This window comes from Chrysemys picta, chromosome 2, assembly GCF_011386835.1.
Source record: "Chrysemys picta bellii isolate R12L10 chromosome 2, ASM1138683v2, whole genome shotgun sequence".
NCBI lineage: Eukaryota > Metazoa > Chordata > Testudines > Emydidae > Chrysemys > Chrysemys picta.
In genome coordinates this window covers 148,009,058-148,079,429 of record NC_088792.1, presented here as the reverse complement: position 1 = coordinate 148,079,429, position 70,372 = coordinate 148,009,058, and the positions used below count along the sequence as shown (strand labels likewise).

General features: G+C 55.5%; 1 protein-coding gene across 14 annotated transcripts; it reads left to right on the top strand.

The window, feature by feature from the left end:
- The first annotated feature begins 24,239 nt into the window (after nt 1-24,239).
- PAX8 (paired box 8) lies at nt 24,240-69,894 on the top strand. Of its 14 annotated transcripts, none has more exons than XM_042859342.2 (12): nt 24,240-24,387; nt 24,688-24,868; nt 51,831-51,996; nt 53,213-53,413; nt 53,952-54,040; nt 55,387-55,509; nt 56,508-56,686; nt 57,343-57,463; nt 58,359-58,535; nt 61,980-62,081; nt 68,208-68,297; nt 68,756-69,894. In XM_042859342.2, exons 2-12 carry the CDS (start codon nt 24,844-24,846, stop codon nt 68,824-68,826), a joined length of 1,344 nt encoding a protein of 447 aa, XP_042715276.2. In that variant the 5' UTR covers nt 24,240-24,387; nt 24,688-24,843; the 3' UTR covers nt 68,827-69,894. The 14 variants fall into 14 exon arrangements, with proteins under 14 accessions (XP_042715276.2, XP_042715273.2, XP_042715271.2 ...); XM_042859339.2 differs by having other exon boundaries at nt 51,789-51,996; nt 53,216-53,413; nt 56,511-56,686; nt 68,211-68,297; XM_042859337.2 differs by having other exon boundaries at nt 51,789-51,996; nt 53,216-53,413; nt 56,511-56,686.
- Nucleotides 69,895-70,372: the final 478 nt, after the last annotated feature.

Here is a 70,372-nt window from a genome sequence, read left to right as displayed (position 1 = left end):
TATGAACTGGGATTTGAACACCTGAGGGGCTCAGACACTTGGGAGAAGCACCCCATTGTGTGTGTGGGGGGGGGGGGGCTGTAACACGCTTGTAAGGTGTGTGTCTGGGCCACCTCAAGAGAACAACCTACTACTCATAGAATCATAGACTATCAGGGTTGGAAGGGACCTCAGGAGGTATCTAGTCCAACCCCCTGCTCAAAGCAAGACCAACCCCAACTAAATCATCCCAGCCAGGGCTTTGTGAAGCCCGGCCTTAAAAACCTCTAAGGAAGGAGATTCCACCTCCTCCCTAGGTAACCCATTCCAGTGCTTCACCACTCTCCTAGTGAAATAGTGTTTCCTGATATCCAACCTAAACCTCCCCCACTGCAACTTGAGACCATTATTCCTTGTTCTGTCATCTGCCACCACTGAGAACAGTCTAGATCCATCCTCTTTGGAACCCCCTTTCAGGTAGTTGAAAGCAGCTATCAAATCCCCCCTCATTCTTCTCTTCTGCAGACTAAATAATCCCAGTTCCCTCAGCCTCTCCTCGTAAGTCATGTGCTCCAGCCCCCTAATCATTTTTGTTGCCCTCCGCTGGACTCTTTCCAATTTTTCCACATCCTACTTGTAGTGTGGGGCCCAAAACTGGACACAGTACTCCAGATGAGGCCTCACCAATGCCGAATAGAGGGGGATGATCACATCCCTCGATCTGCTGGCAACGCTCTGCTAGCTCCAGCAGCGCTGGGAGGCCTGAGAGCCACCTCCACTGAGGCATCTGCAGCGGTGTGAACAACACTCCACAGTGCCCCACAGCCCACAAACTTCAATGTCACCCCCAATGCCCACCCCCCTCTTATCTCTCCCCACCCCAATGACCTCTGCTCCCCACAGAACCATACCCTCCGCTCCTCGTAGCATGTCCCCTCCACAGAGCTTGGCCATGAGCTCTTCCTGGCAAGGCTCTGGGCCTGAGCTCCCTCACCCGCTCTGTGTGTGTGTGTGTGTGTGGGGGGCAGATGGCACCCCAGGGTGGGGCTGGGAGGTAGCCCCGGTGGAGGGTGGCTTGAGTGCCACTGTGCCCACTGAGTCGATTGGGGTGCCCGGACTCCTGAGTTCGTTCACACTCTTCTCCCTTCCGCCCTGCTCCTTCTGCCAGGGTTTCGGTAACAGATACTGAGGAGAGCCTTCTGGAAACCACCTCCTGGGGTGGGGAATCCTGCAAGGGATAAAGGATCCCCCCCCTACAGGTGCTTGCTATCTCTAGGGGAGCAGCTGTTGATCTAGGTATTTTTTTCGAGGAGGAGCTATCTACCAGGGAATCTAGCTATCTACCAGGGAATCTAGGTAGATAATTGATTGTGGATCTCTATAAGCTCTCTCTATAGATGAATCCATCTACAGAGGATCCCTCTGTGAGTCTCCCTTTAGGGGATCCTCTATCTATAAGAGTCTCTCTGTAGGGGACCTCTCCTGGTGCCATTTCCATGCCCAGCCTCCTCGTGCCGCGCAGGGCCCAGCTCTGTGCCAGGGAATGCCCCAACCTGCCTGGGACTCGCTAGCCCCAGGAGGGATGGGAGCAGCCCCCTCCCCTCTTCGCCACGGCAACGCTGGCTGCCAGACAGCAGCGCAGCGGTGCCATGGCTGAAGCGCTGGCCATTGTTGGCCGCACAAAGGCTCCAGGCGGCTTTGTGAGCGCCCCGCAGCCCGGCCATTAACCAGCCCCCAGGCCTTTGAGGGACATCCTGGGGGTGGGGAAAGGTCGCAGGGGGCAGCTGGGCAGAGGAAGTGGGAGGGGACGGGAAAACAAAGGGGAGGCTGGACCCCCCCCAGCTCAGCTCCCTCCCCAAAGAGCAAGGGGCACACACGCTGGCAGCCCAGCAGAGAGGGGCTGGGCAGAGCCTGGGGATTCCCAGCATGCAGGACAGCTAGCCCCAGCCAGGGCGGAGCAAAGCGGCCTGCCTGGAAAGGAAGGCAGCATGGCTGACTGAGGAGCCAGGACGCCTGGGTTCTCTCCTCAGCTCTGGGAGAGGAATGGGGCCTAGTGGGTTAGAGCAGGGGGGCTGGGAGCCCAGGCTCCTGGGTTCTAGTCCAGTTTCAAGAGAGGCTTATGTGCCATTTTATAGTGATGTCCCCAGATCCCCAAGGGTTTTACTAACATCACCCCTTCGTCCCAGCCTCACAGCCCCATCCTCCCAACTTCATAGATTGGGAAAAGGGAGGCACAGAGCCATGATGGCAGGCACAGAACCCAGCCCCCTGCTCTAACCACTACAGAGCTGAAGAGAGAACCCAGGAGTCCTGGCTCCTAGCTCTTTCCTTCCACAAGTCTGGTTGGGCCATGTTTTCAAAGCCAAACCCTGGCTGACCCAACCCACAGCCCCCTACTGTCCCAGCCCCAGGCTCCCCCCCCACTTCTGCCAGTGCGCCTCACTCCCAACCCACAGCCCTGGGCTCCCCACACTTTCATGGGCAGAAGAATCAATGCTCTCGGAACAAGGCAAGTGTTGAATCCTTGGGAGGGGACAAGCCCTGCTCTGGAGCCACAGCCCAGATGTCAGGCCCCCCAGCTGAGATGCCCCAGGCCAGGGAGCAAGCAGTCCCCACTAAGGCCAAGGTGCTGCAGACACATGGACAGAGACAGTCCCTGCTCCCCACCCCCAAAGCTCACCCTCTACAAAGCCAAGACAGACACAGAGCAGGAGGGGAAACTGAGGCACACAGCAGGAGGGATTTGCATATGGTCACCCAGGAATAAAATCCTGGTTCTCCTGAGTCCCAGCCTGGTGCTCTGCCCACCAGCCCAGACTGCCCCTCCCCCAGGAATCCAGACCGACTCCTTATCTGAGAGCCCCCCCAGTGCATCAAGAAGTCATCCCTCCCCACACCCTTTCTCCAATGCATCCATAGACTCATCAAACCCCACCCTGCTCAGCGGGTGCAAGCCACCCCCGCCCCAGCACAGGCTCTGCCAGGCTAACCGGGTACCTGGGGCTCTGCCGGAAGGGAGAAGTTGCCGGCAGCTTCACAACAGATTAAAATCCCCAACAAACCCCCACCCCCAAATAAAATAGCAAATGGGGAAAAAAAAATTAAGCTGCACTTTGCATTCTCATTAGCAGGGCCCTGTGAGATGAAGCACGTTATGTTATTAGCCGCATTCTCTCGACTCAGTAAACACAAGCCGAATAAATTTATAAACATCAGCATTAAGTGAGATTTAACAGGGGGCTGTTTATCTTCTGCCTGTCAGGCGCTGACAGGAGGCGCTGGCTGCCATGTATCACTCAGCAGCCGTGCAATGCAGCCGGGCCCGGTGCTCGCCAGGAGCCGGAGCTGCCAGATCGCCCACCCGCCGCGGCGGGGGAGTACGCCGAGCGTTCTGGGCTGGACAGGCCCGTTGTGATCCAGCCCGCGTAGTACCAGGCCTGGGAGATCTCCACCCACGTCCTGGGGAAGCCGATGCGGCAGTTGAGCCGCCTCCCAATTTCCAGTCTGAATTTGTCCAGCCTCGACTTCCAGCCGCTGGTTCTTGTTTCGCTGAACGGGGCCCTTTCCTGGGATTATTTCTGCTCGAGGAGGACCTAAGAGACTGGGCCCTGGTGTGCCAGGCGCTGCCCCAAGGAGCTCACTGGCTGAATAGACAAAGGGTGGGAGGGGAAACTGAGGCACTGAGCGGGGCCAGGACTGCCCCATGGTCAGCAGCAGGGCTGGGCATAGCACCCAGGTCTGGCGTGCCCCACCAGGCTATGCTGCCTCTGAGGGCAGGAGAGGAGGCTGGCTGATGGGGTGTGGGAGAGACAAAGGCTTTCACGGTGCCCTGCACGACTTAGCTGGTGCCGCCATGGCCAGGGGGTGCTGCTCCCCCGTCATTCCAGGCTGCTATGTCCATCTCAGTCCTCGGCTGGGCCCCCCTGGAGCTGCCGTTCCCCCCGCTTTGGGGGCAAGCACTGGAGGGAGAATTTCCTTCCTCCCTGCCCCGCTTGCTCCCAGTTTTACCCAGGATGCCTTGCAGGATGGAGGCAGAGCCACATCTCGTTCAGCTCGTGGGGCAGTTCTGTCCTTCTCAGAGGGCATCTGGCCACCCACGTGCCTTCCCCCACCCTGCCCTGGCCTCAGGCCACAGGGCTGGGCTGTCTCCAGCTCCCTGGCCACAGCCTGGCTTCTGGTCCATTGAAAGCACGATGGCGGCCATCTTTAGTAGGGGCAGCCTCACTTTCATGTGCCCAGAATGTAGGGAAGTGGTGGCGGCCATCTTGATTGAGGGTCATTTGACTTCAGCCCCATGGACGAAAAGGGGAGCTGGTGTCCATTTTAAATGGGGGGGAAATTCGTGAGTTTGAGGTCGAGAACCAAGAGCTCATGGGGAAGGCAGAACCTCCCTGTCGCGAGAGTCGGCTGCTGATTTTCCTTCCCTTGCCCACCTGCCTCCCTTCGCCTGAGCACCCAGCCAGACCTGGCGGGAGGGCCGGCTGGGCCCAGACAGGCTGCCACATACCCCAGGGCTGTCCCTCTGCTGGCCTCCCCGCACATCGGCCCGCCCTGGCACAGACATCACCCCCCCGCTGCTCACACACTGACATGCACACCTGAGCACTCGTTTCCACACATAAACACCCACTCCTGCAGGCTCATGCACACAGTAGACACACAAACATACCCAGAGTACACACACACACACACACACACACACACACACAGAGTAGACACCCAGCACACACACGCAGTACTGAAGGCTCATGCACACAGTATGCACACACACAGCACACAGACACACACAGAGTACACAAACACAGAATACACCCAGAGTACACACACAGCACACACATACACAGAGTACACACACATACAGTACACGTGCACACACACACAAAGAACTGCAGGCTCATGCACACACACTCTCTCTCCCCTGCAGCCGTATACACCACAGACACATACACGAGGGGACCGTGTCTCTCTGCCCTTCACCCCATGTTCTCCCACTTTCCCTGCTGCTGCCCACTCCCCCACCCCACGACCTGCCTGCTCCCAGGACATGCCGCAGTGAGTGCTGATGCTGTTAACCTGTCCTCCGGTAGCTTCCCCCACCTTGCCCCTATTTCCCCTTCTTTCGGAGGGACTCTTGTCATCCCAAGGGCATTCGCTGCCCTGTGCCCTATGCCCTGATCCTGAGTCTGGAGACGCTGTGGAGTTGAGCGTGCCAGAGGGTCATTGGGCTGGGCAGCGCTGGGCCATCCAACCTGGGGCTTCCACACACCTGCGGCTTTGGCCAGCTCCCCCTGAGCTGCGGGCATCGCTTCCAGCAGGCAGTGTTGCTAACTGGATCCGACTCGAGGCCCAGTCAGTCCAGTGGCCCATGGACCCTGCCCCCTTACATGAGGTCTCCCCCTGAGCCCTAACAGGGCTCGTGCGCTGAAGCAGGATGTCATCATTCATACCGATCACTCCAGAGAGTCAAGCTGTCCAGTTCCTGCTCAGCTCTTGTGAAGCTCCTGGCCTCTGTGGCTCCCTGTGGCAGAGAGTTCCACAGGCCAAGCTCCCAGTGTGTTTCCTCGCATTGGCTGTGAATTTCCCACCATTCAGTCTCATTGCGCTGGTGTCAGGAGGTCGGGAGAACAGAAGGTCCCAATCTCCCCTTTCTACCTCCCTGGCCTGCTCTCCTATTCCCTGTTTCTGGGGACCAGTACTCAGATCTTCTCTGCGTGTGGGCACGTGAAAAGCAAAACCAGGCACCCTGCCCCGCTTCCACCCCCCATCTCGGACCAGCACTCCTCGCTCCCTAAGAGCTGCTCCCAGCTGCTGCCCCATTGCCCCGGCTCACTCGGTCTCAGCTACCAAAGCCCCTGCAGGGTAGGACGTGGGCAGGGGAAATGCCCCATGCAGCGGGAAATGACAGCAGTTCAGTGCGGCGGGCCCAGGCGAGTGAGACTCACGGGGTCTCTGCCCACATGGAATGCGGACAGGCGGCATTTCACGCCCACGCGGCCTGGCCTAGGATAGAGAGCAGCTCAAGTCTCTGTGTGGGGGCTGCTGCTGACAGCCATGGAGCACCCCAGAACTGCCCAGCAGCATTGTAACGTGGCTGCTAACAGGAGAGCAGGGGCCAGGGTGTCAGGACTCCTGGGTTTTAGTCCCACCTCTGTGAGGAGAGTGTGACCTAGAGGTAAAAGCAGGGGGGACGGGAGAAGTGGGGTCTACTGGCCTGGTTCTATTCCTGGCTCTGGGAGGGTGGCAGGATCTACTGATTAGAGAAGGACTCCTGCGTTCTGCTCCCGTCTCTGCTTACTAGTGATCTGGGACAAGTCACTTCACCTTCCTGCCTCACTCCTCTCAACCCCAGGTGCTGAGAATTTGCACCCATCACATCTGTGAAATACTCAGAGTCCTTCAATAAGGAAAGGCAAAGAATTATTATTAGTTGTGCCTTAGTGTCCATTGGATCAATTCCAACCCAGCATCTCATCGGCTTACAAGAAGGGGCCACATGATGACATGACTGGCAGGTGCATTGCCAGGGAATAGCAGGAGACCAACTTGTGGAACTCACTCCTGCAGCAGACCATGTCCAATAATAGCACTGGTAGTTGCTCAGCCTGAGGAGGATAATCAGATCTCATGCTCCAGGGCATCAGCTCATCACCGCTGAGTGGGGTCAGGCAGGAACGTCACCAACCATTGCTCGAGTGGGGAACTTCCCACTTTCTTCTGAAGCATAAACTATTGGCGGGAGACTGGACTGGATGGACCAATGAACTGCAAGGCTGCTATGCTCCCTTAACGCCCTTGAAATGACTAGAACACGAATATTCCAGTGAAGAGATTTAACCCTGGTCGGCATCAACTCCCCCGGGTGCAAACCCGCAGCCTCTGATACAGATGCATCGCAGCAGGATTTGGCCTTGCGAGATCTTTCTTTTTTCTGTCACCTCCCCCCACCCCCCGACCTTCTCCTGTGCCGATACAGCTCCAGCACATTAATGACCTACCTGCCTTCTGCTGGGAATTTCTCAGCGCTTCCTTAAACTCAGCAGCCTCTGACTCACCTACACTGACTCCCCCTCGCCCTCTCCCCCTCCCCCCCCCGCCATAATGAGTTGTGTACAGGACAAGCCAGCCCTGAATAAGTCAGCTATTGTCCCCGCTGGGGGTTTGGGCCTCTCTGTCCTGTCCTCTGATTATTCCTGCCGTGCCAACGGCTCTGTGGCCAAACAGCCTTTTCTGAGCCAATCTCCTTCCGAGAATGTCAGTGCAGGGCAAAGGAGCTGCTAAAATATAACCAGAGAGAGACGTCCAGTACCCACAATGCACCAGGTGTGGCCGCGTGGGCCACGAGGCCAGCGCTGCGGGCCCAGGTCCCTGTTTCATGAGAGTCATTATATTCCTGCCACCACGGTAGAGCCTCAAGAGCACCTGCTGGGCAGGGGGTGGGTGTGTGCATGTCCCTGCCCCAGGTCCCCATCCTGGGCTGCAGCAAGGGGGTCTCATTGAGCCAGCGGTGATGGCTGCTGTTACAGATTCATCCCCCAGAGGGTGCCAGTGAGAGGTCAGCGCTTCAAACAGAAGTGCAGATGGGGAAAGGGCACCTCTTCTCCCCCCTGCTGGCTAGTATCTCTGAGAGATTCCCTGGTCTCTATGTAGCGCTCTGGCCTGGGGCACCAAGAACCTGAGTTCTAGTCCCAGCTCTACCACTTGCCTTCTCTCCCCCCACCCCTTGTTTATTCACACTGTGAGCCCTTAGGGACAAGGAGCTAGTGATTGATAATGTGTCAGGACTCCTGGGTTCAGGAGGGGGGTCTTGTGAGGGAAGATAGGAATCAGGACTCCTGGCTTCTGCCTGGAGCTTGGGAGGGAAATGTGCTTTGCTGGTTAGGACAGGACTCCTGGGTTCTATTCCTGGCTCTGTCACTGACTTGTCTGTACAGCAGCCAGCCCAATGAAGCAAAGCGAGAGCTGTGGGCTGCAGAGTTAAGGACAGGAATAAGGATTTCTTAAAAGTATATTACTAGATAGCAATGGTAGAGCTATCAATAATAATGCAGAAAAAGCAGAAGAGTTCAATAAATATTTCTGTTCTGTATTTGGGGAAAAATGTGATGTAGTCACATCCTATGATAACACTCTTTCCATTGCACTAGTATTTCATGAGGATGTTAACAGCAGTAACTAAAGTTGCACCTTTTAAAATGAATAGCTCCAGAGAACTTGCATCCAAGAGTTTTAAAAGAGCTGACTGAGGAGCAAGTGGAAATGCTAATATTGATTTTCGATAAGTCTTGGAGCCCTGGGGAAGTTCCAGAAGACTGGAAGAAAGCTGATGTCATGCCAATACTATGAAAGAGTAAACGGGATGACCCAAGCGACTATAGGCCTGTGATTCTGACATCGATCCTGGCAAGATAATGGAGCAGCTGATATGGGACTTGATTGGAATTAAAGGAAGGCCATATAATTAATGCCAATCAGCAGGGGTTTATGGACAATAGATCCCATCAAACAAACTTGATATATTTTCTTTTGAGGAGATTACAAGTTTGATTGATTAAGGTAATATGGTGATATAATATACTTAGACTTGTGCAAGGCATGTCACTTGGTACCGCATGACATTTTGATTAAAAAACTAGACAGATATAAAATGAACACGGCGCACATTCAATGGCTTAAAAACTGGCTAACTGAAAAGTCTCAAAAGTAATTGTAAATGGGGAATCATCTTAGAGTGGGCATGTTTCCAGCATGGTCCCATGGGGATCTGTTCTTGGCCTCCCGCTATTGAACATTTTGATAATAATGACCTAGAAAAAAACCTAAAATCCTCCCTGATAAAGTTTGCAGATGACACAAGAACGGGGGGGAGTGGGAAATAACAAAGAGGACCAGTCACGGATATAGAACGAGCTGCATCACTTGGTAAGCTGGGCACAAGCAAACAGTATGCACTTTAATATGACTAAATGTAAATATGCACCTCTGGGAACAAAACATGCAGGCAGTACTGACAGGCTGGGGGACTGGACCCTGGAAACCGATTTGGGGGGCGTGGTGGAGAATCAGCTGAACACGAGCTCCCATTGCAGCGCTTTGGCCAAATGGGCTAATGAGAGCCTGGGACGCACAAGCAGAGGAATCTCGAGTAGCAGAGAGGTGATTTTCCCTCTCTCTTTGCCACTGGTGCAAGTGCTGCTGCCTGGGATCCTGTGTCCAGTTCTGGTGCCCACAATTCAAGGAGGATGTTGATAAATTGGAGAGGGGGCAGGGAAGAGCCACGAGAATGATTAAAGGATTGGAAAACATGACTCGGGGAGCTCAGTCTATTTAGCTTACAAAGAGAAGGTCAATTGACTTGAGCCCAGCCTAGCCGTACCTACAGGGGAACAAAGATTTCATACTGGGCTCTTCAGCCTCGCAGAAGAAGGTCTCACACGATCCACTGGCTGGAAGTTGAAGCTCAACACATTCAGACTGGAAATACGGTGTAAATTTTTACCAATGTCAGTAATTAGCCACAGGAACAATTTATCCAGAGTCGTTGTGGAATCTCCATCACTGACAATTTTTAAATCATGGTGGGACGTTTTTCTAACAGCTCAGTGCTAGGAATGACTGGGGCAGGTCTCTGGCTGGTGCTATACAGGGGGTCAGACGAGACAATCCCCATGATCCCCTTTGGAATCTCTGAGAGCACTGCTCTAGGTGCTCGGTGATCAGAGGAAGCGCTGCCCTGCCCTCCCCACCCCCTCCTGTTTCCTAGATGATCCCCTCCCATCTCCATTGCGGGTGGCTAGACGCCCGGAGCCCACCTCCTTGCCAGTTATCCCCGTCGTGGGCTTGACAAGGAGCTCTGGAAAGGGGAGTTAGTGTCTCTACACAGAACGCTTCGCTAACCTACTGCAGCTTGTAATTATACAGCACCAAGGAAATGAGCCCCATGCAAATGAGGGTTGTTAATTAATTATAATTAAAAAAGGCACCTGGAAGCCAGCCCCGGTGTTGAGGAATCCGCACAATGCACCGGCAGTCGGGGACGGCGGCGAAGGAATCGCTTGTGCCAGGGACTGATGGGGGATGCTCTGGAGTGGGCACACATTTGGGCACTGCTGAAAGTGGCCGGCAAACAGGCTCAAGAAGGACAGTGCCCTATGGGCGGGCTAGTCCAAGGGACATTTCTTGCACCTACTTCTGAAGCAGCCCCGTAGTGGCACGCTGGTGCCAAGGTCCCGAGGGGCAGGATCATTAGGACAAAAAGGGGGTGGGGGGATGAAGGACCCACTCTCATGGGTCAGCCAAAGAAAGGGCTGGCAGGAGATCTGGGCCAGGAGGTGCAAAGGCACCTGAAGAGGTGCCTAGTGAGGTTGTAGAAGTGCCTAAACCCCTGAGTTCTACCCACAACCCTCCTAGGCCCTGGTGGGGGCCTTTGCCTAGAGTGAATTGCTCGCCACTTAACTGCAGGGAGTGAGCACCTGTGCACCAGCAGGTGTGGACTCGCCCCTCCTGCTTGTCCCGGGCTCCAACCCTTTGTGATTAAAATCCGGCGAGTCCTGATAGGGGCCCACACAGCAGTCTTTGAAAGGGGTTCGCTGAGCTGGAGTAAATCGGCCGTCGAGTCACATAGCCCCCTAGTGACTCTGCGTGTGAGGCTGCTGGGCAGGATCTGCTGCCGCTCCATGCCTCAGTTTCCCCATCTGTGAAATGGGGGCGATGATCCTGAGTGTGGATCCCGAGATGGGAGTGTTACTATAGTTGCCTGGGCAGACCCCAGCCTAGATACAAACTGGGGACGGGGAAGAGCCGATGTTTGGGGGTTGCCAGCTCTGCTGTGGAGACCAAACATCAGCAAGCATCTCACCGGGGAGAGGAGGAGCTGGATCAGGAGTTAGGAGAGCTGGATTCTAGTCCTGGCCCCGCTACTGGCCCAGACAAATCACTCCCCTGTCGGTGCCTCCGTTCAGAGCCGCCCGGGGGGGGGGGTGGTGAGTGGGACAATTTGCCCCAGGCCCCACAGGGACCCCCACGAGAGTTTTTCGGGGCCCCTGGAGCGGGGTCCTTAACTCGCTCCAGGGGCCCCGGAAAACTCTCACGGGGCCCAGGCCACCAGGCTTCTTCCGCTCCGGGTCTTCGGCGGCAATTCGGCGGCGGAGGGTCTTTCCACTCCGGGACCCGCGGCCGAAGTGCCCCAAAGATCCGCGGCGGGGGGGGGCCTTCCGCCCTGGGACCCGCCGCCGAAGTGCCGGGTCTTCAGCGGCAATTCGGCAGCGGGGGCCCCCTGCTGCCGGAGACCCCAGGCCCCTGAATCCTCTGGGCGGCCCTGCCTCCGTTTCTCCTGTGTCTGTTCAGACTGTGAGCCCTGACCTCAGCTGCCACAATAATAGGGGATTCCTGTATAAAATGAACATGGCCCACGTGAAATGGATTAAAACCGACCAACGGAGAGGTCTCAAAATGCAGCTGTGAATGGGGCATGGTCATCAAGCAGGCGTGTTTCCAGTGGGTCCTGCGGGGATCAGTTCTTGACCCTGGGCTAGTTAACATCTTTATTAATCACCTGGCAGAGGAAATAAAATCATCACTAATGAACTGATGAAACTGATGAAGCTTGCGGGTGATCCAAAGTCTGGGGGAGTGGGAGATAACGAAGAGGACAGGTAATGTGCACAGCTGGGAACAAAGCACGCAGGCCGTACTGACAGGATGATTGGACCCTGGGAAGCAGAGACTATGAAACAGATTTGGGGGGCATGGTGGAGAATCAGCTGAACACGAGCTCCCTGTGTGATGCTGGGACCAAAAGGGGTAAAGAGACCCTGGGTGCCTGAACAGGGGTATCTCAGGTAGGAGCAGAGAGGTTATTTTACCCCTGTGTTTGGCCTTGGTGCGAGCGCTGTTGGGATCTGGCGCCCAGTTCTGGTGCCCACAATTCAAGAAGGATGTTGATAAATTGGAGGGGGGGCAGAGAAGAGCCACGCGAATGATTAAAGGATTAGAAACCTGCCTTATGGTTAGAGACTCAAGGAGCTCCATCTATTTAGCTTAACAAGGAGAAGGTGAAGAGGTGACTTGATCCCAGTCTGTCAATACCTACATGGGAAACGAATATTTAATAGAATCATAGAACATCAGGGTTGGAAGGGACCTCAGGAGGTATCTAGTCCAACCCCCTGCTCAAAGCAGGACCAATCCCCAACTAAATCATCCCAGCCAGGGCTTTGTCAAGCCCGACCTTAAAAACCTCTAAGGAAGGAAATTCCACCACCTCCCTAGGGAACCCATTCCAGTGCTTCACCACCCTCCTAGTGAAATAGTGTTTCCTCATATCCAAGCTAAACCTGGGTCTTCGATCTAGCAGAGGAAGGTCTAACATGATCCAAGGGCTGGAAGTTGAAGCTAGACAAATCCTGACTGGAAACGAGGCAGACATTTGTACCAGTGACAGTAATTACCTATGGGAACAATTTGCCCAGGGCCGTGGTGGATTCTCCATCACCGGCCATTCTTAAATCAAGACTGGCTCTTTTTCGAACAGATCAGCGCTAGACATTATTTTAGGGCAGGTCTCTGGCCGGTGCTATGCAGAGGATCAGACAAGATAATCACACTGGTCTCTTCTGGCTTTGGAATCAACGAATCTAAGACATCCAACTTTGTTAGGTCTTAGCTCAGCTGCAAGCAGCCGCTTGAGCTAAAGTAGCAACTCCTTGAGTTGCTGGCAAGAGTAGGTTGTTATCCTATGCGTGGTTCAGCTAGCAGAGGGGGCTGTGATACACCCACTTAGCATGTTACCCTTGCCCTGCTGCTGCCCATGACCCATGGATGGAGGCCAGTGGTCTCTAGGGCTGTCAGCTCTGTTTTGCTCTCCTGGGACGAGCTCCTCGGAGACGTGGCTGGAGGGAAACCTTTGTACTTCCAGTGGGAGCACGTCGCCTTTGCCCTGTTTCAGCCCCAGTGCACAGCTAGGCTGGCAATGGGTAACGAGGGCCTGCTGTGCTGACTCAGCAAGTTGGGAGAATGGCTCAGCCTGGTTTCCCTGCTCTCCCCTCCCTGCCACATGGGCGCTGGGCGGCAGCTGTGCTTCCGGAGCCCATAGCCACAAAGCAAGGGCTACTCCAGCACAGGAGTTAATGACACATGGTATGCTTCCCCTCTCTATGCCTCAGTTTCCCCCAGGCTAACATGCCCCCTGCATTGTGACTGCTAGGTGAAGAGCACTGCTGGAGAGACAAGGACCCTGTGGGCTCATAGCTCTGATGGAGACGATGCCCAGGTAGCCACATGACGGCCCTTTGGCTTTCTCAGCCGTGGTCTTGGTGCCATTGTGACCTGGGGACCCGGCACGTGGGCTGAGGCTGGATTCTGCCTTGAAGAGAGGGCGGATGGGAGCATGATCCTTTGGCAGCTCAGACGCTTCCCTTGCCCCTGCTCTGGGCTCTGCTCCTGCCCGAGAGGCATCACAGCAGAGCAGCAGGAAGTTTCATTACAAGGAACATTTGCTGCAAACACAAACCCCTCTCATTGGTCCGCCTGCTCCAAGCCCGCCCATACACTGGCGAGAGGTGCTTTGGCCAATGGAGTCTTTTTAGCAAACTGATCCCACTGGCTAGTTGCCTTCCATGGTTCATGATGCATGGCCAGCCATTGAAGTCATGTGGAGGCATGTCAGCTCCCTGATTGGATGGCGGGGAGAACATTTAAAGCGCACTTTGCAGTGTGAGTTTTTGGACTCGTGCGAATGTTGGTGAAACACGGGTCAGTGAGCGTGGACATGAATCCCCAGCAGCCATGCAAATCCATGTGCACAGCAAAGATCACGATTGCCTGGAGCACGAGGGAATGAGCATGTCCCTTTGGTTGGCAGAGTCACTGCTGGGTCGTCAGAGCAGCTCTGCTTTGGACCCTCGCTGGCAGATCATCGCTGTAGGTATTTCCAGGCAACCTGTCCCGGCCCTGAGCCAAACCCGCCCATAGCTGATGGGAAAGTGGACTTCAGAGACAAGGCCAGCATCAGAGAGACTGGAGCTTCCCAATCCCTCACTGGCTGAGGGCCCATGGGACACCAGAGATCAGGGTCCCAACTGGCCGAGAGAGGTGGAATCCTCGGGGAACCAACTCCTCCAGCCTGCTGGGAAATACATGGCAAGATGTGCAGACTGGATTTCAGAGTGTGAAGGAGACAGCAGGCACCGTTACTATTGCTCCAGCCATTCCCAGACACTCCTTCTATCCATCCATCCATCCATCCATCCATCCATCCATCCATCCATCCATCCATCCATCCATCCATCCCCAGACACTCCTTCTCCCATCCATCCATCCATCCATCCATCCATCCATCCATCCCCAGACACTCCTTCTCCCATCCATCCATCCATCCATCCATCCATCCCCAGACACTCCTTCCATCCATCCATCCATCCATCCATCCATCCATCCATCCATCCATCCAGACACAACCTCCCTCCCTCCCTCCCCAGACACTCTGTGATGCTCTGTACCTCAGGGGAACACCCAGCACCGCCATGTTCATCCTTGTAAAATGATTGTGTGGTATCAGTGCAAAGTTTGTCATGTTGGGTGTCTTCGGAAGGCTCATGATGCATTGAGCATTGTTGCTATGGTAATGTTATAGGTTATAATTTCATGTATATAGTTATGAGGCTGAAAATGTATCCTCATCATTTAAAATAAGCCCAGACAAAAACTCTCCAAGATCAGAGGGGCAGTTCACACCTCGTCAGCGCAGGTATGAGACAAACTCAGCCCAGCCACACAGGAACAAAAGATGCTGGCCTAGGCAGCAACAAAAGGATCTGTTCAAGTGACCCACCCCCCTTCCTTTGGTCAGTTTGGGACTGTGATGAGGTAATGCTCACCTGACTCTGGGGGGGGGGGGGGGGCAAAGCCAAGAGGGAAGAAAGAACATCATAAAAGGGAGAGATGCTTGCCATGCTCTTCCTCTCTCGTCCATATACATCTACAGACACCACCATCAAGCGACTGAAGCACTGATCAAAGGGGAGAGCCTGGCTGAAGGGCAACTAGCCAGGCTGTGGTGAGAAGTGTCTAAGTTTGTAAGGGTACTGGAAGTGTTAAGATCAGCTTAGAATGTGTTTTGCTTTTATTTCATTTGACCAAATCTGACTTGTTATGCTCTGACTTGTAAGCACTTAAAATCTATCTCTGTAGTTAATAAATCTGTTTGTTTATTCTACCGGAAGCAGTGCGTTTGGTTTGCAGTGTGTCAGAGACTCCCCTTGGGATAACAAGCCTGGTACAGATAAATTTCTTTGTTAAATTGACGAACTCATATAAGCTTGCAGCGTCCAGCGGGCATAACTGGGCACTGCAAGATGGAGGTTCCTAGGGTTTTGTCGGGGACCGGAGATATTGGCTAGTGTCATTTGGTTGCAAGTAGCTGGGAGCAGCTTACATGCCAGAGGCTGTGTGTGAACAGCCCAGGAGTGGGGTTCTCACAGCAGAGCAGGGTAAGACTGGCTCCCAGAGTCGAGGATTGGGGTGACCTAGCAGATCACCGGTCCAGACAACACCAGGGGAACGTTGCAGTGGCGCAGCGAGCAGGGGGTATGCGCGGCTTGTTACTCCAAGTGAAGTTCACACTTTAAGCACTGATATTTGTGATTTTAAGTGAGTCTTAAGTGCAGTGGCTAAGAACAGTCAGGAGGAGGTCATAGGTTTGTTATTTTCTGTTTGTTTATTTCGAGTGAGGGAAATAAGCACAAGAAAGCAGGAAAATGACTAGCTGTGAGGCAGCTACAAAACTAGAGCTGGCCAGACTGGAAGCGGCAGAGAAGGCAAAGGACCATGAGTTTCAGATGTGGGAGGCAGAAATGAGGCTCAAAGAAGCAGCTGCGGCCAGGGAAACTATGGCGGCAGAGGCAGCCAGGGAGGAGGCTGCACACAGAAGGGCCATGGAAGAAAAAGAATGGGAAGAAAGAGAGAGAGAGAGAGAGAGAGAGAGAGAGAGAGAGCGCAAACACCAACTGGACCTCCTAGAGAAGCAGAACCAGAACCAGAACACCCCGACCCCAACGACTCCCATCACTCCAAAAATCCACAAGTGGGAACTCTTATGTCCTGCGTACAGTGAGGACGATGATATTGCTGAATATCTGAGTACCTTTGAAAGGCTGTGTGTAATACATGAAATCCCTGATGATAAGAGAGTTCCTACCCTGATTGCGAAATTAACTGTGGTAAAGCTCGAAATGTAGTCAGTGGAATGCCTCTTGAAGATGCTTTAGTCTATCGTAAATTTAAAAATACTGTTTTGTGAAGTTTTCCCTGAAACACATCGAGTTACATTTAGGAATCTGAAGAGGGCTATTGGGGAATATGTAACCAAATGATCGATTTGTTGGGGAAATGGGTGCAGGGTCAGGAGGCGGCAAGTTTTGAGGGAATGTTGGATCTTGTGGCTCGAGAGCATTTCCTAGGCATGTGTAAGGCGGATGTAAAGCAGTGTCTATGGGACAAAGATGTAATCTGTGGATGAGATGGCTTTTTTAGCTGATGCCTTCGAACAGAATCAGGCGTCTATTGAGGGCAGGCCACAGAAAGAGGGGTTTAAAACTAGTGGAAAGGGAGGATCCCATTTTGCCCCTGGGAAGAGAGAAGGGGCTTGGGAACCAAAACACACTCTTACTCCAAAAACATTCCTCTACTGGTAACTCTCATCCCAAATCTCCTGTAAAAGCAGAAGAGCCCAGGTGTTATTGGTGTAATTCCACTAATCACCTGAGGAATAGATGCCCTGTGCTAGGAGGAAGCAGGCAACCAATAGCTCATGTTAGTTGTGCCATCCTCACCACAGAAACCCCCCAGGCAATTGAAACCTATCATATTGGTTCTGTGACGTAGCCTCTGCAGAACCAAATGTGGAGCATGTTTCGGCTGTCCAAATTAAAGGCAGGGAATGCTTGGGGCAGAGGGATACAGGGGCCCAGATCTCTCTGGTTAAGCAGAGTGTGATTCCGAAGGCCAGTATGTTACCTGGCCAAATGGCAGAGAATGTGGAGGTGGGCAAAGCAGATTCCTTGTACCACTAGCTGAAATCCATGTGGTGTGGGAAGGTTTGGAAAGTGTTTTGACTGTGGGGGTGATGGAACACCTCCTAGTTGACCTGCTCCTGAGTAATGATTTTTTCCGTGTAGCTCAGGTTAAAGTATTTGTCTGCAGCAGGAGGGAGTGTTATGCTGGGATCCCCGAGGGAAAGGGTACGGTCTCAGGAACTGCTGAGAGAATGGGAGAGAGTCTCCTTGATTCTTCTGCAGCTGGGGGAAGCCACATGCTTACAGGTGGGAGGGTGTTTGAGACCAACTCCTGCACTGCAGCTGGAGGCAACACCACATTGGGAAGGGATGGGGGTGTGATGCTGGCCAGGGAGAGAACTGTCCAGGTTGTTAGCTGCCGGCAGGTTGCGGCTGAACCAGAGGCAAACCTGGCTCTAGGGAGCAGAGAGAAATGTGTCCCAGAGGAGAGCCCAGAGAAGGGACAGGGAATCTCGGAAACCACTGAGGTGGGTGTGGGTTCCTGTGACTCTGTAACACAGAAGCAGGGTGCTTCCAAGTAGGGGAGGGGCTAAGACTAGCTCCTTTCCAGCAGAAGGCAACATGCCCTCAGGCACAGGGGCAGGAGAGGGGTTCTCAGTGATTAAGGAAACTGCCCCAGTTGTTAGCTGGCAGAGTTCTGCAGATGAACAAGAGACAGAGCTCTTCTTAGGGAGCACAGAGGAATGTGTCTTAGAGGGGGGCCCAGAGGAGGAAACTGGGGAAGGAATAGTGGGGGTACAGGAATGTGTCTTCACTAGTCACTTGGGGCAGGATGCCCAGGACACTCAGCCTGTGACCCAGGTTTTGAGAAGGAACTGTGTAACTGACCTCCTGGAGGGGAGCAGTCACACAGCTGACTTCTCGGGGACAGACAAAGGGGTGGCGGAGGTACCCCAATCCAGGTCCCAATTTTTCAGGATGCTATTTCTGATAGGTTTTTGGAAAGTAACGGTGTCTCTTTACATCAAGATGCAGCTCCAATGCCTGTGATAATCAGAGGAGTTGGGACCAGGAAATTGCCAGGTGGTAGTCTGCCAGAATACAAATGACCCAACTGATGGGGGGGGGGGGGGGGCGTGTTTTCCCCCAGGCTGGTGAGACACAGAGAGCAGTTATGGGAAAGCTGCTGGGAAAAGGTGAATCTGATCAAAGGGTAAACACACCTCGCCCACAGAGCACAGATCACAGCCCTTTAGGGGGCAGGGAAGGACTCAGTGCTGGGAGGGGGAAACACCGGGTAACCCCAAAGGGGAGGTGGATTTTCTGCACATGTACAGTCTTGGGGTTGGGAGACCGCTCCCCAAGGGGCCAGCCAATGTGCAGGATCCCCCTGAACACCCATCTTGCCAGACACTGAGGCACCAAAATTCCAGAAACATTATTAAATTAAGAGCCCAGGCAGAGGGGAACCCTGGAAGGAAGGAAAAGCCAGTCACTGATTACATGGGAGAGAGTCAAAGGACACCCTGGGTAATGAACAAACTAACCTCGAACCAGACTATCTGAACAGAGCGCATGGTATCATAAAGATACTTGTAAACACCCATCTGTGATAACAATTTTGGTATTAATGTTAAATTTTGGGGATAAGAATTTTGACACGGATGTTAAACCTTATGATAATGCTACTTTTCAATTAATATCTGGTTAACACAGCAGAGAAACCATAAAAAACCTGGTTTGCTGTGTATGAATGGGGAAACTGAGGCATGCTGCCTCATGGCCTTGATGGCTGGGTACCAAGAGAACTATAACACAAACTGTCTTCGAGCTAGTCAGTGACTAACCCTCTTGCAGTAAACTAACTGGGGAAATGTAATGCTCTGTACCTTGGAGGAGCGTATTGTAACCCCCATATTCCTCATTTTCATATAATCGTGATCTTACATATAAAGCATGCCTTGTAAGGTATCAGGGGAGGGAGGTTGTGTCTGGGGATGGATGGGTGGATGGATGGAAGGAGTGTCTGGGGATGGATGGATGGATGGATGGATGGACGGAAGGAGTGTCTGGGGATGGATGGATGGATGGAAGGATGGAAGGAGTGTCTGGGGATGGATAGAAGGAATGTGTGACATTCCGCTCCGGTGTTATCCACTGCTGGGCTGTTCACACACAGCCTCTGGCATGTAAGCCACTCCGAGCTACTTGCAACCGCATGACACTAGCCACTATGACTGACTGAATGTGCAACCAAATGATACAAGCTTATATGAGTTCATCAATTTAACAAAGAAATTGATCTGTACCAGGCTTGTTATCCCAAGGGGAGTCTCTGAGATTCTTCAAACCAAACGCACTGCTTCAGGTAGAATAAACAAACACATTTATTAGCTATAAAGATAGATTTTAAGTGATTATTAGTCAGAGCATAACAAGTCAGATTTGATCAAATGAAATGAAAACAAAACACATTCTAAGCTGATCTGAACACTTTCAATGCCCTTACAAATGTAAGTATCAGAGGAGTAGTTGTGTTAGTCTTTATCCACAAGAACAATGAGGAGTCTGGTGGCACCTTAAAGACTAACAGATTTGGGCATAAGCTTTCGTGTGTAAAAAACTCAGAGACAAACACCTACAAGATCTTTATCAAGCATTCTTAAAACTACAATACCATCCGGGGAAGTGAGGAAACAGATTGACAGAGTGAGATGGGTACTCAGGCGTCACCTACTACAGGACAGGCCCAACAAGGAAAAAAACAGAACACCACTGGCTATTACATGCAACCCTCAGCTAAAACCTCTCCAGCACATCATCAATGATCTACAACCTATCCTGGAAAACAATCCCTCATTCTTACGGACCTTGGGAGGCAGGCTAGTCCTCACTTACAGACAGTCCCCCAACCTGAAGCAAATACTCACCAGCAACTACACACCACACCACAGAAACACTAACCCAGGAACCAATCCGTGTAACAAACTCCGTTGCCTACTCTGTCCTCATATCTACTCTAGCGACACCATCATAGAACCCAACCACATCAGCCACACCATCCAGGGCTCATTCACCTGCACATCTACTAATGTGATATATGCCATCAGTGCCAGCCCCTCTGCCATGTACATTGGCCAAACCGGACAGTCTCTATGTAAAAGAATAAATGGACACAAATCGGACATCAGGAATTGTAACATACAAAAGCCAATCGGAGAACACTTCAATCTCCCTGGACATTCTATAACAGATTTAAAAGTAGCCATCCTTCAACAACAAAAACTTCAAAAACAGACTTCAAAGAGAAACTGCAGAGCTACAATTCATTTGCAAACTTAACACCATTAATTTGGATTTGAATAGGGACTGGGAGTGGCTGGCTCACTACAAAAGCAATTTTCCCTCTCTTGTTATTGACATGTCCTCATCAATTATTGGGAGTGGACCACATCCACCCTGGCTGCACTGGCCTTGTTATCACTGGTTCTCCACTTGTGAGGTAACTCCCTCCTCTTCATGTGCCAGTATGTCTATGCCTGTATCTGTAATTTTCACTCCATGCATCTGAAGAAATGGTTTTTTTACCCATGAAAGCTTATGCTCAAATAAACCGGTTAGTCTTTAAAGTGCAACCGGACTCCTCATTGCTCTTACAAACTTAGATGCTTCTCACCACAGGCTGGCTAGTTTCTCTTCAGCTAGGCTCTCCCTTTTGATTAGCGCTTCAGTCATTTGGGGGTGGTGTCTGTATATGTAGGTGGAAGAGAGAAAGAGAGCATGGCAAATGTCTCTCCCTTTTATCATGTCCTTTCTCTCCTCCCTCCAGCCATCCCCAGACACAACCTACCTACCTACCTACCTACCTCCATCCCCAGACACTCCTTCTATCCATCCCCAGACACTCCTTCCATCCATCCATCCATCCCCAGACACAACCTCCCTCCCTCCCTCCCTCCATCCATCCCCAGACACAACCTCCCAACCTCCCTCCCTCCCTCCATCCCCAGACACTCCTTCTATCCATCCATCCATCCATCCATCCATCCATCCATCCATCCATCCCCAGACACAACCTCCCTCCCTCCATCCATCCGTCCCCAGACACTCCTTCCATCCATCCATCCATCCATCCATCCCCAGACACAACCTCCCTCCCTTCATCCATCCATCCCCAGACACTCCTTCCATCCATCCATCCATCCATCCATCCATCCATCCATCCGCAGACACTCCTTGTATCCATCCATCCATCTCCAGACACAACCTCTCTCCCTCCCTCCATCCCCAGATACTCCTTCTATCTATCCATCCATCCCCAGACACTCCATCCATCTATCCAGCCCCAAACACCCGCTTTATCTCTCTATCCATCCCCATAACCTCCTTCTGTCTATCCAACCCCATACACACCTCTCTATCTATCCTTCCCTCCCCATACACACACCTCTATCCATCCAGGCCCATACAGCCCCTCTATCTATCTATCCATCCCCATACTCCCAGTCTGTCTATCTAACCCTGTATACAGTCCCTCTATCTACCTTTCCATCCCCACCCACCCGCCTATATCTATCCATCTAATTATCCAGCCCCCATCACCGTGATGTCTGGGCACCTCACAGTTATTAGTGGCATTAGTCTCACGCACCCTGTGTGGCAGTGCAGCGCTAGTTTCCCCATTGTACAGGTGGTAATGCAGCCCAAGGTAGATTAAGTGACTTGTCCAGCGTCCCGCAGGGAGCTGGGGGCAGAGCCAGAACTGAGCCAGCACCCTCTTTGTGATGTCGGGATATCCTGGTGGGCCCCCGAGTACGTGGCCTGGCATGATGTGCCATGGGACGCAGCACAACACTTACCTGGGTTCCCAGCACCACCCACAGCTAAGACACCCAACCCCAGCTGTGACGGGCCATGGGTCCAGCACACTTGCAGTGTGTGGATGGTCATGCAGCACAGGGTATGTGCTCTGCAGTGCCCCACGGTTTGCCCTGCATGTGACCCTGCCTCATGCAAGTACTGGACTCCAGCTGGCCCTCTGGCATCCAGCATGGCAGGCAGCCACCTGTGCGCCAGGACATGTCCTGGGATGGTGCTATCAAAGCCCCCCAGAATGCAACAATCCCTCCTCCTGCACCGGGGGCTGTGGCACATGCTGCTCTCTCTCCCCACCCCACTTAGTTTGGAAGGGACAGTAACACCAGTGCCCTGCAATGACACCAAAGGGCAGGTGTGATGCCTGCAAGACCCTACGAGCCCTTGGCCTGGTCCTACCCCATTCACTACCCAGTCTCTACCCCTCTCCTCCGAGACCAAGGACTCTACCACACTTCCCCCTATGTTGAGTGCCCTGTCCATCCTGCCCCCCGTTCCCAGAGTGCCAGGCTTTGCTGCCAGGGCCTTGATTCCCCCCGTCTCTCACCAGTTTCCAGGACAGATTGAAAGGCACTTGGGGCAGGGACTTTGGCTTGTCTGTGGCTCTGATCCTGGGCCTGAGTGGGCAGCCTATTATAGTCAATGCAGGGCCATGCTCCACAGAAAAATAAATGAGGGCTTTGTCATTATCCCCATTCTACAGATGGGGAAACTGAGGCAGAGGGCACTGACTTGCCCCAGGTCACCCAGCAGGCCAGTGGCAGAGCTGGGCCTAGCATCTGTGCTGCTCTCCAAGGGTGAGGGGCAGCACAAGGCAGGAACCCCTCTCTCTGTGTTGTGATCGTACAGCACCTAGCACCACGGACCCTGTCTTCAGCTGGGAGTCCCACAGCTACCCACATTGCTATGATGTATACTGACGGGCCTGGCCCTGCTGAGCCCTGGGGAATGTTATGGCAGGCATCAAGGGGAGCAGAACTGGCCCACATAAGCTGCAGTGGAGAATCCCACCCAGAACGGCTAATGTTGTGTAAACACCAAGACAAAAGCCAGGAGGGAAACTGAACCATGTCTCTGACTGGAGACAGTGTGTCCTGGTGGGCAGAGTGCCAGGCTGGGAATTGGAACTGTTCTGTGCCCGGCTGTGGCCCTGGCTGAGTGGGTGACTTTGGGCAAGTCCCTTCCCTGCTCTGTGAGCGTCGACTTCCCAGCAACTATAGTTGTATTGAAAACAGTATTAATGTTGTGATGTCTCACTTTAAATTCTCAGGTGTTTTCCTGGTCCTTCTTGCAGGCAGGGGGCTCTGCAGGGCCAGGTGAGATCAGAGTCAATCTGCAGAGAGCCAGCTTGCTAGATCAAAGTGGGGTGTGTTGCGTCTCGCTGCCTTCGGGAGCAGCCTGTTTTGTCTCTCTGTGTTTTATGGTTCTTGTGTGTGCTTGATTGTAAGCGACAAAGTTATGTGGCATTGAGAGGATTTCTATTTTATAAAGCTGCTCTCTGGGGTGTGTGCCAGGAACATGACACAGAGCGGACACAGGCAGGGCAAGGAGCATGTGGAAAGAATGGTGAAATGTTATCAATAACGACACTGTGCCCTTTTCTAGATCATCACCTCCATGCATCCTACTCTCACCATACATGTGTGCGTGCTCCCACACTCATCCATACATGTGCATTTCCACACATTCATCATACATGTGCACGCCCACACACTCATCATGCATGTGTGCGCACACACACACATACACACACTCACAGATGTCTCAGGGCAAGTGATGCAAGGTCGAGCGGTTTGATCCTGATTCCTCACCCCTTGGTCAGGCATAGCTGGCAGTTTGGAAAGCAGCCTGCGTTGCCCGGAGGCTGTCGCTTTCCCACCACCGTTGCGTGGCACCTGAACACTGCTGGCGTGACAGGAGGGCCCAATCCCGCACACACCTGCTCACCCAGGGCTGGTCTTGGCCTTTGCTCGCTGGGGCCAGGCCTGCCAGCCGCTTGCACCCTCCTGTGGGCTCTACTCGGGCCCCACCTGCAGGGACTGGCACCTGGCGCTGCGTGGACGTGATTCTGGGCTCGGAACCTTTGCCGGGTCAGGAGCCTGCAAGGGGAACAGGTCCGTGGGCTTGAGGGAAGGATGTGCTGGCTCCAGATCTGCCCAGACCCGTGGCCCTAAGCCCTGGCCCAGGCGAGGGGGGGACAGTGTGAGGGGCTCCCCCCCCCGTCCTCCCTAGTCTACAAACCCCGGCTCCTGTGTCTTTCTTTTTAACTCTTCAAGCCACTCAGCCATGACCCCCCTCCCCCTCCAAAACCCCAGCCAGCCAATCCCGCGCCTCTCCGCTCTGCCGGGCCGCTCTCGGGGGGACCCCGTGGGATAAAACCGGCTGGAAATGACTCTGATTGGAAAAAACTTCCCAAGCAATCAAAAGTCAAACGGAGATTTCTGGTGGTGCTGCCCCCGCCCCTCCCCCCGCCGAGCGGGTACTCGGAGACAGGCAGCTGGAGGCGGGTGCTGCAGCCGAACAGGTAACAGCAATACCCCCCCCCCCCCCATGAGTGCTCGGATCTCTGCTCCCCAGGGGCGGGGGGAGCCCTGATTTCGGGGGGGGGTTTGTAAAATCGCTCTTCCACGTGAAGGGGGCGACTCTTAGCGGAGGGGGCTTGGGCTGTGACCCCCCATCTCCCAGAACTGATTGGATTTTCACCCCTAAGCATCCCACAGCTGAGGCTGCCTCGGACTCCCGGGTCCCTCCTGGCTGCAGAAGGGGGCTGCCTGGGTTTCTTGGCCATTTCCAGCATCTCATTTTCCCCTTCTCCCCTTTCCAGGCCTGCAAGACATTTGTGTGGGGGGCTTGAGATCCAAAGGTGACCCCCCCCCTCCCCTGCAGCGCCCAGCGCCTGCTTGGGAAGAAGAGATCTGCCGCCAGGAGCAGCTGCCCGCCTTCCTTCTGAGGGGCGATCTCCCCCGCCCCCTAACCAGCCATGCCCCATAACACCATCCGATCAGGTAAGATCTGCCCAGCCTGGGCCTCCTCCGTCCTCCATCCGATCCCCGCGCTGGGCTGGATCGGAGCCTGCGCTGCGAACCCACTTGGCGATGGAAGACTTGGGGCTCGGGGTGTGTGAGAAATGCTGGCTCCAGGGGGGGGGGATTCCGCCCGAGATGAGCCCCTCCAGCAGTTCACCTCCGGTCTCCTGTGGATGGGCCATTTCTTCCCCTGCCCGAGAGCCGGGCCAGCCCGATACTGGGTGTGTCTGTGGGTCTCTCCCCACGGGCACGTTTGCTTTGCGGTGACACTCCCTGGTACCTTCTATGGCTGGTTGATCGCGGGCCCCTCGCTTTGGGAAATCTCCCAAAAGGGAGCGAGACCCCGGAACAGAAGGAAATCTCCCCTTCGGGCGGCCAGGCGGGAACGGGCATTTTCAGTTTCAAGTCAAATTGGAATAAAGTTTAAAGTCAAATTTGCCCCGTTCTGAGTGCTGAGTTTCCAGTCACTTCACCAAGGGTCCGGATTGAACCCAGCCTCCATCCCGAGCGACCCCCGTTAGCAGGACGGAGGCTGCTTTTGCGGGGCCTAGTACAGTTTATTTTAACGGGAGAGAATTGTGGGATTTTTTTCCCCAAAGAAGGAGAAAAAACTCTCCCAGATTTAAATACCCCGCAGTTAATCCCGGGGTAATTATGTAATTAAACCCTCCTCATTAAAATATAGAAATGATCCCAGCCGGGCGCCCCGAAAGCAGGGAAAACACGGGCGTAGATCCTGCGATGTGTGAGTTTCACTTGAGCACTTGAGCTGCAGGAAGCGGCCCGGGATGAATATTGACCGGGCAGTTGGCGGGGCGAATACATGGGGGGTTGGGGCAGCGGGGATCCGAGTGTGCCGGGAAATCACCGCTCCCTCGCCCGGTGTGGGAATAAACACGAGCCGCCCGCGGGAAGCAGGGGGCTCTGGGCAGGGGCTGGCACGGATGGAGAAAAGCCCTTGACAAACAAAACCAAACCCCGCGCGGGCTGCTAAAAGCCACGCCGGGCTCTGGTGACCGGGCCGGGGACAAGGCAGGTGGGCGGACAGGGGGACCTGAGTTGGGGAAGCGGGGAGTTTGCAGAACTTTTCCTTCGCTTCGGCCGGCTCCGCTTCGGGTCCTGCTGGCCCACGGAGGAGACTGTGGGAACGGGATGGAAGCCGGCTGCACATTATTATTGCTGGTGAGACGTGGCTGCTTTGGGGACACGCGGCGGGGCCAGGGGGTTTCGGCTTGACACCTTTTCCGGGGCGGGGGAGGGGATCCAAGTGGCTATTTGCCCCACAAGCTCCTGTGTCTGTCCGAAGCTACTAACCCGGGGTGTGTGCGGGGCAGGCAGGGAGACAAACGGGGATTTACAGAGAGCGCTTCGCGTCTATTGATCCCGGAGACACAATCGATAGTTCACATTAATTCCGGGCGAAGATAAAGTCCAGCCCCGTAAAGGACGCGTGAGATGTAATAACGCGGGGTCGGAGCAGGGCACTGAGGTATCGATGTATCTCTCTATTCAGGTTGTTGTGTAACACACCCCAGTGTCCCTCCGGTTCTTGTGTAAACCCAGCGGGTCCAGGTAACTGGTGAGAATGTCAGTGGCTGAGCTGCCGGCCCCGAGCAGTGTGTTTCCATGGAGCGGGGGCTCGTTGATCCGGATCGGGGCATGTTTTAGTTGTGTGGTTTCAGTAGCGAAGGGACTCGGATCTGCGCTGCCCCTTGGCACATCAGACCTGAGCCCGGCTTTGTGCTGATCGCGGGTCGGGTCCCGCTTTTTCTGCCAGCAGCCCCTGGCTGGGGATGGGGGGGGGGGGAGTCCAGGTTATTTTCTTTGCGTTAAAAATAAATGCACCGAACGTGTTTCTTCCCCCTGCACATCAAATCCCACATTTCTCTTCGCGATCTCGCGTCCCTTTTCCTTCGCCTGCCCTCCCGCCGGCCCTGTGTAAACCGGTACATACTGGGGGCTGCAGTGTGGAGCCTGAATTCGGACTCACCGGGCCGAATTGAGTTTAAACAAATCAGACTGATCCAGGGACTTTACCATGTAACAAAGAAAATCGGAGAGGAAATAAATCTATTTCTCCCACGCGAAATCGGTCGGTAAACTCCAAGTAGTCGATTGGGGGAGGAATAGCCCGGTGGTTTGAGCATTGGTCTGCTAAACCGAGAGTTGTGAGTTCAATCTTTGCAGGGGCCATTTAGGGTTCTGGGGCAAAAATCTGTCTGGGGATCAGTCCTGCTTTGAGCAGGGGGTTGGACTAGATACCTCCTGAGGTCCCTTCCAACCCTGATATTCTAGGATTCGTTTCTACTTCTGCAGTTTCCTTGTTTAAGGAGAAACGAATCTCTCCACAGGTCACTACAATGCAATGTCCGCTGGCCTGGCTTGCGCCGGGGAGAAAAGCCAGACACGTTTTTAAAACAACGAAGCCCCTTAACGACCCAGCTGCGCTGTCCTCTGCCACCTCCAGGTCTGTTTCCATCCCCAGCATTATTCCAACCCAAGCGACAGCAAACACCGGGACCCTACAAAGCGCGGCCGGATTGTAGGAAGTGTCATTTTTTTTAAAAAGAAAAATTGATTCCAGGCGATTCTGCTCCCAGCGTCTCCGGCACAAACACACAAGTCAAGTTGTCTGTGGTTCCGGGGTTTTGGTCAGTGTATTTTCTCTCTCGCCAGCTCGGTCACTCCCCGGCTAGCGGATTTGGGGGGTAGTTTGATCGCCCCCGGCCCCGCTTCAGACATCGGACTATGCTCGGATCTGGAATTCCCCGAGCGGCTGGTCCTTCTTTTTCGGCTGACTCTGCTGGGACAGGGAAAAATGAAAATCCCAACTAAACAATGAACATTGTCACCAAAAGCCATTTTCAAAGGCACGAAGGGCCATTTTCCAGGCAGGTTCGTGTTTCATGCAGGGCCAAAAATAGGGCGCAAGAATATTAAAAAGGAAAGGAAAAGAAATCTAAACTACAATACACGGGGCTTCCCCCGGTCCCAGGATTAGTTCAGTGGGGAGGCACGGAGAATTTTGGGGTTGGTGTTAGACTGAAAAGACACCAGTGTAATCCGAGGCCCCCAGAGGCCCAATCCCCGGCTATCCAGAGACCTGTGTGTATGTGTGGGGAGGAGGGGGTTCTAAGACCCGGCCTTATATTTTTATTTTTATTTATTTTTAGACGGTTCTTGTCCGCTTCCGCCCCCACTCCCAGCCCCGCAAGAAAAAGTCCTCAATGAAAGTTAATTAGGAGATAATTTAGCTACCTCCTGAATTAGTTTCAAGATAAGTATCTTTTCAGGCTTTGCACTTTAATTGTCCCAGTGATGGATGGAGAGTAATTGTTTTTGACTGACACTTTTTTTGAAGTCACATTCAGGAATTTATTCTGTTTTCTTAGTTTACCCAGGGTTTTTCATTATCTTGTCATAAATCTACGGTTACATTCCGGGGGGAAAGGAGGGGGAAGGTTAATTAATTTTAAAGGGTCATCTTGCCACTCGTCCTTCTGATTTTATTTTTTTTTTAAATATGGCCTGGGACAATGGGGCAAAGAGGCTGCAAATGTATCCAAAGGAATGTGTGTGATTGCTGAGGGAAGGGGTTAAATATGAAAAGACATTCTGTGATCACAGGACGGAGCGCGGTGGATCCTTCATGTCTGGGCCCAGGGACAGCGACATCAGACAAACAAGTAAATACATAAAAGAAATGACCTGGGTGCTGCATAGCTGTGATTTCTTATCACTGGGTATTTCTCTATCTAGATACAAACATATGCACACCTGCCTAGATCGCAAGGTAGATGTGTATTAGTGTGTCTACATTAGAGCTCTGCTGTGTACGTTTTATGTCTAGAGGCCTACCAGTATCTATGCTATATAGACAGGTGTAAATGTGCTCGGATTCTCCTGTGTATCTGTGGGGGGTGTGTCTGTGTATTGCAAGCTGCATTGTGTTCTCCTGTGTTTGTAACTGTGTACATTTTATATGGAGCTGTGTAGCAAGCTGCAGTCTAGCAGTGGGTGTGTACCGCACACAAGGGCCTACAAGGGCCTACATCTGAGCAAGAATAAGGAAGGACACCCAGATAGATCATGTAGCCACAAACCATAGATTGCAGAACGCTCACCCAGCTCTGTGACATGGGCATAGCCAGGAGGTAGCTGCTCACTCTCGTATCTCCATCCCGGGTCTCAATCGCACACATGTGAACCACGCCGCACGACTCGCATGTGAATCCCGTCCCAAGCAACTCCAGGCCTTGTCTGCAGGAGGAGCGTAGCCAGCAGAGCTGTACCGACCTGGCTATGGCAGCCAATCCTGTCCTGGGGCTGGGACAGATCCTCAAGGCAAACAAGCGCGACCAGTATCACCAGCTGAGGCTGTTGCCGGTACAGCTCTGAGGCAGGGGTGCTGGAACTCGGGGTGCAGGGTTTAGTTTGATTCAGTGGCTCTCAGCCCCCACACTGTACAAATTGTTCCAATGCCCCTGTGGGCACCCCTCCCCCCATCCCCAGAGCCAGGCTGGCAAAACTTGGAACCTGTAGATGCCATTTGTAAAGTGGCTCGGGCGCCGGGAGCCCGGATCCGTGAGGCAGGGGCGTCTGGCGAGTGATCTCAGGGCCGGAGTCCAAGTGGGTTTCATGTCCCAAGTCGCTTTGAGGCTCTTTGGAACGTTTTGCTCTGTCCGGAAGCAGGAGCAGTTCAGCACAGGAGCTGAGAAGGCTGATGGGCTGGGGGGGGGGGGTAATTATAGCACTCGACGAGAGTAGTCCCAGTAACCCGGCCCTGCTCAGCTCCAGGAGGGGGCAGGCTAGCAGATGTCCCAATATTAGGGGCTTTGTCTTCTATATGCAACTATAACACCCCCACCCCCCCCGCAAAAAAAAAAGTGTCCTGATTTTTCACACTTGCTCTCTGGTCACCCTAGTGCATGCCCCAGGGACTGATCCTTCTCTCCCTTGTAATTTACATCAACCCAAGGAGCCCCCCTGCCTTTGAAGGAACTGGGGAGCAGGGACAAGAACCAGGCCCCTTAACCATGGGCCCGATCCTGTGGTGGCTGCAGTGAGCGCAGGTTTGGTTCTGGTGCCATGGGAGCAGGACTCAGCAGCCCGCCCCCGCCTTGCTGTAATTATTAATGGGTGCTGGTATGCAGGTGCAGGGGGAGCGTAAGCCCAGGCCCAGGGTTTAATCATTCACGGCCCAGAGCTGGGGGTCAGGTGTGGAGAAATGAGAGAGTTGTTTTTTAAACGGCATAAAAAGCTTTAAAAACCCAGTCTGAGCCCAGGGGAGCGGGGAGCCATGGGGCCCAACCAGGGAAGGTAAGAGCACCCCCACTGTGTTCCCCCAACCCATGTGTCACACATGAAACACTGCACCCCCAGCCACTCCCATGCACCACTGTGATCTCCACCCCCCACTGCACTCCCCATTGCACCCCCACCCTCACCAGTGCACCCCCACCCAGCCAACCCCATGTACCACTGCACCCCCCCACCCCAGCCACCCCCATGCATCCCTGTGCCCCCCACACCCTCACCACTCCATCCCCACCCAGCCACCCCATGCACCACTGTGACCCCCACCACTGTGCCCCCCCCCCACCCAGCCACCCCCATTGCACCCACCACCCAGCCACCTCCATGCACCACTCCCGCCCCGGCACCCCACCACTTCCCCACTGCAGGCCCCCAGCTGCCCACCCCACGCACCATGCATGCACCACTGTGTCAACAGGCCAACACATCCACACACACACACACTCACTCCAGGATACTGACATGCATCATCACACCAGTGTACAGGATACACTTGTCAACACACCAACAGTCACGGATCCCCACACCAAAGAATGCAATCGTATAGACACATACATAGACTGGAACAGACAGACACACAACCATAGACACACACCGCCAACCTACACCCACCATCCAGACAGACAGACATGTACAAACCGACACAGCATCCACAACCCACTATGTGCACAGCCAACATACAGACAGCTGCAGCATCCACAGACCCCCATAATTCTGTATGAACACCTTCCCATCCCCAGTGTGTCTATACAAACACACACAGTCAAATATACAGATATGCACCAACTCACAACATACACACAGTCTAACATACACAAACACAGCCAACATACATGAACACACCCAAATGTATAGATGTCCCTATACTCCCCACCCCTCTGGGGAGAGAGAACGGACACACAGCATGGTAATAAATAGGTTTCAGAGCCGAAAATATATTTGAAAAATGCTGCACGTATTTTTGCCAGCTGGAACAATGTGAGGGGGCGAGACGCCCAGCTGGTGCAAACTTGCGCACCGCTGGCTCCAGCAGATGCCCAGTGACTGACACCAGCTGAGGATCCGGCCCTGGTCTCTGGAACGTCGCTGTAACATGTTTTCTCTGAGACAAGGCAGGAATCGGAACGAATCAAGGGAGAAATACATCTGCGTAAATCACCTTGTGGTGCAGCCGGTATCGTACAAAACAGACAGACAGGGCTTTTCGTTACTGGTGCATCACCTCACCAGGCAGTGATGGAGCAATTGGGTGGCTGTAATGTATTGTCACTTATTATCTGGCTGTAATAATAGCGCTGAATATGGGGCAGATTTTCAGAGAGGAGCACAGGCCTGGGGGAAACCAAAGGGCTCTGTGCATCTCACCCCACCCTTGTGCTTTTTGAAAATCACCCCCCTATTTCATTGAAATCCCGGGTGCAGTCAGGGAGAGTTGCTGATTTACACCAAGTAAAGATCTGGCCCTCTAATCACAACGCCACACAAATCCCCCCCTCCTCCTCCCCGCCACGTTCAAAGGGAAGAGGGGAATGGAGATACCTGGGCCACCCCTGAAACACCCACCCCTGGGTGATCTGCAGCCTCTGGAGCCAGCGCCCTGTAGGGAGCGGCTGGGCTAGGCTGGGGCAGCCTTCTGCCAGAAGGGGGTGCCCCTGGGATGCTGTGAGGTGATCTCCATCTGAAAGCAGAGTAGAGGAGTGAACCCTGCAGCCCTTACTCCCCCGAGTAAGGATCGGGCAAGGAGCTGAGGAGTTGGTGTGATTCAGCAAGACTCCACTCATTGCAGCAAGGGCCCGATCCTGCCCAGGGTGATCCTACTGGCATCAGGGGATGGAGCAGAGTCCCTCCCATGCACAAGTGTCAGAAGGCTCGGCCCTGGGGCTGGGGCTTCCCTGTGGTGGGGACCACGTGTACGCAGGCTCTGGCACAGACCCGCAACATCATTAGGCCTCAAACTAGGACGTGGCCCAAGGTGATGCTGAGATGACACGTGGCCCATGCAGCGACACGCTGCCACGTGCTGTCCCGGGACGGGATCACGCTGCACCATGGGGCCATAATTATGTGGCACGGAAACCCCCGGGACCAAGAGCAACTGACCAAGGAACCACCTCACATAGGTGCTTGGCGAGGCTAGGGGCAGCTCTGGATCCACGCAGTGAAATGGAGCCAAGCGGGGTCGTGCGCCGGGGCGATGTCTAGGGCTGGGGTTCTCAGTCTGGGCTCTGCGGACCCCTGAGGGCTTAGGCTGAAAACTCACTGAACAGACTCTAACGACAGCTGCAGACCAGAGATTTCCAAAGGGGTCTGCGCCTCCCTTCAGAATTTGTTAGGGGTCCGCAAATGAAAAAAGGTCGTGAACCACTGCTCTAGGGGCGGCCTAGGGAGCCCATGGCCAGGGGGCATTGGGCGATGTACCACAGGGCTCTCGGGGGTTGTTCCTGGGTCCCTTTGGCTGGTGTTAAATGTTCTCTGGGAAGGGAAAAGCCAGGCTCCTTCACGGCTGCTGGGCCCGAGAGCTGAGCTCATCAGCGTTAATGGTCCCCGGAGACCCGCTGGGGCCGATGCGCGCCGGCCGAGCGTCGAACGGGGCTGTGCAGCGCAACGCTCATCGCTCCAGGCTGTGGAGTCGCAGGCCAGATTCTGCCTCTAGGGACAGCACTGATTTCTATGGGGCTTCGCCTGATTTGCACCAGGGCATTGCCAGGGCTTTGCCTGGGGTCGCGGGGCAGCTGCTGTCTCGGGTAGGGGCGACAGGGTTTGTTCAAAACAGCCCAGATCTCTGCTGGGACCCAATGGAAACTCCCCCCACCCTGCCCATCCCCCATTGTACAGGTGGGGGAAACTGAGACACAGGGCGGGGCCTGACCCAGCTGGTCTGTGACAGAGCTGGGAGTGGGATACAAGTTTTGGCCTTGATCCTGCTCTCCTTATTCAGCCAAGTCCAACTGGAGTTTCCAGATCGGATTCTTAGGGGCAAAGCTCCCTGCTCCCCCAGCTGGAGCTGTGCCCCCCAGGCCTCTGCTCCCTGCCCAGGGGAGCTCCACTCTGAGGGCCAGGTGTACGGCTGGAGGAAGGCGAAGGAGCTCCCTGTCAGGCACTGGAGCTGGGTCTGGGGCGAGTGGGGCAGCTTGGCCAGTGCTGGAGGTTGTCGCTGGGAATGGTGGAGGCTGGTGGATGCCGGGGCTGGGGTCAGTATTTGGGGTGGTGGGGCTGAGCGTGAGGTTGGGGTGGCCGCTGGCTGCTGACGGGGGGAGCCAGGCATCGCAGCGGGGTCTGGGAAGTTCAGCTATAGGGCTGGAGGAAAGGTTCAGCTTTTCATGTTAAAGGCATTTGAATCGCGCATGACGTCTTGCCTTCCCACTGGGAAGGGGGCCACATGCCTCTCTCCATCCGCCCCAGAGTGGACCCCCCAGCTGCTCCCTGTAGTATGGAGGCCTCTCTAGCAGGGATAGGCCCTGCCGGGTGACCTTGGGCAAGCCCCAGTCCCTCTCCCATGCCTCAGTTTCCCCTCCCAGCCCTCGTCAGTTCAGACTGTGAGCTCTTTGAAGTAGCCTCTCACTGTGTGTCTGGGCGGCACCTGGCCCAGTGGGAACCTCAGTGGAGGTCCATGCCCCCTGCTAAGGCCACGTCCCCCTGGCCACGCCAGCCTGCTGTGGCCTGCCCCCAACGCCGCCACGCAGAGGTTCTGTGCCACTCTTGTCACAGCTGGCTCCTGGCTAGCAGCACATCCTTACCTCTGGCAGCTGCTGGCTCTGACCCAGCTCCGCTCTGGGCCCGGATGGCTTGGCTGCTCTGACGTTTGGACAGCACTAGACCTTACCAACGGCTGCACCAGCCATGCTACTGCATCAGCCAGAACAGCATTCGCTGAGGCAACAGTGGAAGCAGGGCTGGAGGTCCATGTATCACCTCCGCAGTGCCTGATCCACAGCCCACTGAGCTGTGGATGGACTTGCAGTCCATGGGCTTGGATCAGGTCCTGCAGGGCAGAAAGCAAGAGCCCTGAATTGTCCCCTGTAGCTTGACCTCTGCCCCTCCTTCCCCCCAGGGCTATCCCTGACCCCGACTGGCCCCCAACATAGACTGCGAATGAACCCACCCGCCAGCAACCTCCACGCCCCGTTTGAATGGGGTCACTTAGTGTCATGGAAGCAAAGTGCCGTGGAGGGTTTGGTTGGAGCAAAGCTGGGACAGAGCTCTTGGCGTCTCAGAGGCTGATGTGACGAGATAGCCGGACCCATCTGACAGACTGCACTCTACAGCCAAGATGGCTGACGGCCTGGAAGGATGTCCGGGAATCCCCGAGCCCTGTCCTCTGAAAATCAGCCTTTTGCAGTGTCTGTTGTCTGAGCTGGAGGGCTGAGGGGGAGGGGTGTTCTCTTTCTGTGTGTCCCTGCAGCAGACTTTTCAATAAATATTTTTGTTCTGTATTTGGAAAAGAGCCGGATGAAGTATTCATATCATAAGATGATGAAATACTCTCCTCTCCAACAGTGGCTCAGGAGGATGTCAAACAGCAACTACTAAAGTCAAACCTCTTTAAATCAGCAGGAGCAGAGGACTTGCACCCAAGAGTTTCAAAAGAGCTGGCCAAGGCACCTCCTGGCCAATTGGTGCTGATTTTTGTTGCTAAGTCATGGAGCACTGGGGAAGTTCCAGAAGGCTGGAAGAAAGCTTATGTTGTGCCAATATTTAAAAAGGGGACAACCTAGGGAGTTACAGGCCTGTCAGCCAGACATCAGCAAAATAGCGTTGTGGCCAATCTGGTACTCCTTTAATAAAGATTAAAGGAAGGTAATGTAATTAATGCCAATCAATGTGGGTTTATGGAAAACAGATCCTGTCAAATTCACTTTGTATATTTTAAAAATGAAAATACAAGGTCGAATGGTAAAGTGAATAGTGGTGTTGTAATATACTTATACTCCTCTAAGACATGTGACCTTGTGCTGACATTTTGATCAAGAATCTAGAACAATATAAAATCAAGGGCGCTCAGATTAAACGGCTTGATAAGTGGCTGACTGATACATGTTCAGACCAAACTGTAAAAGGGAAGAAGGAGGATCCGGGGAACTACAGACCGCTCAGCCTCACCTCAGTCCCTGGAAAAATCATGGAGCAGGTCCTCAAGGAATCAATTATGAAGCACTTAGAGGAGAGGAAAGTGATCAGGAACAGTCAGTATGGATTCACCAAGGGCAAGTCATGCCTGACCAACCTGATTGCCTTCTATGATGAGACAACTGGGTCTGTGGATGAGGGGAAAGCAGTGGACGTTATATATCTTGACTTTAGCAAAGCTTTTGATACGGTCTCCCACAGTATTCTTGCCAGCAAGATAAAGAAGTATGGGCTGGAGGGATGGACTATAAGGTGGATAGAAAGCTGGCTAGATTGTCGGGTTCAATGGGTAGTGATCAAGGGCTCCATGTCTAGTTGGCAGCCGGTAGCAAGCGGAGTGCCCCAAGGGTTGGTCCTGGGGCCGTTTTTGTTAAACATCTTCATTAATGATCTGGATGATGGGATGGATTGCACCCTCAGCAAGCACGCAGATGACACTAAGCTGAGGGGGAGATAGAAACATTGGAGGGTAGGGATAGGGTCCAGAGTGACCTAGACAAATTGGAGGATTGGGCCAAAAGAAATCTGATGAGGTTCAACAAGGACAAGTGCAGAGTTCTGCACTTAGCATGGAAGAATCCCTTGCACCACTACTGGTTGGGGACCGACTGGCTAAGCAGTAGTTCTGCAGAAAAGAACCTGGGGATTACAGTGGATGAGAAGCTGGATATGAGTCAGCAGTGTGCCCTTGTTGCCAAGAAGGCTAGTGGCACATTGGGGTGCATTAGTAGGAGCATTGCCAGCAGATCGAGGATGTGGACAAATTGGAGAGAGTCCAGCAGAGGCCAGCAGATCAAGGATGTGGACAAATTGGAGAGAGTCCAGCAGAGGGCAACGAAAATGATCAGGGGGCTGGGGCACATGACTTATGAGGAGAGGCTGAGGGAACTGGGTTTATTTAGTCTGCAGAAGAGAAGAGTGAGGGGGAATTTGATAGCAGCCTTCAACTACCTGAAGGGGGGTTCCAAAGAGGATGGAGCTCAGCTGTTCTCAGTGGTGGCAGATGACAGAACAAGGAGCAATGGTCTCAAGTTGCAGTGGGGGAGGTCTTGGTTGGATATTAGGAAAAGTTATTTCACTAGGAGGGTGGTGAAGCACTGGAATGGGTTACCTAGGGAGATGGTGGGATCTCCATCCTTAGAGGTTTTTAAGGCCCGGCTTGGCAAAGCCCTGGCTGGGATGATTTAGTTGGGGTGGGTCCAGTTTTGAGCAGGCGATTGGACTAGATGACCTTCTGAGGTCTCTTCCAACCCTAATCTTCTATGATTCTATTATGATGATGGCTGGACAGATGGGTAGATAGCCCTGATGGTGTGATCACCAGGGGGAGCAATGAGGGTCCCCGTTGCTGGTCCCGGCCTTGTGGGGTGCAGCACCCCCTTCCAGTGAGTGAGGGGAGCTGGCACCTCACAGGATCAGGCCCTAACAGAGCCCCCTTTGGGGACAGATTCTGAAAGGACTTTTTGCCTTATGCCCACAGTGCTGTGGAGTGCCCCCTGCTTTGGGGCCACCCCGTATGGCCTGTGGCGGGACTGGGGGGTCTCTGGGCCAGCCCAGGAGTTGGGTGGGGAACCATTGGAAGGTGTGGGCTCAGCTAAAATATAGTGCAGTGCAGTGCAGCAGCCAGCCGGGCAGTGCGCCCCAGCCCTGCGCCCCGCACAGAGCCGCCAGCCAGCCAGGCAGTGAACCCCAGCCCTGCGCCCCGCACAGAGCCACCAGCTAGCCGGGCAGTGCACCCCAGCCCTGCGCCCTGCACAGAGCCACCAGCTAGCCGGGCAGTGCGCCCCAGCCCTGCGCCCTGCACAGATCAACCAGCCAGCCGGGCAGTGCACCCCAGCCCTACGCCATTGCGTGGTGCCCTCCTCTCCATGCACACCCACTGCCTGGCTGCCAGCTGCCCCCCTCTTTCTCTTCCCCGCCCAGCTCTGCATCTCGCCTCCCCTGCATAATCGTTCTTGCCCGCATGAGTGCTCCAGCTCCGCAGCCTGGCGCCCCTCTGAGGCATTCTCCCCTCGCCTGTTATTCTTGTATTAGCGCCGAGCCCATTACAGCTAATTTGCTCGCCCTAATCTCCATTTATTTCTCCCTCGTTGATATTAGATTTTGCTTCTCTATTGCTCCGGCCTGATTTCCTCTTTGTCTCTCTAATGCCCCCCCCAGTTTCTCTATTAATCTGGTTTCCTCTTGCCATTCGCCCACCCCCACCCATCCCAAACTGAGTCCCCTTTAAATTAACTCCTGGCTGCCCTGGGGCTGGTGGGGTGGGAAAACAGTCTGGCTTCGCAGAGGAACAGGCCCCTGCTCAGAGCCCCCCATGTGTTGGCTCTCACGCCACACGGGACCCCCAGAAACAGGCCACATCCTCCCAGGTGCCCCCACGAGTGCTGAGATCCCAGCTCCCCCACCCACCAGGGGCCTACCCTACAGCCTGACCCCCCCCAACACCATGGGGAGCCCTCCCTGACCCAGCCAGGCTCATCCTGCACAAGCCCAGCAGCCTCTGGGGGTTTACCCCCCCTCTCTTTGGGGTGTTTTGTAAAGCCTCAGCTCCTGGAGCCAGGGGAGTCTCTGCTCCAGCAGAAGGCCCCAGCCCCCCCCCCCCCAAAAGCAAAGACAAAAGGACCCCACCTTTGGCATTGCAAAAACCCTTGTGGTTTTTCATTTTGGGGAGCCTGGTTCATGGGTTTGACCACTAGGGGCAGGCCAGATGGAAAAAACTCTGCTCTGGAGAGTTAATGGCACTTCTCTGTACCACCCCTTCCATCGCTGGTACTCCAGCTCCCATTCCCCACCCCTGTGTCCCCCATTCCCTGTATTCCACCCCCTGCTCCCCACCCCTGGACACCTTCCCAGAACCCCCCAGGCTCTCCCAATTCCACTTCCTCTCCCCAACCCCCTTCCCCACCTCCCTTCCCAAGCACTGTACCCCGACCTCCCCAGCCCCTGTATGTCACCCCCTTTCACATCCCTCACTGAACACCTCTAAGCGTTACTGGTGCCTCCAGCTCCCTACTCCCACCCAGCTGACCTTATGTTCCTGGGAGCGGGGCTGGGAGTGGTACATCGAGTCAGAGATTGTTAGGCCAGACAGAGCTATGGAACCAGCCAGTCCAACTGCCCGATCCCCGAATTGATCCCTCTTTGAACTGGCGCAGAGCTGTTAGCAAAGGGGTGTGCTGAAGAACACGCCCAGGCCCTTGGGAAGTCGTTCCAATGGCTAGTGACCCTCACTGGTCACAATTTGCACTTTATTTCTAGTCTCAGTGTGTCGAGCTTTGACCTGCAGCCAGCGGATCGTGTCAGGCCTTAGACTGAAGACCCCTCTGGTACCAATTTCTGTAGATGCTGACAGATTGGGATCCAGGTCCCCCTTGACAGTCTCTTTGAGAAGCTCAATAGATGGAGCTCCTGGGGTTGATGGCAGGTTGTCCAGGCTTTTAACCATTCTTCTGGCTCTGCTGAAAACTCTCCCCCATTATTAACATCCTGCTTAAATTGTGGGCACCAGAACTGGGCACCGGATCCCAGCAGCGGTCGCACCAGTGCCAAACCCAGAGGTGAAATTACCGCTCTGCTCCTACTTGAGATTCCCTTGTTTACCCATCCCATGGTCACATCAGTCCTTTTGGCCTCAGCATCGCCCAGGGAGCTTGTGTTCAGCAGATTCTCCACCATGACACCCAGATTTGTTTCAGAGTCCCTGCTTCCAGGATAGAGCCCCCCAGCCTGTCAGTATGACCCGCAATCTTTGTTCCTGGATGTACCACCTGGCATTTAGTTGTAGTGTTTGCTTGTGTCCAGCTTACCAGCACCCCAGCTCGCTCTGTATCAGTGACCCCTCCTCGTCAGTATCTCCCACTCCCCCAAGCTTGGCGTCATCTGCAAACTTTCTGAGTGAGCGTTTTATGTTGTCTTCTACGTCAACGGCAAACAAATTATGTGGAGAGCCATCAACCTATCCCCGTGGGACCCCCCTCAAAACATAACTGTTCATTGATGATTTCCTCCCCTCCCCCCGCCGGCCCCATCACACTGGGCATGGCTCTTGTCTTTTGGGTTCCAGGGAGACTTAGATTTTCCCTGCTCAACATGGCAGCTGCTCAGGAAATGATTCCCCCCCCCATGAAAAATTTCACTGAAAAACCTTTTCTTTGACTTTTCCTGGTTTTTTTGGGCAGGGTCATTTGATTTTTTTCTTCAAATCCCCTGTTTGTTGTTGTTTAAACCAAACCATCTGCATTTAAACCATTTCGTTCAATCCCCAAAAACACTGGCCTTTGGTTGACTTTTGGGGTTTGCTGAATGAACAATGAATTTTTTTGCCCCAAATGGGATTATTTGGGCAGATCACCCTTTTCCCGGGTCAGAAGGCCATTTTCAGATGTGTGTGTTGTGTGTGTGGGGAATGTAGGCAGAACAGTTGTGACCAGCTCTAAAGCAGCACCCGCAGCTTTTCCAATGCTCCATGCCCAAGGTGCTGAGGTCATTGGAACAACCAGCCACTGGCTACTTGGGGCTGAGTTCTTGTGTCCCTACCACATGGATCCCCCCCCACCCCGTGTGTGTATGCATCACAGAAATCTGTCTACCAATGCTGCACCGTGGCCGGGCTTCCCGCAGGAGTCTGACAAAATCCTTGCAATGATCTTCAAACCTTACGCTGGTGCTTATGCAGCGACTCAGGCCTCAGTCCGGCGATGCCTATGGGAGGAGAGGAACATAAGAATGTAAGAGCAGCCAGACCAAACGTCCATCTAGCCCAGTGTTCTGTCTGCAAACAGTGACCAGGGCCAGGTGCCCCAAGGGAATGAACAGAACAGGGAATCATCAAATGATCACCTGTAGCCCATTCCCAGCTTCTGGTAAACCAGGACAATGGAGCGTACTTCCAGTTTTAAACCGTATAAAGGAAAAACCCAGAAATTTGGTGGAACAAGAACAGAAAATAAATAACATCTAGTGCCATCGAATGCTAGGTTAGGAAAATAAACTGTAAATTTACTCTGCGTGGCTCGAAAGCTGGACTCACTCCCCGCCAGGAGTTGGGCCAATAAAAGATCTTTCTCCACCCACCTTGTCTCATCGCAGTACAAGACGTTTGTCAGCACCGCAACCCGTTGCCCCAAGAGGGAATCCACCCTCTCCCTGGCTGCGAAGTCCGGCTTCGCCTCACCTCTCTCTGGCGTGCGTCGCTCCTTTGCTTCCACACCCCTTTCCAACAGCTCCTCCTCCGGATGGCCACGCCGGGTCCCCAGTCGTCCGAACTGTACCCCTCTGTCAGGGTCCCAGTGGTCAACCTCACCCGTCGTACGCTCTGTACTCCTCACCACCTGGCTCCTTGCGGGCAGCTTCCTCTCCCAGGGCCACATTCTATGCTGCCGCATCACAGCTGCCCGCCCTAGCCTTACCCTCTCGGTTGAAAGTGCAACTGGTGCTGGGGCCAGGGTTACTACACTTCTCTGCCTAGACATGCAAACCTGCGCTGCACCCAATAGCTGCCCGTACATTGGCCTGTAACGACGCCAAGCCAAATATGGGCCTTCCCGTCCACTGCCTGGGCGTCAGATGATAATTACGCCCATTTGCCTTTAACATATTAAACTGGCCAAGGCAAGCCTGACAGTCCTGGAGAGAAGGGAGTGGGCACATGGTGGGAGCAGGCAGGGAGCACTGCTGGCAACTATCGGAGTGTATAGGGGCTGTGAGGGACAACGGCTGGGGGGCCAGGTGTGTGCGTGTAGGGCTGGGTGTCTGTGTTGGGGGATGCAGAGATACGAGTGTGTTGCTCCCTGCTGTGAATGTAGGGGTGGGCACGCATGTAGATTCGGGTGCATACATGCAGGTCTGTGTGCCTGCACATAGATCTGTGTGCATGTAGATCTGTGTATGCATGCAGGCCTGCATGCATGTAGAGCTGTGTGCATGTGTGTCAGTCAGTTCATGTGTGTTGCTCTGTGTGCAGATCCGTGTGCATGTGTGTAGATCCTGGCATGTGCATGTAGGTCTGGGGGTCACTCACTCAGGGAGAATGCTGCCACATTGTACACAAACAGTCACAGCCCAGGGTCAGAGCACGGAGCTGGGAACCAGGAATTGCTGAGCTCCTCCCAGCTCTACCCTTGATTTGCTGCATGAAGTTGCACAAGTCCCGCCCCCTCTCTGTGCCTCAGTTTCCCCATTTGCAAAATGGCAATCGTCAGACTTATCATCCTGGCTAGGTACTCACATTTTCCTCTCCAAACCAGAGTGGTATCTGGGCACCTCAAAGCTCTTAAGGAATTTACCCCACAACAACCCTGCAGGTTTCAGATGGAGAAACTGAGGTCCAGGGATAGGAAGGGACTTGCCTCAGGTTGCCCAGTGAGTCAGCGGCAGAGCTGGTATTTGTACCCAGGGCTCCTGGCTGTTAGTCCCATGCATTAACCACAGCCCCACCCTTCGCCTAGTGCACGAGGCCGACCCAGAGCATAAAGTTCTTTCCAAATGAACAGCCTGATTCTGATTTATCTCACGTTCCTGCGAACCCAGGGTAGCCCCGGTGACTTCACTGGTGTAAAACTGACCTAGAGGAGATTTGAGTCTGCACAGACACATGCTGCCGAAGGAGCATGGACTGCAGAATTGTTCCACTCCGCTCCATATGGGCGTGTAATGTATTTGGCATGGAAACGAGCAACTGACGCTTTCCTTGCTAGGCTCCGTGTCACTGTTAACTGCATGTGAGGTTGGCTACAGCCCAGTCTGGCCTGGGGGCAGCCTGGTCCAAGCTGTGATGGCTTCCCTATCACGCAGGGCGTCACACGTGCCAGCTCCTCCACCTCCCTCCCGCTCCAAGCAGCTGGCCAATCGCTGGCACCAGATGGCAGGAACAAAGAGAGGCCCAAGCCCAAAGACCCGCAGACGTTACGTCCTCATGACAGAGCCACCTCCTCTGGAGCTAGCCTAGCTCAGGTGACAGAGACAGAGCAGGCTGTGTGGGCAGCGGGGGATGGGAGTTAAAAGCACCACCATGCTCCAGGGACGGGGTTCTGTGTGTGGACAGGCAGGGCCAAAGCCACAGCGGCAGCTCAGTTAATGCTGCGGTGAGCCCAAGCTGCCAGGCAGCACCGAGGAGCCGGTATGTAGCTGAAGGGGCACTGCTGAGTACAAAGAACGTGAGGAAAACACAGGCAGCGAGCCTGGGCAGCCGTGTGCTTACGGACCTGCAGCGCTCAGCTGGGGGGTTCAAATCAACACCTTCCAACAGGCTCCCCCTGCATGGCGCCAAGCGGGAAACTGGCTGCAGAAGGATACAGGACAGGTGGGAAGAGGCTCCCTTGGAGGTTTTAAGGGTACGTCTACATAGCAAAAACAACCCCACGGCAGCGAGTCTCCGAGCCCAGGTCAACTGACTGGGCTCATGGGGCTCTCCCAGTGCAGCTAAAAACTGCAGTGGAGACATCTGGGCTCGGGCTGGTTCCTGGCTCTGAGACCCGGTGAGGTAGAGGCCCTCGGGCTCCAGGTTCCAGCCCAAGTGGGTGCATCTACACGGCTATTTTTAGCCCCTGGCTCCATGGGGGCAGATGAAGCTTCCTCTGGGGGAGGCTAGCTCCCTGTCCCACCTCTTCCGTCCGTGGCCCCGCCCACACACCACCCCTGCTCCGCCCCAGGCCCCGCCCCCTGCCCACTCTGCCCCCCTGCTACCGCTGGCCATGTCCCTCCTCTCCTCCACCCCCACTGCAGGGGGGTCTCGCAGGGGACGGGGTGGAGGAAAGGAGGGACAGGCTCACCAAGCAGCAGTGGGGGTCTCGGGGAAGGGGCAGAGCAGGGAGGGGAAGAGGCGGAGCCACCATGGCCCAGGTGTCCGGCAGCGGGGCTTAGCCTCCCCTGGCCTCTTATACCCACGGCCCATGCCTAGCACGATCCCCGCGATCCTCAGTAAGTTGTTCAGGCCCTGGACTTGCTGCCGCGGGGGTTTTGCTGCGTCAATGAACCCTGACTCGAGTGGGAAGCCAGGTTGCCGTGTTTTCACTGCCGTGTTAACCCAGGCTAGCTGACCCACGCTCAGAATGCAGCATCGCCAGCGCCCGGGAGAGCACAAGTGTCCTCTGGCCAAGGCATGTGGAAAGAAGAGGGCAGGGGACTGGCACCACCGTGGGATTGGAAGAGCCTGGCCTGGAGTTTGTGCTGACCAGATCCCCAGCTGGTGTGCAGGGCCGCAGCTCCGCTATCTCCACTGTACTTGCTGGAGCTTTCCCCGTCTACACCAGCGGTGGAGCTGGCCCATCGCGTGGACAGGATCGAACGTTAGCGGTGCTGATTGTCCTCCCACCTCCACTTGGTCACGTGGGGTAACCCTACGGACTGCCCTGGCGTCGCCATGGGAGAGCAAGGCCCACTGTCACTCCTGGCGGGATTAGCCGGTGGAACTGACGGCTACTGGTAATTGTTGAGGCCACGGACTAAGCAAGATTCGAAGAGAGACTGGACATGTCTACCAAGCAGATACAGAATTCTATGGATAACAAATCCGCGCCGGAGTTCTGATGAAGGAAGTGCTGGAACGCAGGGCAGTGGGAGGCCAGGAGGGAGCAGAGCGGGGAAAGGGAAATTAGGGGTGTGTGTGGGGAGTGGGAGGAAATTAGGGCAGTGGGGGAGCTAGAGGAGGGGGAGCAGGGGTGATTCCACACAGAGCCCATCCCATCTCTGCTTCCCTTCTGCTTGTGCTCCCCATAGGGGGCTCCAATGTTGGGGTGTCCTTGCTGCTTAGCTCCTGACATCTCCCGGCTCTGGCGCCCCAGGCCAGTCCGGGCTGCAGTGATTCAAACCACTGGGCGGAGAGCGGGGATCCTGCAAACCATCGATTTTAATCTGCTTTTCTGTTTGTTCTCATTGGCACTATAACCATTAAAACACAGGCTTTACCGTCACATGGAGCCTTGACACTAGGTTTGGCACTTGGCAGGGTCCCCACTAACTACATACATTTATTTACGCAATTATATCTTGTAATATGTTCTTATCAATTGTACATTTTTAGTCTGTTTGAAAATGGTGACTGATCTGTTGCTTATTTCCTAGATAATTAACTTTTTGTTCATGGTTTGTGTCAAGCAGCATTAGGATGGTAACTGGGAATTTAAATAAACACCCAAAACAGCATCTACAATTTATTTTTATTAAAGAAAACAACCTTAGATGTTTTGGATACATCACCTTCGCTTATCAAACCGTATTTCACAGTTCCAGCTAAATGATTTGTTAAAGGAACAGAGGGATTAACTGTAGTTAGTGAATTAATCAGATTATTTCAGGTCAGCCTGGGAAAAATTTCAAGTCTACCTAAGTGAAAGTGACTGGAGCATAAGTTCCTACTCGCTTAACGTGACAAAATGGGAATTTTCGATAATATTTTTATGCAGCCTTGGTGTGCCTCAGTTTCCCTTTGCATGTTGCATTGCTACCCAGTGGATACATAAGGGTTAACACTGGAGTAGCACAGGAGCAGGGTGGGGGTTGTCACTTTGCTGTCGGGGGCAATTAAAGAGATGCCTCAAGGACAGAACAACTCCGGACGTGGAAGGGAGCTGGAGAACAAGGGGTCAGACGGCTGGAAGAAGGGGCCTTTTGGAGGGGCGCAGGAGCCTGGACTGGGGGATCCAAGAGAGGGAGCCAGAGGTGGAGTCCATCACTGCTTGGCTGGCTCATCACGGCACTAGTTGGACCGGGACGGACTATGGCGGAACCCTGCCCCTCTGTGCTGACCGAAGGATGTCCAGATTCTGTAGCCAGGTGACTAATCAATGGTGACCTTGTTTGGTAAAGGCTGCCTGTGTCGCTGTGAATATTCCCTGAGAACATCGCGCCCTGAGGGGCTCAGTCAGCTTGGCTGGATTCACTGCAGGGGGTGTTGGAGCGGTGGAGGCCACGGGCCTGCCCTGGTGGAACTGTGCAGGTCCTTGGGCCTCAGTTCAGCGAAGGGGTCATTCCCAGAAGACTGGGGACAGGCTGGGCAGAAACTAGATGCTGGAACTCCGTGACGCTTGTCTCTTGAAATGAGACGACAGCCTCCTAAGTGGCTTACGGCTGTCCTTCAAACTAGGAGATCTCATCTTTCCCTCCTCACGACACATGCTCCGGCTTTTTCAACTCCCAGTCAACTTCTCAACCATGAATGAATTGGTCCGAATGAAGAACATGAAGAGGCGACTGCTGCAAAAACTGGGCTAGCACTTCACCACACTGGTTCCAGGTGCTTCACCAGTGACTTCCACCCGTTCAGTGGTGGGACTTTCCTTTAAAACACCAGCAGCCAATACGTGCTGCTTGCAGGGTTCACCTCCAGCCCGGAATTTTATGACGGTTGGCATGATTGATGGGTGATTCTTAGGCGCCGTGTCAGAGCAGCATCTTCTTCTGCACTTACTCATCTCCCCGGGTGCGTTGGTTGAGAATATCGGCAAGAGCATGAATCGGAGTAAGTGCTTGATCCAACCGCTTCTTTCCTGTCTGCAATTTACCTCTGTTGGTGGCTATTTCTTTCTTCAGCGTCTCTTGAAGTTCTTTCCATATTTCCACACCAGCAGCAATACAGCAGCATCCTGCTGCAGTTTGTCGGAGGCAGGTTTCAGGATATCCAGCATCTCTTCTCCATTTCTCTTGTTGTTGGTTGGCTACTTTGGCTGGGAGAGCTCCAGCTATTGTGTCACAATTTTCCTCACAAATGGCCATCAGAACGGGCCAGTTCTTAATAAACAGCTTCAAACAGTCAGCTGCTGAAAGCCCATTGTACACCTAGGGGGAGACTTCGTTTGGATCCTCCTGCTCTCTTCAGTGACGCTGAAGCAGAGTGGTTGTTCTGGAAATATTGTGCAATTTCAACAACATTTTCCTTGATTCCTGGAGTTGAACTTAAGTCTTTGGCTAAAAGATGCATCACGTGAGCCCTGCATCCACAGGTTATAAGTGTCAGGTTCCCTTCATTACCTTCTTCTAGATTTCTTCTCATCTTTGCTACATTGGCAGCATTGTCTGGGACAAAGCTACACACCTGACACTTGATTTTTTGTTCGTGGTTTGTTATCACTCTTCCTGCTACTTCTTTTAAGTACTTTGCTGTATGGGCATTTCCTGATGTATCAGTTGTTTCTATAAGACAGCCAACTCCATCTTCTGATGTCACACAATACCTATTATTGGATGATTGTGTACATTGCTTCACCCATCAAGACTCAGATTAACAAATTTCCCGTCAATGATTTTTGCGAACTGTTGAATTCCCTTCTCATGCGCTGTAGCCAGCAACTGTCCAGCAGCGGCTATTCTGCCGGGTGGAGTTCAGCCTGCTCAGATGATTGAACCATGTCAATCAAATGTTTGTCCTGAACAAGACGAAAGGGAGAATTTGTTGCACAAATGAACTGAGCAATCTTTGCATCTATGGAGTCTTGGTGGAATTTGCTGCTCCTGATTACAAACTCATCCATAGCTTTACTGGACAATGAAGGAAAGTTTGGTTTGTTGATTTTTTTAATCCAAGTAATTTGCTGCCTGACGTACGTTTACTTGTAGCACTGCTGGTGGCATCAGCAGATAACTCTAAAGTTGTAGACATTGCAGATGATGGACGTTCATAACCATGTATGTCTATGCTGGACCCTGAAACAAAGCAATAAAAAAGTCACTCTCGATCACGGAGTATTGCACCTTGCACTTCTTTATAAAAAATGAGATTGTATGATAGATTCCTCCTACTGCAGCTGTTTGTACCACTGTTTAAATGATATTTATTCTAAATCCAGTTTTATAGGGAAAATAATAAATCATAAGGAATATCTCAATCTATTTAAACCCTTATCTCTAGCAACACACCAAACAGCTTGGAAAAAAATGTTAACATTCCTAGATGCCAAATAAACCTTTACTTTTAAACGGGAAATTGTCACCCAGGATGTTTGATTATATTGAGGTATAAAAAAAATAAACCTCAGAAGTCCTGCAGTAATTGATAAATCCTCTCACAACAAACTAACATGCCAGTTCTATTCTGAACACCAACATTTTGAAATTCCTATGTAAGTAATGCCCTCAAAACACAGCTGTCTGACAATAATCCAAGGTGTCCCTTGCAAGCACAGTAGGGCATGGTAGCTAGTCTTTGAGAACGGTGCAAAAATAAGTTTACTAACCAATTGATCCAGACCAGAGCCAAATCAGACATGTTCACAAAGTTGTTCCCTTCTGAGGAGCATTTTTCACGGTGGTTCATTCTGCCAAGCAGGCCTTGCATCTCTTTGTGGCACTGTTCACATTTGTTGCGTGTTCCCTTTTTACAGGGTTTTCTTGAAAATATCCCCAAACAGGATCTCTTTGACAACCTGCCGCCACTGCAGGTTTTTTTCTCCAGCTCCCAGGTGCTGAAATCGACCCTTCCTTGACAGCAGCCTTGCACGTCCTGCTTCTTCTCCCTTGCTATCTAACCCCTCCCGCCCGCCCCCCCCCCCACCTCTGCCCCCAGAAACGCAAAAGAACGAACGTGACTCCAAGACTCCTGCTGATGTGACCCACATGCCAGTGGCGCTGCAGTATCTGGAGTCAGAGAGGGAGGCTGGCACGGAAATGAATGGATTTTGGTGTGTTTGTATCTCTGTCCATGTACGCTCACAAGGAGACGGAGCAAGGCTATTTACGCAAAGGGCCCAGATCCACCCAGAAGCAGAGCTGGAAGTTACCGGCAGGTCCGTGTTTTTCCATGAGCTGGAGAGTGCGTTTCCATGGTTGTCATAATGTGAGAACGGAGCTAGTCCGACCAGAAGCTATAAACCAGGAGTTCGCCCAGGTAGGCTCAAAGGATGATCCCAATGACACCTGATGGTGTCTGCTGGAGTCAGAGGCCAGGTCTCAACACCTGTGATGACTTTGCCAGTCTCTTGCACCCACTTGCACAGTCCCAGGTCACCTTAATACTGCACAGGATCTAGTGTGCCTTATTTACAAAGCCTGGCCTCCAAACTTAGGTGTCTTGCCCCTGATTCTTTTTTTCTAGAGACAAGCAGCTGTTGTCGCAAGGTTTTGCTGGAGGCGCATGGATTCAGCCAATTTATTTGTATTGAAATGTTTGAAGAGATTATAATGAGCGTTAGCCCTGAACATATTTCGTATGACATTTAGATTGCCTTTGAAACAGGTGTAAAAAGAAAAACTTTAAAAAGAAAAACTTATTGTCATTTCAATAAAATCCAAAAATGTATTTAAATAAAAAAATCTGATTTCTGCCCCCCACCCCATCAATTTTTCCCACTCTGCCCGGCTGCAGTGTCCCCGGGTCCGTCCGCATTGACCCACCACTGAGTGCCCTGCCTGGGCCAGCCACCGGTGCCTGCTGGCCCAGAGGATGCTCTGTAGCTGTGGGTGGGGGGAAGGATCTTCCTGGCCCAGGCCCTGCAGAGGTACCGAAACGCCCTCCAGCTCCTAAAAAAGTGCCAGAATGGTGTTCTGGAGCATTCCAACGCTGTAACAAACACTGGAGGGAGATTAAACCTCCTGCGTCAGGCTTAGGACAGCCTGGCTCTCAGTCCCTCATGCTGGGGAGGTCAGGCGGGCTTCCCCATTGCTATTTTTAGCGCACTGGTCTGGGCTCTGCTGGTCTGTCTACTTGTGCTTGAGCCTTGCTCCCAGCTGCAGGGGAGACAGGCCCAGAGGGATGCTCTGTCCCAAAGCCCAGACCTCCGTGCGGGCTGAGCGAGCATGGTCGGCTGCGTCAGACACAAACTCCCGGAATACGGGGAAGGCAAACGAGGATTCGCTGGGAGAGCGGCAGCGCCAGGCACTTCAGAGAAAGGTCGAAATCCCCGGCAGTAGCAGCTGGGGGTAGCTGCCCCCAGGCAGGTCTCTTCCTGGCCTCTATGGGGACGTCTACACTGCAAAAATACACCGGTGGCAGCGAGTCTCAGACTCGGGCTCACGAGGCTTGTGCTACGGCGTTAAAAATCCCCTGAGATTAGTCCCCAAAGGGTTATTTATATCCCGCTTTATGCACTCTGGCTGAGCTGTCGCTCCTGTTAGCACCAGCGTTGTTTCTTTCTTACAGCATTCAACATTGTTGCAACTCGTGCTCTCCCTTGCACCTGCCTGGATAATGAATTAGTGAGGCCAGTGGGCTGCTACAGCTGAGTGCGGACTCTCATTCTGGTTGTGCGCGCGGCTCACGCTGAGCTCGCCTGCATGTTTAACACACTGTAGTGCGCAGTGATGTAGCTGTGTCGGTCCCAGGATATTAGAGAGAAGGTGGGTGAGGTCAGAGCTTTTAACGCCGTTACCTCCCCCACTTGTCTCCCTAATACCTCGTCCGCATTGTGTTATGGAAACCCAAGCAGGCGCACGGGTTATCGGGCAGCTTGATGACTCCAGGTGTAGGAACCCTGGCTTAGAGAGCTGCAGATGAAGGATGCTAGATCCATAGAAAGAACTGTAATACAGTCCATGAAATCACCTGGCTTCCTGGAGTCCTGGTCCACCTATTCATCACTGGCTGTGGACTAAGGCACCCAAGTGAAACAGGTTTTTCAAAGACTGGCTCATAAGTCAGGAGAGCTGAATGCAGGTTGCATGGGCAGCCTTCAAGCTGGCATCTCCTAACCCTTGAGTGTTTTGACTTTGCAGCCTGAACATTCTGTTAATGTTAGATGTCGACAGGGTAATTTCTGATGGTTTTTAAAACTGTAGCAAAACCCAGCAGTTCATCCTGTGGAACTATATTGTCTCCCTACATGGGCCACCAGCGGGTCTGTGGTCATTATGTCTACAGACTTCTGCCACCTGAGCTAACTGAGTAACTGGCAGGAGTAGTAGGCTGTTATCTTCTATGCAGGCCTGCCACTAGAGAGGGATAAGACACACACACTTTGACGGGGGGCTTCATGGCTATTTCCTAGATAGCAGAGGAATGGGGAGACTCAGGACTCCTGGATTCCATTCCAGGCTCTGCTGGGGAGTGTCTCTAGTGGGGACAGACTCTTCTGCTCCCATCCAGCTCTAACCTCTCCCTGTCCTCTTCCGCTGCTGTCCTGCCCCATCCTACATCTCCTGTTCACCCTCCCCCATTCCTCCCCCTCGGCATTGTGGCCTGCAGCGGGAATTGCTGAATGCATGGGACCGACAGTCTCCCTGATCCCAGCACCACAGCAGCCCCAGCCTCTAGGAGTCCTGCTCAGCCCCTGCAGCCCTGGGATGGAGCATGCTCATTCGCACTGTGGGGATGGAGCAAGCAACATCTGGTCACATGTGAGGGGATGGAGCGCGCTCAGTGCAGATGGAATCTTTGGAGAATTTAGCTGCCAAACTCTAACAAGTCTCCTTTGAGCATGTGCAAACTGAGATTTTAGGGGCTCATCAAATGGCCAACTTTAGGTGAACTTTCATGGGGATGGCAAAAGGCACCTCACTGATCCCAGAGCAACCTCCCACCTGCCAAATTTCAAGTTCTTCCTCCAAAGCATGGAGGTGTTAGAGCTTCTCAACAAAAGGGCTACAAGATATTTTTAACACGTGCAAAGCCATGTATTTCCCCCCAGCCTCGGTCTTGGAAACAGCGGAACCATTTTCCCAAAACTTTCCAAATCACTTCAGCTTGTGGCAGACCCTGGCCTGGAAAATTTCATCCCTGAAAGTTTAAGTTTGCAAAGTTATACATAACTGAAAACAGGGGTTCATAATGGGAAGTATTAGACCACCTTAATAACAGGTGTCGCTGCTTGTTCCACCTAAAAAAGCTCCAGTGGGAATTCCTACACGTCACCCATTTTACACAAACCCTTATCCCTTAGATCTGCTCTGTTCAACAATCTCAGATATAATCTATGTTTGTTTTATTTGCCTGTGCAGCACCTAATCTCGGACCAGGGCTCCTAGGTGCTACCAGAATATATCTTTGGGTGAGGCTGGTGCGGGGAAATCCAGTGCCTGTGCCATCCCTGGGGACAGAGGCTGTTAGCAGTGCCGCCAATACCAAGGGAGCACAAATCCCGAGCCAGGCTAAACAAATCATGAGAGTTTTTTTATTTGCTTTCTGGGGTTTGAGCCATTGGGGTCATGTTGGGGGTCACATTATCTCCCCAACCACGAGAGACAGAAACTTACTTACTTTTTAATAAAATGCCAGCAGAGATCCTCTTGTCATCCCGCAACTCTGGGAGCTGGGGCTTGTAGGAAAACAGCCAATATCGTGAGCCCCGTGATGGAATCACAGGCGTCGGTGACCCTAGTTTGGGCTCCAGGAATCTCACTTGTTAGCAGCCCAAAGTTTGTTAAAATCTCATTGATCCCTGGAGTCTAAGGCCAGGAGATGGTGCGATGCGTCTGGTGCCTGCAGGACCCCGGCTAGAGAACATCCCCCGGGGGTCCTGCACACAGCCCGATCTCTCAGGGCTGAGCCAGTGCGTGTAACCAGCTGTGGTACATGGCCCCTAAGTAATACCAGGCCTCCCCTGGCCTGCCCGGGGCTGGCTTTGTCTCTCGGCAGGGCACGGCGGGTTGAACCAGCTAGGCGGGGCCTTCGTGAACGGCCGCCCGCTGCCGGAAGTGGTCAGGCAGCGCATTGTGGACCTGGCCCACCAGGGCGTGCGGCCCTGCGACATCTCCCGCCAGCTGCGAGTCAGCCACGGCTGCGTCAGCAAAATCCTGGGCAGGTAAGCGCAGAAGCGGGAGCCCTTTTCTGGCTGGCGGTGGAGCCGGGACGGGGCCGCACAGTCTCCCGGCCAGCCACACCTGCCTTCCCAGCAGACCCCAGCAGAGTTCCCCCAGCTTGCCCTCCATGGGAGGAGCCAGGCCAGGAGCTGTTACAGGCTGGCACAGCTTGCCATCCAGCCTGAGAACGGTCCCGCTGCAGAGACCCCGGCCAGGGTAATTAGGGCCTATCTGGGCAGAGCTAAGGGGACGCAAAGGCTGGTCTAGTGGCTAGGGCACTGTCTGGCACTCAAGAACCTGGGGTTCAATTCCTGGCTCTGCCCCGGATCCTCTGTGACCTTGGGCCTCTCCCTGTATTTCTGCATGCCTCAGTTTCCCATCTGTTAATGAAGACAATGATCTCGGGGCCTGCGCTTGGCTGGGGTCCTCTCGGGCAGGCAGCTCTCGGCATGGCGGGACAGGACTCTGCTCAAATAGCTGCAGAAACTACAGTCCCTGGCGGCTCGGTGCCATCCCCGTGCCTGGCTCCCAGCAAGGCTAGTTGGCTGGTGCAGAGTGGCTGGGAAACGCTCACCCCACACGGGAGCTAGCAGTTCCTGCTGCCAGTGGTGGGCTCTGGGTGGATGGTGCCAGGAGTTTGGTAGTATGGGTTCTTCACTCCAATATTCAGTGCATCCCCTGCCACTGGTTAGTCTCTGAAGTGCACGTGAGTTACTGTGCAGCATGCCCTAGGCTGGGCACAGTCCTGCAGGGCTGGGGAGGGGCTGTATGGGGAGGGCCATTTATCTGCAATAAGTAATTTGACCAGCCCAGGGTCCCAGAGTAGCACCAGACACCACTGTGATGGGCCCAGTAGGAACGGATGGCTGGAGGAAGCGGGACATGCCTGACCAGGTAACAGCTTGATATAGTTCCCCCTGACTATTTACAAAGACTCCATCTGAGAGTGGGGTGATGCCCTGTTCCCTCTCTGAGCCTCGGTTTCCCCATCTGGGGCTAAAGTACTTTGCGATGCCCCACAGGCAACTCAGTGACCTGGGAGGAACCAGCTGTTTATTTCACTCCGAGCGATCGCGGTGCTGTACTGAAAGACGAGCCCCTGGCTCACGCCATAGGGAGGGTATCACAGCATAGCCCCCCAAGCACTCATACCCCAGCTGTACCCGCCATCCCCTTCCCTCGGTTTACCCGGTAACCCTCTTGCTTTCTCTATTGGAGTAGGTACTACGAGACCGGCAGCATCCGGCCCGGTGTGATTGGAGGCTCCAAGCCCAAGGTGGCCACCCCCAAGGTGGTGGAGAAGATTGGGGACTACAAGCGGCAGAACCCCACCATGTTCGCGTGGGAGATCCGTGACCGCCTGCTGGCTGAGGGCGTCTGCGACAATGACACCGTGCCCAGCGTCAGCTCCATTAACAGGTCAGAGCCGGGGGACCCCATCTCCCCTAGATGTAGCCAGTCCTGTCCCCTCCCATCTCCCAGGAACCCCTCCTATCCATCGGGGCTCCCCCACTCTCATTTAGCTGGGACCCCCATCCTTTGGGAAGGGCAGGGAGGTGCCCGACATGGGCCTGGTGGGGTTATTAGGCCTTGGTACCACTTAAATCCCACAAGGCCTGGACACCATTTCAGTCCTGCTTCCTGTGAGATTTGGGGGACTCCCTTTCCCCTCTCTGTGCCTCAGTTTCCCCATCTGGAACATGGGGCTAAAGTTCGTTGTGATGCCCCTCAGGCAAAGTGGGTCTGAAGTGGTACCTAGGACTTTGCCCAGGGATGAATCTCCCCTCAATCTGTGCTAGAAACCACACACCGAAGTCCAGGGGACCTGCCTCCAGCTTCCTCCCGGACAGGTGTCGGTCCAGCCCGTCTGTGCCGGAGCAGCCCCGATTCTCACACTGGACACACCCATGCCCAGGGCCTGCCATTTAATTTCTCTGATGCCCTTTCTTCCCGTCAGAATCATCCGGACCAAAGTCCAGCAGCCATTCAACCTCCCGATGGACAACTGCGTGGCCTCCAAAGCTCTGAGCCCTGGGCACAGCCTGAGTGAGTTCTGGGGCAGGGTCTCGTACGGGGGCTGCGTGTTATAGTGGCTGATTCCCAGGGCCGCACAAGGTCTGTCTCTAGAGCATTGTCCCTCACTCCCGCGGGGCGGGGACGGAGCCCACAGATCTCAAAAGCACCCGCCGCTCAGTCGGCCCCTCTGTTGGCTTCCAGGCAGTAGCAGAGCTGGGCAAAGAGTGGAGTTTGTCAAAAATCTCTGGCCATTTGGAAAAGTTCAAAGAACCTGTCTGGGGTTAAACAGAACGTTTTGGTTTTGAGCCATTTTGAAGCAAAATGTCAGTTCAACCCCCGCCTCCCCCCAAAACGGCTCCCCCCCTGAATCTTGTTACTGCCCCCCCTCCAACAACCATTTCAATGGCGAAATGTTTCGGTGGCCCGGAATCCACATTTGTTCCCTCCCCTCCCCCCCCCCCCCCAAAAAAAGTGTTGTCCAAAATATTTCTCCCAGCTCTAATCATGTGCTCTGTGTGGCCCAGTCCCTAGATTGGCACAGTCGGCTGTGCTGGGTGGGCTACAGAAATATGGAACTAGCCCTCGTGCCCAGGCCTGGTGGGAAATTTTCCACCTAAACAATGGAAACTTGAGTTTTTCAACAAAACGGAATTTTTCATGAAAAGTGTTAGTTTCCTGCAGAAAAATCTTGATTTTTTTTCCATAAAAAACCCCAAATGCTCCCAAACTGAAATGTTTCAATTCAGAAATGTCGCCATTGTGCCTCATGGGAATTGTAGTTCGTTGCCCCATATCACTGTTCTCCTCTATGGACTGGGCTCCCTGGCTGGGGACATCTTCCATTATGCACCAGAGCCAGGGACTCCCAACTGCCACGCTTCCGTGGTGTATCATGGGAGATGTAGTCTCACTAGGGATCCTGGCCTATGTGTGGTGTGACACAAGGCATCCAAACTACAACTCCCAGAAGGCACTGCAGCGGCATTGCCAAATAATTTTTTTTCTGTTTTTTCCTGAAATTTTTCAGTATTTAAATTTCCGCCCAAAAAATTGAAAATTTCTGTGGAAAACGCACTCCATTTCTGACCACCCTATGCCATTGCCCCCAGGCAGGGAAACGCCTAGGCACAGAGAAGGGATGGGTCACACAGCCAGCTGGCATCAGGCTTGGAGCTCCCAGAGTCCCCGGTGCGCCAGGGACATCCGCAAGGGATGATTCCTCTGGGTCGCCTGGGACACCCAGCCTTGCCCCGTCCTCGGGGCAGGTTGCACGACCCAGCACCATGGGGTGAGGTGCCCCGGCGTCGTGCCAGCCCTATCTCGTATCTCCTGGCACTCGCGCCAAGGCTTATTGACCCGGGGGGGCGTCTTTTCAGTCCCCAGCTCAGCCGTGACCCCCCCGGAGTCACCCCAGTCGGACTCACTGGGCTCCACCTACTCCATCAGCGGACTCCTGGGCATCGCCCAGGCCAGCAGCGACAAGAGGAAGATGGACGACAGTGAGTGGGGGTGGGACAGTGCCAGGTGAAAGGGTTCTCTGGGGCCGGGCTGGCAGCAGATGGGGACAGAGGGGTCCGGCCTCTGATGCCAGGGGGGTGGGTGCGAATGCCCCATGATGGCAATAGAGACCTAGCCAGGGCTGCTCCTACCAGCCCCCCAAGGGGAGACGACGCTGAGACTGGCTGGGCCCAGGGCGGCTCCCATGTGGCTCCAGAGTGGCTGCCTCAGTCCCATGGAGGCTGGTGTCAGTGTCCCGTGCCTGGTCCAGGGGCCCAGCAGGCAGCAATGCCCTCTGCGGTGCCATCATGCTGCCGTGTGGTGCCCGGGCATACCTGGGGCAGCTGGGCCAGGCCTGGAGGATCTATGGGCTGGCAGTGAAGGGCCGGTCGGGGATTGGGCCGTGCCAGTGGCCAGGAGGCTGGTCGGGGATCGGGCCGTGCCCGTGGCTGGTTGTGGGATCGGGCCATGCCCGTGGCTGGGGGGTCGGTCGGGGATCGGGCCATGCTCGTGGCTGGTTTTGGGGGGACCGGTCGGAGATCAGGCCATGCCCGTGGCTGGGGGGTCGGTCGGGGATCGGGCCGCGCCAGTGGCTAGGAGGCCAGTCCGGGATTGGGCCGTGCCCGTGGCTGGTTGTGGGGGGACCGGTTGGGGATCAGGCCGTGCCCGTGGCTGGTTGTGGGGGGACCGGTTGGGGATCGGGCCGTGCCCGTGGCTGGTTGTGGGATCGGGCCATGCCCGTGGCTGGGGGGTCGGTCGGGGATCGGACCATGCTCGTGGCTGGTTTTGGGGGGACCGGTCGGAGATCAGGCCATGCCCGTGGCTGGGGGGTCGGTCGGGGATCGGGCCGCGCCAGTGGCTAGGAGGCCAGTCCGGGATCGGGCCATGCCCGTGGCTGGTTGTGGGGGGACCGGTTGGGGATTGGGCCATGCCCGTGGCTGGTTGTGGGATCGGGCCATGCCCATGCCTTGGATGGGGGTCTCATGGCTGCTCTGCCCAGCAGGCGACCCAGAGAGCTGCCGGCTCAGGATGGACACCCAGAGCAGCGCCAGCGCCGCCCGCAAGCACCTGCGCTCCGAAGCCTTCGGCCAGCCCCCCCTGGAGCCACTGGAGTGCCCCTTCGAGCGGCAGCACTACCCCGAGGCCTACGCCTCCCCCAGCCATGCCAAGGGCGAGCAGGTCTGGGCTGTGCCCACCGCTCTGGGGGATGAGCAGTATTGGGAGGTCCCAGCGGGGTGGTGAGCAATATTGGGGCGGGTCCCTAGGGAGCAGTACTGTGGGTTTCCCAGTGGGGGGGAAGCAGTACTGGGGGTCCCAGTGGGGGAATGAGCAGTATTGGGGATCCCAGTGGGAGGTGAGCAGTATTGGGGGTGGGGGCTTTCCCATTGGGGGAGACCATATTGGGGATCCCAGTGGGGGGGAAGTGAGAAGTATTGGGGGGTTTCCCAGTGGGGGGGAGCAGTACAGGGGGTTTCAGCAGGGGGGTGATCAGTATTGGGGGCCTCCTGGGGTCAGCAGTACTGGGGATCCCAGCAGGGGTGAGCAGTACTGGGGGGTCCCCTCAGGGGGTGAGTAGAACTGGGGGTCCCAGTGGTGGGTGAGCAGTATTGGAGGGGTTTCCCAGCAGGGGGCTGAACAGTACTGGGGGTCCCAGTGGGGCGGTGAGAAGTATTGGGGGTTCTCAGAGGGGCTGAGCAGTACTGGGGGTCCCAGCAGGGGGGATGACCAGTATTGGGGAGTCCCCTGGGGGGTGAGCAGTATGAGGGTCTTAGGAGAACTCGGGGGGGCTGAGCCTTACCAGGGGTCACTGACCTTTCTGTTGCCCCCTCGCCCAGGGTCTCTACCCGCTGCCCCTGCTGAGCAGTGCACTGGATGACGGCAAAGCTGCGCTGACCGCCTCCAACACGTCACTCAGCCGCGGCCTGGCCGCTCCCCAGCCATACGCGGCCGTGACGGGTAAGGGCTGACACTCAAGGCTTGCTCCCCACAGCCGGGGGAGTCTAGGGCAGGCTGGGGCTGGCGTGGGGAGATGCCAGAGGGTCAGGGCCAGGGGCCACAAGGCCAGCACCCGCCGGGACCCTGCTGTCTGGGGGAGCCTGCAGGAGATTCTCCCAACTCAGCCCCTCCCTACAGACCCAGCCCCCCGCCCAGCACCCGCCAGGGAAATGAACCTCTGGGGAAGACAAATAGGGAGATGGAATTTCTGTTGGGACCCTACTCCTGCCCCCACTGCACAGCCTGTCCCCACACTGCACAGCCCTGCCCCCACTACACACACAATGACCCCCACTGCACAGCCCTGCCCCACACTGCACAGCCTGCCCCACTGCACATGCACAGTGACCCCCACTGCACACACACAGTGACCCCCACTGCACAGCCTGTCCCCACACTGCACAGTCCTGCCCCCACTGCACACAAATACATTGACCCCCACTGCACAGCCCTCCCCCCACTGCACGGCCCTGTGCACCCACCCGCCACTACATAGCACTGACACCTCCTCCTGCCCCACCCCTGGTACAGCTGCCCCAGCACCAGTACATGGCCCTGGCCCTCCCATTGTGCAGCACTGCCAGCCCCACTTCCCCTTCGCCTCCACTCCCTTTAGCCAGCCCTCTGCTGCCCAACCCCTCCTGCCCTGCCCCCGTGCTGCCAGCTGCCCCTGCCCCACCAGTGGGCCAGGGTTGGGTGGGGAGTGTGGGGAAGGGCAGGGGATCCAGTGCCCCCTTTGTGATCCCACCCCCTGGCTCCAGATCCCCCGACTGGGCGTCAGCACCGACCCTGTGATCATTTCAGCCCATTTTCATTTCATCTCCTGTCTCTTTTTTTTTCCACCATCCCCCCCCAGACCCGCACTCCCCCTTCCTTGTAAAGCAGGAGACCCCCGAGGCCTCCAGCCCGAGCGCCACCCCTTCCTCTTTATCTAGCGCCGCCTTTTCGGACCTGCAGCCCGGGCCGCCCTTCAGAGCCTTCCCCCACTGCTCCGTCATCTACGGCCAGTTCCCCGGCCAGGGCCTCGTCCCAGGTACGGCTCCAGTGCAGCGGGGGCTGTTGGCAGTGGCTGGCTTCTTGCAATGCAGGGGCAATCCCTGGGGTTCTAGACTGACAGCCCTCCCTCTGACCTGAGCTGCAAGACCATGTTCAAGACTCACTCTAGAGCCCAGCTGGCAAATCAGGTTCTGGAACCCCCCTCCAGACCCCAGTTTATAGGAGGACATTTCCTTCCAGCTGCTGGTTGGAGATTTGGGTTCCAGGCTCCTCCTTGCAGCTGTCTGTGGGCACAGGTTCTAGACTCACTTGGGGGTCAAGTGGGAGTTTGGGTCTGTGGGCTCCCCTTGGAGAAGGCAGCTCAATTGTGGGTTCTGGAGTGTTGTAGACCTGGGCAGAATTTATGCGATGCCGGGTTCTAGCCTCCCTCCAGAACCCAGCAGGCCAGTGTGTTCTGGGTTCCCTTGAGAGCCCAGGCAGGCGCAGGTTCTGGAGTCTGGTTCGCGCTGGGGTCTGGACCCAGGGATGACCAGGTTCTGGACTCCCTGCAGGAGCTGGGCAGCAGTTCTGGACCGGTGTCTCCCACAGAACCATTGAGGTTCTGCCTTAGCCCAGCCCATGGGCGTCCTGTTCACAGCCCAGGAACCCCTTAGCTGGGCTAAGGCAGATCTGGGTTAGCCCCCCCTTAGCTGGGCTAACCCAGATCTGAACATGAGCGGGCCCTTCCCCCGTCCACCTTGGTTTGAGATCAAAGGCGCATTTCCCCTCCCCACCCTCCTCAATTGTCCTTTTGTTGGGCTGCGGGCTCTGGCTGGGGGCCAGCTGGGCTGGAGTTCAAACACTGCAGCCATGCCCTCCCCAGCCAGACCCTGGGGAAACCCTGCCCGGGCTCTCAGACATCCCCCCCCAATCTGTACTCCCACAGCTTGCCTTCTGAGCCCCCGCTGGCTAACAGGGCTCGCAGCTCAGCTGTGTGTCCCCGGCCCTGCACTGCTCCTGAAGAATGGGGATTCTCCAGCGACAGGAATTTGAATGTCCCAGCAGAGGGGCAGCCGCCTGGCTCCAGGGTTAGAACGCCAGGCTCTGAGGCCTCCCAAGATTTGGGGCAGCTTGGGCCATTAGCTGGGAGCAGGGGCTGTGGCACCAGAGCAGAACCGGACCCACCCTCCTGGGGCTTTGTCTTGCATGAGGCCAGTCCCAGCTGCTCCAGAGGAAGGTGCCAGAGCGCCCCCCAAAGTGGGCTGTTCAGGAATCACCTGACGGTGATGTTTCTCCTTGACACTGCCCTGGGGTAGGAGGGGTTATAGCCCAGCTAATGAAGGTGGGCCTGTGCCCATTTATCCATCAGTGTCTCCTCTGCTTTGGAACCCTCCTGGCCCCAGTGCTCCCCAGTGGCAAGGAGTTCCACAGGCTAATTGCATTTGCCACATGCAGCTTTCAGGCTATGGACGGGGTTGTGATACCCCGCTTCTCCCCCTCCCCACCGTGGGGGCTTGGTTCTGGGGTTCTGATCCAGTCCTCGGGGCACAGGGGAGGGTTGGCGCAGGCCTCTGGAGAGCAGGGGGACCTGCAGAGCCGGCTCCAGCCCAGGAGGCCTCCCCCCTTGGCCACGGGAGAGGAAATTGCTGGGTCTCGGCTCGCTGGAGGGTGACGAAAGGAGGCCACCTGCCAGCTGTGCTGATACCAGGGGAGGGGCATTACGGGCAGGGGGGCACCCCAGGGATCCAGGAATTGGGGTGGAGGGAGGGTTACGGGCCTTGGCTAGCGACAGAGCTACACACTGAGGACTGGATCCCCTGGCCTTCCCATGGCAGCTATGTCGCCATCTCAGAGCCGGCGTCCTCCTGCCTCGACCGCCCCGCCCCCTCGGCAGCCTGGTCCCAGAGGGCAGCAACACTATTGCCAGTGGGGCCACGGGCTGGTGGAGGCTGGGGCAGGTTGGGCATCCAAACCCTTAGGCCCTCTGCACTGGTAGGACAGGCAGCTCGTGAGGTGGGCATGGACACAGAGAGCGCCTGACCAACACAGCTGGGCAGCGCTGCCCAGAGCCCTACAGGCACTCACCTCAGCCTGGTGCTTAGGGCACTGAGCTTGGCCACAGGATATCTGGGGTCAAGGCCCAGCTCTGCCACTGACTCCCTGGGGGACCTTGGCTAAATCCCTGCCACGCTCTGTGCCTCAGTTTCCCCAGCTGTAGAAGGAGGATAATCATCCTCTGTAAGTTTGGTTAAACTGTTGGCTCTAGCACCAGGTTAGAGTGGGGCCCGGTGCAACGGGCCCTGATGTCGGTCAAGGTCTGGGCAGCGCCTGGCACGACAAGGTCTGATCTCGGTTGAGGCTTCCAGGTGCTACCATAATACAAATCATGGCGTAAAACCTTGTCCCTTGAGCTCTGGGCCCGGAGCATTTTGGCCGTGCTCATTAACCCCTTGTGTCTGCGCCTATCCCAGCCGCCTTCTGCTGCTGCAGGTCACCGTGCACTCCATGTTTCCCATGCATTCTTCACCGACGCTCAGGCTGGTGGGTTCATCCCCAGAGCGCAGGGCTGGGGGGGCTGGGGGCTCAGACAGGGATTTAGGCCCCTGCCAGCGCCAGAGTAGAAGAGGGTTAGAAAGACAAGGGAGGGTCACCTGGGATGGGGGAGTTAGCGCTGTCCAGTTAAACCCTTAGCTTCTGTCTGTCCTGGGGAATGTTCTGGGATTCACCAGGGCTGACACCTGCTCGATGAGCTCCAGCGAAGCCCTCCCGTCTCTCTAGGGCAGACAAAGCTGCCTGGATCCGTAAGGGAGGGGCAAGAGGCGTGGGGAGCCGGGCCAGGGGGTCTGGCCAGAGATCAGACCAGCAGCTCCTGGGGCTGGAGAACAGTACCCTGGACCCTAGAGACCCCCCAGGGAGGGGACCGGGATGGCCCACGGTTACCACGGGATCCAGGGCTGCAGGAAATTGAGAGGAGACAGAGAGGGGGTGATTCCCAGGTCAGTAAGGTCCTAGATCCCCCAGGGAGATTCCCCCCAGGTCAGTAAGGTCCTAGATCGGCCTGGGGAGATCACCAGGTCACTACAGTACTAGATCCCTCAGGGAGATCCCTCAGGCCAGTAAGGTGCTAGATCCCCAGGGACATTCCCCCAGGTTAGTAAGGTATTAGATCCCTCAGGGAGATCCCTAGGTCAGTAAGATGCTAGATCCCCAGGCAGATCCTTCAGGGAGATCCTGCAGTTGGTAGAGCCCCAGATATAGCAGTCCCCCAGTTAGGTAGGGAGATCCCATTGGGAGAGCCCTCCTGTAGGTAGAAGGATCACACCTGCAGATCCCTAGGCAGATCCCCAGCTAGGTAGCTGCATTCTGCCTGGCTCCCTGGCAGGCTGACCCCAGGCTCAGTCCCCCGGGCTGGGGTCCAGCTGGGCTGGGGGCTCATTTTGGGGCTGCCTCTTGCCCCCCTCGCGTGTCCAGCCTTTCACCTACTATCCCTTCTCCCTTGCAGGGCGCGAGATGGTCGGCTCCACCCTGCCCGGCTACCCCCCGCACATCCCTACCGGCGGGCAGGGCAGCTACGCCTCCTCCGCCATCGCTGGCATGGTGGCAGGTAGGGCCGCAGTGGGCTAGGGGGTCCTGCAGGACCGGGGCAGCAGGGGGAGGGTGCAGCGGGCACTGTGCCGCAGGGCAGCTGCGCTAGGGGAAGCCCTGGGGTAGTTAGCAGGGGGCCCCTCAGGTGCCATTTAGCTCCCAGGGGGAGGGCAGGCCTGCGGGTCGGGATTGAGGAGCAGAGCTGGGGGTGGGAGAGCCTGGTCTCAGGGATACAGTGTATGGGGTGATTAGAACAGGTGGGGTGATTAGAAGGCAGAAGTCCTGGGTTTTGTCCCCAGCTCTTGGAGGGGAGAGGAGGGGATTGGGGTCTAGTGGTTAGAGCAGGGGGCTGGGATCCTGGACGCCTGGATTCTTTCTCCAGGTCAGTTTTGCAGCTGACCGTGTCTGTAATGGGCTGAACCAAAACTCAGGATCCCCTTGCCCCCCATCAGATCTAGCTGTGAGTTTTGGCTCCAGGGACCCGGGAGGAGTTGTGGCGGGGGGCGGTGGGGGGGGCTGTCTGTGTGTGCAGAGCTGGTGGAGGGCACCTGATGCTAAGAAATGGGGTGAGGGAGACAGGTGCTGGGAACCAACCGCACCCTAATCCCCCTGCCCCTCCTGGTGCTGCAGCTGGCTGTTCCCTGCGAAGGGTTAATCTCTGTGGGCCGTGGGCCGTGCCCCAGGTAGCTGCACGGCTCCCCTGGGCCGGGAACATGCTGAACTGGCTTGTTGCCGCGTTACCCTGGAGATGTGCTTAATGCAGCGTTGAGAATCCAGCGCTGCACCCGGGCCGCCCCAGCCCTTCTCCTCGAGCGTGAAATGAGATTGGAGAGCGCAGGGCGGGGGGACTCGGGACTGGGTTAGACAGTGTGTGCTGGGGACTCCGCCAACCGCCCACAGCCCTCCCGGCCCCCGGCCTGCTGAGCAAGGCAAGAAACCCAACCGCCTCGCTCGCTGCTACCTCCATCCCCAGCCGGTGCCAGCTGGGCCTGCATGCCAGGGAAACGCTGGGCATGGATCGACTGGTCACAGCGATTGGCAGGACCGATCTTTATGTCCATCCACATCTATCAATCTATCCCCATCTACCACCCCCCATCTAGCTGTCCTCAGACACCCCCCGCCGTCCTCATACACCACATCTATCTATCTATCTATCTATCTACATCCACCTCTGTATCTATCTATCTATCTATCTATCTACATCCACCTCCATATCTATCTATCTATCTATCTTAGAATCATAGACTATCAGGGTTAGAAGGGACCTCAGGAGGTCATCTAGTCCAATCCCCTGCTCAAAGCAGGACCGACACCAACTAAATCATCCCAGCCAGGGCTTTGTCAAGCCCGGCCTTAAAAACCTCTAAGGATGGAGATTCCACCACCTCCCTAGGTAACCCATTCCAATGCTTCACCACCCTCCTAGTGAAATAGTGTTTCCTAATATCCAACCTAGACCTCCCCCACTGCAACTTGAGACCATTGCTCCTTGTTCTGTCATCTGCCACCACTGAGAACAGTCGAGCTCCATCCTCTTTGGAACCCCCCTTCAGGTAGTTGAAGGCTGCTATCACGTCCCCTTCACTCTTCTCTTCTTCAGACTAAATAATCCCAGTTCCCTCAGCCTCTCCTCATAAGTCATGTACTTCAGCCCCCTACTCATTTTTGTTGCCCTCTGCTGGATTCTCTTCAATTTTTCCACATCCCTTCTGTAGTGGGGGGACCAAAACTGGACACAGTACTCCAGGTGTGGCCTCACCAGTGCCGAATAGAGGGGAATAATCTATCTATCCCCATACTCCTATCTATCTATATATCTGTCATTGGCCCCTCACCATGGTAGCTGCACTATCTGCAGCACTCATGGCTTAGCTGCATCCTCCCCAGGTGCCCCCCAGACTTCGTGCCCTGTGCACTGGTGCTCACTCCCACCCTCTGTCTGTCCTGGAATGGCCCGTGAAGGGGCTCCCTTGTCCTCGTGGGCTGCCCAACACCAGAAGCGGCTGCCCAGGGGTGATGGTACCCGCCCTGGGTATGCCATGTGTGACGAACTGGGACTGTTCTTGCTGGGGTGTGTGAATGCTGACAGGGGAGTGTGACTAAGATGGTCTGCATCGGGGGATGGGAGCCGGCCCAAGGGAACATACCTGAGCTTGTAACATGAGAACCCAGGAGGGGGTTGGAGGTCAGATGACTCCGGGGCCCGGGAAACTGAACAAAGGCTGTGGGAGGGGTCGCTGAAGGCAGAGTGCTGGAAGCAGGCTGGAAGGAGGCTGGAGAGATGGCTGGGAGGCAGAGATGGCTCTGACCCCCCAAGGGGGGTGGGCTGGCATGCCCTGGGACCCCAAGCTGGACCTAACTGAGGAGGGCCCTGTTGTCTGTGCCTGCAAGACCTGTCTTGGACTGTGTTCCTGTCATCCAAATAAACCTTCTGCTTTACTGGCTGGCTGAGAGTCATGGTGAATCGCAGGAAGCCGGGGGTGCAGGGCCCTGAGTTCCCCAATACTCCGTGACAACTGGTGGCAGCGGTGGGATCTACTGCACCCCGTGGACGGCGCTTCCTGCAGTAAGTGACTGGGGAGCAGTAAAACGAAGGGGGATTGACGGGGACCAGGCCTGCTGAAGAGTGGGAGAGAGACGGTTATTACCCCTGGGAGTGTGTGACCAGCGAGAAGGACTTTTGCAGTAACAGGGTCCCCCGTGGGATCACAGCGAGTGGTCCCAGGGGCGGAGGAGTCTGCAGCTCGACCCTGGCAGAGAGGTGGTGACCTCGAGAAGGGCTGGCACACTAGGGGGCCCCCTGCGAACTGTGGGGAGCTGTGAGCACACAGGCCGGTGAGTGGCCAGCAGGAAGATGTATGCCAAGCGGCTTAAGAGCGACCTGGTGGAGCTGTGCAAGCAGAGGCGGCTGCGCATTGGGAGGCTCACCAAAGAACAGCTCATCGCCCAGCTGGAGGCGGAAGATCGCGCGAATGAACTGATCCCTGTGTCTCAGGGAAGCAGCCTGGCAAATGCAGCGCAGGCACCAGTGTCTGTCCCAGCTGGGAGTGGTCAGCCGGCTGCTGAGGGCTTCCCGAGACCCCTCCTTCCTATGCCTAGGGGAAGGGTGGGGAGGAGCCCAGCAAATACCGAAGGCGCCGTGATCCCCCCGGCCAGCAGGGGGTCCCCCCGGCGAAGCCCGCCGGCCAGCAGAGGAGCCTCCCGGCGACGTTCGGCATCCGGGGAGCGGAATTGGCTGGAATGGGAGAAAGAGCTAAAACTGAGGGAGCTGGAGGATCGTGAACAACAGAGACAGCATGAACGGGAGGAGAAAGAGAGACAGCATCAGCGTGAACGGGAGGAGAAAGAGAGACAGAGACAGGAGAATGAGAGACAGCGTCAGCATGAACTGGAACTGGCGAGACTGAGGGGCAGCGAACCCCCGGCTGCGGTGAGTGAGGGGGGACCCAGGACTGCACGGAGCTTTGATAAGTGCATCATGGCCCCATACAAGGAGGGGGAGGACATGGATGACTTCCTGGAGGCCTTTGAGACGGCCTGCGAGCTGCACCGGGTTGATCCCGCGGACAGACTCCGGGTCCTTACCCCCTTACTGGACCCCAAATCTGTGGCATTGTACCGCCAACTGGGAGAGGCAGAGAAAGGGGACTACGAACTATTCAAAAAGGCCCTGCTACGTGAGTTTGGGCTGACTCCTGAGATGTACCGGGGAAGGTTCCGGAGTCAAGATAAAACCCCTGAGATCTCATATCTGCAACTAGCCGTCCGCATGGAAAGATACGCCAGCAAGTGGGCTGGTGGGGCCCAGACGAAGGAGGACCTGATTAAACTGCTGGTACTGGAGCAACTGTATGAGCGGTGCCCATCCGACCTGAGGCTGTGGTTGGTGGACAGAAAGCCAGAGAACCCGCGACACGCCGGGCAGCTGGCTGATGAGTTTGTAAAGAGCCGGTCAGGGGGTGGCAGGGAGGAGCCCCAAAGGAACAGGCCCGCCGTGATGCAGAGAGAGAGTCACCCTGGGACCTCCCAAAGAGGGAATATGGGGAATCCCCTCCCACGGGGAATGCCCAGCGTCAGGGACAACCGACCGGCTCGAGGGGACCCACAGGACATGAGCTGCTATTACTGCGGCCGAAGAGGCCACGTTCGGGCCCAGTGCCCCAAGCTCAAGGACAGACTGAGCAGACCGAACCCGCATAGGGTTAACTTGGTAGAGGCCCAGACGGACGAGGGGCAGGCTTCTCACGCAAGAGGGGCTGGCAGCTTAGCAACTGCTCAAGAGAGAGAAGGGCCCCAGGCCAGCTCCTCTAGGGGGCTGGATGCCCCAGACTCAGGGTTTTTGGTTTATACGGTGGGCGCGGGGCTGTCCCTCCGGAGAGAGTACCTTGTTCCCCTGGAGGTGGATGGGAGGAAGGTCAATGGATACTGGGATACGGGCGCAGAGGTGACGCTGGCCCGGCCCGAGGTGGTGGCCCCAGATCAGGTGGTGCCCAACTCCTACCTGACCCTGACGGGGGTGGGCGGAACACCAGTCAAAGTGCCCGTGGCAAGGGTACACCTGAAGTGGGGGGCCAAGGAGGGCCCCAAGGATGTGGGGGTACACCCGTATCTGCCCACTGAGGTATTGATGGGGGGGGACCTGGAGAACTGGCCAAGCAACCCCCAAAAGGCACTGGTTGTGACCCGCAGTCAGAGCCGGCGAGGGGCCCTGCGCCCTGGCCTTGGGGGGGGTGCCTTGCCTGAGGCGCAGGACCCTAACCTGGTGGGGAGGGAACGCCCAGGGACGCGGCTCAGGGAGGCTGCAGCTTCGGACCCAGCGGGCGAGAAAGAGCAGGTGGCCATCCCTGTCCCAGCTGCTGAGTTCCAGGCCGAGTTACAGAGAGACCCCTCCTTGCGGAAGATAAGGGACCTGGCCGACCTCAATGCGGTACAGACCATGGAACGAGGTGGCCGGAAAAGGTTCCTGTGGGAGAAGGGGTTCCTGTACCGAGAATGGGCTCCCCCAGGGAAAATGGAGTCAGGGGGGATCAGGAGGCAGCTGGTGGTACCCCAGAAGTATCGCCGCCAGCTGCTGTGCCGGGCCCATGACATTCCCCTCTCAGGGCACCAGGGAACCTGGCGTACCCAGCAGAGGCTGCTACGGAGCTTTTACTGGCCTGGGGTCTTTGTTACTGTCCGACAGTACTGCGGATCCTGTGACCCCTGTCAGAGGGGGAGGAAGGCCTGGGACAAGGGGAAAAGAGCTTTAGGACCCTTGCCCAGCATAAAGGATCCTTTCCAGAGGGTGGCCAAGGTTAAAAGGGCGTCTCTAAACCAAGAGAGCCCAAAGCACAGACCTCCAGACTGGAGCGCTGGGAGAAGACCACAGCCCAGTTGGAACCCCAGAGGTATGGGGGTGGGAAAAGGGCACAGGCCGCATAAACCTTCCCACATGCGAACTGCGAGTGCCATCAAGCACCCCCGACCTAAGGGGGGGCGTGGAACGGAAGGGGCCTGGTGTAATTCTCACCAAGGAACTGGAGGGATGCGGGGGCATCCATGGGAACGGGGGTAGGTTCGAACTTCCCCGGGTCACTGGCTAAAGTGACCCTGCTCAGTTCGGTCTCGAAGGGGGGAGAGATGTGACGAACTGGGACTGTTCTTGCTGGGGTGTGTGAATGCTGACAGGGGAGTGTGACTAAGATGGTCTGCATCGGGGGATGGGAGCCGGCCCAAGGGAACATACCTGAGCTTGTAACATGAGAACCCAGGAGGGGGTTGGAGGTCAGATGACTCCGGGGCCCGGGAAACTGAACAAAGGCTGTGGGAGGGGTCGCTGAAGGCAGAGTGCTGGAAGCAGGCTGGAAGGAGGCTGGAGAGATGGCTGGGAGGCAGAGATGGCTCTGACCCCCCAAGGGGGGTGGGCTGGCATGCCCTGGGACCCCAAGCTGGACCTAACTGAGGAGGGCCCTGTTGTCTGTGCCTGCAAGACCTGTCTTGGACTGTGTTCCTGTCATCCAAATAAACCTTCTGCTTTACTGGCTGGCTGAGAGTCATGGTGAATCGCAGGAAGCCGGGGGTGCAGGGCCCTGAGTTCCCCAATACTCCGTGACACCATGCCCTAGCCCGCTCTCTGGGCACTAACTCCTCTTTCTGTCCCCAGCAGGCAGTGACTACTCTGCGAACGCCTACAGCCATTCCCCCTACTCCACCTACGGTGAGGCCTGGCGCTTCCCCAACTCCAGCCTGCTGAGTGAGTGCCTGGCATGGGATAGGGATGAGGTGACTCCACTGCATGGGGGTGGGGGTGGAGGGAAGGGGCCTGCCCAGACCCCAGGCGAGATCAGGACCTCGTCGTGCTGGTGCCACACACACACACAACACCACAAGGGACAGTTCCTGCTCAGAGCTCCTAAGGTCCCCCAGTGGTAGAGGCAGGACTAGAACCCAGGTCCCCAGCATCCTCTCCCAGTGCCCTTCCCATTGGGCCCCACGGCTTTGCTGTGGGGGCACCGGCTATTGGCTGCTTCCTGCTCTTCGTAGCCACAAGGCCTGGGAGCTGGGAGGGGGTGGGAACTGAGCGGGGCGTGGGGGCGGAGCTCCTGGTGTGGGTTAACCTGTGATGCTCAGTGTGAATGGTTAATTCTGGCGGGGGGTTAGGTGGGAACAGGCTGGCACTCCCCTCTAACGGGCACTGTTGGTCTTGCCCAGGTTCCCCATATTATTACAGCTCTGCCTCGAGGGCCCCCGCGCCCCCCGCCGCTGCCTACGACCACCTGTAGCTGCCATGGGAGCCGCAGCACAGGACCCCCGGACGGGCCCGGCGCAGCCAGCCAAAGGCATTGTTATTTATTACCCGGCGAGAGAGCGCAGCCAGCCCCGATGCCTGCAGGGACGGGGTGACACGGCCACCCTCGGCACCGGCACAACTGCTTTGTGGGGACATGGGGCAGAGGCATCTGGGTGACGCAGCTCCACTGGGGGCAGAACAATGCGGGGGCCCAGGATACCCAACAATGGATAGCACCTCTGTGCCCATCCTGCCCCTTGGCCAGAGACCCCCCAGACAAAAGGGGCTGGACAGGGACTTTTGATCATCACATGGCTTCTAGAGACCCAGATCAGCTCGATCTATCTGTCCCCACACCTCTCAGCCGTCTGTCCCCATATACCCCTCTATGGATCTATCTGTCCCCGAATGCCCCGTCTGTCTGTCCCCATACACTCCTCGTCTGTCTATCTATCTATCTATCTATCTATCTCCATCCACCCCCTCTATCTATCTGGCGATCACTCTCCCCAACAGCCCCATGACCTGAGGACTGGCTCTGGGACCCTGCTGAGCTGCTCTCCTGTGTTTCTCACCAGCCCCGTCCCCACCACGGGCTTTCTTCTCTCCTCCCCTCTCGCTGGCCATCCAGCCACGCTGGGCTGGGCGCAGGACTTCGACGCCCGGCTGGGCCCCATTGGGATGCAGACCCTGGAAAGCTCTGTTTGCTGAGGCTCACCCTACTGGGCCGGTGTTTGCCAGCGGCTGGGGAAGGGCAGTGCACCCAGGGGCAGCCCAGCTCCCTCCTGCCAGCCTGGCCCCTCCTCCATGGGCAGTGCCAGCTGCCCCCATGGCGCTGCATGACAGGCATTCCAGCCCCCCTTGGGACCACGCCCGTTGCTCGGTCTCCATCCCAGTCTCACCTTGCTTGTGTATAGACTGTACATCACCCCCTCCCCTGGCGGGGCATGGGGCAGCCCCCTCAGTTCTCCTCTTTCGCTCTCTCCCCTTTGGATGCTCCTGCTTTTTATTAAAGGTTCAATAAACCCATTGTCCTGGCGTGCCAGGCATGCCAGCGTGAGCCAGCAGCGGTGTGTGTGGGTGTCCTCCCTGTCCAGCCCTTGCAGGGGGCTGTGTGGGGCGGTGCCTGGGGAGGGCGCTTGGTACGGTACCCCAGGAGGAAGGGCAGGTGCAGGGACAGGATGGGATCCGCACGCTGCCTGGCTGAACTGCAGCAGAGGAACTCTCTGCTCAAGCTGGATTCGCACTGTGGGCTCCAGCTCCTGCATTACACCAGTGGGAGTGACCCTCCCCCATCTGCGCCCGCCCCGACTCCGTGCGGCTGCAGCGAGAGCTCCGCCGGTAGCACCGGAAAGCAAAGAACCTAGAGGAGAAAAGAGTTGCCTAAAGCTCGGCCTGAGGGCTGGGCTCCCCAGGGTGACGGGTTACGTACAGAGTGTGACCATGCCTAGCGGCCAAACCGCGTTGGGCCCCATTTTGCCAGGCATGTACGAACCCCACACTGTAAAGCCCTAGCCAGTCCTGCCCTGCCTCCCCCG

Excerpts from the sequence above, each read along its gene's own strand:
- PAX8 (XM_024110495.3), top strand. The coding sequence starts at position 24,844 with ATGCCCCATAACACCATCCGATCAG. Across the intron at positions 57,464-58,358 it reads GCCATACGCGGCCGTGACGG|ACCCGCACTCCCCCTTCCTT; the intron begins GTAAGGGCTGAC and ends ATCCCCCCCCAG. Across the intron at positions 68,298-68,755 it reads CCCCAACTCCAGCCTGCTGA|GTTCCCCATATTATTACAGC; the intron begins GTGAGTGCCTGG and ends GGTCTTGCCCAG.